General features: G+C 42.3%; 5 protein-coding genes and 2 pseudogenes across 5 annotated transcripts; 4 read left to right on the forward strand and 3 right to left on the reverse strand.

Annotated features, from left to right (window-relative positions):
- Positions 1–16793: 16793 nt before the first annotated feature.
- On the reverse strand, positions 16794–19469 carry LOC103714600 (putative receptor protein kinase ZmPK1). The gene has a single exon (XM_008801901.4). The coding sequence runs from the start codon at positions 19427–19429 to the stop codon at positions 17015–17017; it is 2415 nt and encodes an 804-aa protein (XP_008800123.2). The 5' UTR covers positions 19430–19469; the 3' UTR covers positions 16794–17014.
- A 3072-nt stretch (positions 19470–22541) lies between these two features.
- Positions 22542–23575, reverse strand: LOC120112776. Its single transcript, XM_039132661.1, has 4 exons — positions 23441–23575; positions 23239–23340; positions 22823–23152; positions 22542–22719 (listed from the first exon to the last, which is right to left on the reverse strand). The coding sequence occupies exons 2-4, from the start codon at positions 23338–23340 to the stop codon at positions 22669–22671; spliced, it is 483 nt and encodes a 160-aa protein (XP_038988589.1). The 5' UTR covers positions 23441–23575; the 3' UTR covers positions 22542–22668.
- A 6141-nt stretch (positions 23576–29716) lies between these two features.
- Positions 29717–32388, forward strand: LOC103696647 (putative receptor protein kinase ZmPK1). Its single transcript, XM_008778331.4, has one exon. It carries the CDS (start codon positions 29759–29761, stop codon positions 32171–32173), a length of 2415 nt encoding a protein of 804 aa, XP_008776553.1. The 5' UTR covers positions 29717–29758; the 3' UTR covers positions 32174–32388.
- Positions 32389–38669: 6281 nt separating this feature from the next.
- Positions 38670–41348, forward strand: LOC103696648 (annotated as a pseudogene).
- Positions 41349–45226: 3878 nt separating this feature from the next.
- On the forward strand, positions 45227–46317 carry LOC103696650 (mannose-specific lectin 3-like). Its single transcript, XM_008778333.4, has one exon. The coding sequence runs from the start codon at positions 45309–45311 to the stop codon at positions 46104–46106; it is 798 nt and encodes a 265-aa protein (XP_008776555.1). The 5' UTR covers positions 45227–45308; the 3' UTR covers positions 46107–46317.
- Positions 46318–55952: 9635 nt separating this feature from the next.
- On the reverse strand, positions 55953–56357 carry LOC113463103 (mannose-specific lectin CEA-like). Its single transcript, XM_026806970.1, has one exon. The coding sequence runs from the start codon at positions 56355–56357 to the stop codon at positions 55953–55955; it is 405 nt and encodes a 134-aa protein (XP_026662771.1).
- A 7849-nt stretch (positions 56358–64206) lies between these two features.
- LOC103713143 overlaps positions 64207–66709 on the forward strand; it is a 2709-nt pseudogene continuing 206 nt past the window's right edge.

Raw genomic sequence — 66709 nt, forward strand, 5'->3', positions numbered from 1 at the left:
GACAAAGGAAGAAATACTTTGAAATTTATGCAATCAGGTGGATGACAAAGAATGAAGTGCTTTGAGACCTGTACAGATGGATGATGATAGAGGATGGAGAGTTTTGAGATCTATACATATGGATGGATGATAGAAGATAGAGTATTTTAAGATCTGTGCATGCGCATAAATGACAGAGGATGGAGTGTTTGAGGTCTATATAGGTGAATGAATGATAGAGGTTGGAGAACTTTGAGATCCGTGTAGACAGACGGATGATAGAGGATAGAGCACTTTGAGATCCGTGCAGGTGGACAGATGATAGAGGATATAGCACTTTAAGATCTGTGCGTGTGGATGGATGATAGAGAATGAAGTACTTTGAGATCTGTGCGGGCAGATGAATGATAGAAAATAGGTTGCTTTCAAATCTATGCAGACAAATGGATGATAAAGGATGGAGCACATTGAGATCTCTGCAAATAGATGGATAATAGAGGATGGAATACTTTAAGATCTATATAGGCAAATGAATAATAGAGTATGGAGTGCTTTGAGATCTATGCAAACGGATGAATGATAGAAGATGGAGTGCTTTGAAATTTGTTTAAGTGGATAGATAATAAACGATGGAGCGCTTTGAGATTTGTTCACGTTGATGGATGATAGAGGATAGAGTGCTTTAAGATCTATGCAGATAGATGAATGATAAACAATATAGTGCTTTAAGATTTGTACAAGCGAATGGATGATAGAGGATGGAGTGCTTTAAGATCGGTATAAGTGGATGAATGATAGAGGATGTAGTATTTTAAGATCTATGCAAGCGGATAGATGATAGAGATGGAGTGTTTTGAGATCTGTGTAAGTAGATGGTTGATCGAAGATGGGGCGCTTTGAGATCTGTATTGGTGGATGAATGATAGAAGATAGAGCGCTTTAAGATTTATACAAGTAGATGAATGATTATGGTCGGAGCACTTTGAGATTGCATGAAAGCCACGATTCGGCCTTTTTGAGTCAAGATATTTTTATCTTTTTTCTTACCCTATTAACGGTGTCAAGATACAAATAGATGACTTGGCCACATTGCAACAAATTTAAAATTTTGGTGGCTAATTGATACTTTTTAAATTTTTCGGATCTAAATACAAATAGCCCAAACATGGAGGGGTATTTTTATAATTTTATCTTTATATATACTTAACACTTCACTGAATTTTTTGACTGATAACATTATCAAGCTCCTTTTTAAAGTGGAAATTGATTCTTGCACTTTTTCATCAATTTTCCTTAAAAATCTATAAAACCTACAACCTTCTATGAAACAAGTTGAAGGTTAGAATTTTTCAGAAATATAAATGTAGGAGGGTACATAATAGGGTTGTTTTTCACTTAAAATAGTTATTTGTTAGTAATGTCAGACAATAATCTAATAAAAAGACAACATTGCAAAAATATTATAAAATAAGAGATAATGGAAGGCTTCAATGCCATTACAATGCCTATTGCAATATAATGACAATCTTCTCTCCTAATATTGAATTTCGAACATATTTATATGCACTATTAAGGATTGTTCTGAGCAAATTTGGAATCTTTGTCTGAAAGATAGATCAGGACACTTGTTACCCAACCTCACGGAGAAGAAGATCACAATCAAGCAACTAGGAGAAAATAGAAAAGGACATGGAATAGCATCCAATTCTTAAATCTAAAATTTAGAACAATCTAATCTATTTATAGCTAAAATCTAAAATCCTATTAACCAAAGCCACTGGATGTCATAATCCTACTACAGTTAAAGAGAAAATAAACTATCATAATTAAGAATAAATAAAACAAGCTCCAATATGATCCATAGTCTTGTTATCTTGCAGGTGCTCGGATGTCTCTCCGTGGACTCTCATTCATGGTTGAAGTCCTTGTTCGAGCCGACTTCGGCGTGAAAATTCAGAGAAACTGGGGTTGTGCACTCTATCCCCGCATCCGTGCTTTCAACCCTTTTCTCCTCATATCCGTGAAGGAGTTTCATTTGGAGTAGGACACGGCCTTATCGTGACTAATCCACACATTTTAATGTCATACAAAACTAGTATAAAGTATTGTTCGCAAGCAGAGGTCACCATATATTCCCAGCTCCACCATTTGTTTGCTTATCTATCTATTTATCTATCTATTTATTTGAGAAAATGTGACAGCCGACCATTGATTCATCATATATTTTCAATATGTGTTAATGGTCACCATAAGATTGCATACTGGATATATATTCTCAATCCAAAAGGCAAATTATTTCAAAAATGTTTGGCTATATATTGATGGGAGTTCTTAGCGAGCCATGTGCATACTGAATGTTATTGACATACATTGCTCCGTCATAGTCCCGAAGGTGCTGCATGGGTTTAAAGGCCTGAATTGGTCCTCCATCAAATTATAGCTTGAGCTTTTGACCTGGCAAGTCCATGCAAGGTGGCATCAAAGCCAAGCCTAACATATCACAGCTTTGCCAGTCATGTGGGTCCTTCAATAATGATACCAGGGTCGAATAGAATCTAGCTAATAGGGTTGGATAGGACTTCTACCAAACATAGGCCACTCCTCTTCGAGGACTAATTGGAGCCCACCTTAAGGGGAAGATGTCATGGTCCCATGTTGACGGAATAGATGGTGCCACGTGAGTGTAAATCTTGAGCCTTTCATCGGCATAAATGCAATAAAGTCCATTTTTGTCGGGCCCTGGTCCATTTACCGGCCCAAAAGACTTACAGAAGCCCATTGTCCCTGTATGAATCTCAAGGCAAAGGAAAGAAGCAAAAAAAAAAAAATTACGCCTCACGTGCTCTACACGTGGGATGGAAGAAATCGACTCCTTCCAGGAGTCCGACTTCTTCCCGGGCTCTAACGAGCACAAGAAGTCTAGGGCTCGCTGGAGCTCCAGACTCATCCTATAAAAAGCTTCCTCTCTCCTCTTTAACCATCTCACCCAAACCCTCATCGATTGCCGGTGAAATCCATGGGATTTTCCTAATTTTCCATCAACCGTTCCGTTGAGCCACCATCCATTCTCGTCGGGAAAAAGAATCAGATTCCCCATCAAAGCTAACGTATGGCCTATAGATCTCTTCTCTTTCTTTTTCTTAGTCTTCTAGTTGCAGCCGCAGCCTAATTTGGAGCCAAGGAGTCGCCGAATTTGCAGCCGCAGCCTAGTTTGAGGTCAGGATGACCAATATTCTCTCCATTTTATATCACTAATTGTTTTATTTCTCTAAGAAAGAAGAGGACTTGTTTAATTCTTCATAAATCCATCTATGTCGCATAGTGACTTTGTGTCCTTGACTCCAAGGAGGCTTCCGATCTCGCGAAGTATTCTAAAAGTCATGCGGATTCTTATCACTGGCATTGAATTCAAAATTATTGGGCAAAATTGGTGTGCGTCTAGCTTGACAAGTATTTAAAATTGCCCTTGATGCTAGCTGGCCTACACCAAGACCCTTCTCCATTGTGGAGATTGGCTTAGTTGGTCATAGTCTAAATGTGGACTTTACAGAAAAAATTATTAGGTGGGTCAGGTCCACCATGAATTCGGAATGAAATAAATCACCTTAATGATGTTAATGAAACCACTTAAGATGGTTTTATTCTAAGTCTATGTGGACCTAGTTTGCCTAATAATTGGTCCAAAACTAAGCAATTCCCTGGCGGACCACGCCACGCGTCAAGGAAGACATCGCCTCCAAGCCAATAAAATGAGTTATAGTATGGTACAGAAGTTAGCGGCCTGGGCACGAGATGTCCTCCCTTCGCACCTCACTTCTATCGTGATCTGGGACCGAGAGCAGCAAGCACTAGTAATCTACCCAAACCAATGGCAATGGCCATCCCACACCAAATCCCCACTGTCTCCCTTCTTCTCATCCTCCCATCAATACTCATCCTTCTCAATGGGGCTGAACTCTCAAACTAATGTCTTAAGTTGGGGGTCACAATGTGCTGGGATAGTTTTGAAATTAATGGCCAAAAAAAAGTTGAATTGAATGCTCCGGATGGAGTCCTCTATGGAGATAGATAGCTTATGTAGAAATTAACGTTGTTCTTATTTTGACATATCCTTTTGAAACTGACCCCATGCATGGAACCATGACTCTGACCAAGAATGTTATTTGCTTCATGCGTTCTCCATTTTTGGCTCTTATAAATATCCAGCAAAACTTCCTAGGCCAAGTCTAAGATAAAAATTCAGTTAAGTTTCGTAGCAAGATGATAAGCATACCAAGTATGGAAGAATCAAGATTCACTGTCATGCTTGTTTTGGACGGTATAAGAGCTGTGCATTTTTGAAAAACTGCCAGGTTCTCCCTTTCGAAAATGCATAATTTTGGCTCATCTTCCTACCTACAAAGTTTGACACGGAATATAATGCTTTCTAATTTAAATGAATGATAGCTATCTGTTTCCGAGTGATGTGGCGGCTATCCAATGATGGAGAGCTCCATGCAGCGTCGGATAAGCACTGCAAAGGATCCGGAGACTTGAGCTTCACCTTTCGAAGACTTTTCTTCGAATTGACAAGTTCGACCACTTATATACCCTATCGGCTCACTTGGAAAAATCTGTCCCTGAATGTGGGGCCAACAAAAATTCAAGGTCCAGCAACTATAATATATATATATATATATATATATATATATATATATATAGGATATCAGATCCAAAAGCCAGGACCAAGGGCATGTGTTGGTTAATTTCCTTTCTTCTTTGTACCTTCGCTCGGTTCTCTACTATGAGAAATCCTAGTATTCCCACCATCCTCATCCGTCTCTCTCTCATCTTCACGCTCCTCCTTCCTTTCGCATCTCCAGCACCTAGGAGCTCACTGACAAGACGTTCTTTCCTTTCTGTGGAGGATGACTCAGACATCCTCGTCTCACAAGATAAGTCATTCGCATGCGGCTTCTACGAAGTTGGTTCGAATGCCTTCACCTTCTCGATCTGGTTCTCCAAATCAAAGCCCAAGACTGTCGTATGGACAGCGAACCGTGACAACCCTGTGAATGGCCATGGGTCGCGAGTTACAATGCGCAAGGACGGGAGCGTGGTTCTAACCGACTATGATGACACGGTCGTTTGGAGCACCAACACCGGCTCACCTCAAGCTCACACGCAGCTTCTCGATACCGGGAATTTGGTTGTGAAGGATCCAGATGGTACCGTTCTATGGCAAAGCTTTGATTATCCTACTGATACTCTTCTCCCTAACCAGGCATTAAATCAAAATTCTATGCTGGTATCTGCTGCAGCTGCCGGATCACTATCTTCAGGCCACTATAAATCTTATTTTGACAGCAATAATATTTTGATACTCATCTTTGATACGCCGGAATTTGCTAGCGTCTACTGGCCTGATCCCGCACTAGCACCGTGGGAGAATGGCAGATCAACCTACTGTCACGCCCCGAACCCGAACTTAGGCCCGGGACGCGCCAGACGCCGCACACCCGCACGGCGGACCGCACGGGCGTGCAAGGCTGAATAATCAGACACTCAAGTCACAACATCAGATCACAATATCAATACTAAAAATCTATCATTTATGATAATCAAATCAATAATTCAATTTCAAATGTCTCAAATAAAGTTGGTAACATTTATTTACAAGATCAATTACTTATGACAAAATGAATCTAAATCTATCTATGTCCAATGTCATAAGTCCTCTCCTCCCGAATCCCCCATCAATCATCTCCTGCAATTATGTCAAAAACAGGTATGAGCTACAACAGCTCAGTAGGTAACAACATGCATAAAGTCACGATAACATGTATTAAAGCATATGCAATATAACTACAGGTCATGTGCACAAATAAATATGATGATCCGCAAACCAATCCGATACTCAAGTAATATATATATATATATATACCATCTTAGTCTATCATATCACGCATAACATAATTCACATATCTACCGCATGACTACGGCCACATCACCCAGTGGCATGGTCACACCGAAGTGTCAACACTCTGCTCCAAATGGAGCCCTGCACCGCAGTGCTGCACCCCAGGGTGCCCCAATCTCTGCTCCTCAGAGCATGCTCCGCAGAGCCAAAACACCCCATAGTGCCGGAACTAGCTCCTCATACAAGTCGACAGGGCCAACGTTTCCACCCCATTGGCGGGAATCCTAGACAATAGTCACGCGGTCTCCAAAATCACATCCACAAATTTCAACAATCAAACTTAATGTAAACATAAGTTTTCAAAACCAATATATATGCATAATAGATTTTCAGATGATCGATTTACAGTCAAAAACATGCTTCTAAATGATAATACTGCCAAGAATATAAAACATATCAATATGCTGGAAATAATCACACATATGCATAGTACATGTAAATCATACTTTAAGCAAGGTTACCTACCTGGGTTCGCTTAAAAATCCCTGCCACTGATATCACGAACCCCTGATTAAAACACAAACATTAATTATTTAATTAACTAAGAAACATAATTTAAACTATTCCCAATCCCTTAAATTTCTAAGTTCATGGATCTAAGAATGGGCCCCTAAGATCAAACATAGACCCTAAAATCAGGATCCTTTAAACCCAAGTCAATTGTGGCCCAAACAGATTAGGCCCAATTGAACCAAACCGGATAACAGGTCTGGATCAGATTTCGGGCCCAACCCAAACCAGATCTGATCAAACCAGATTAGATCAAATCTTGGCGAACCAGATTATACTCACATCAGGCTAACCCAAATTTCTGACTCAGGTTCAGACCCTAACCAAAACCTATTCACTCAAACTCGGATCAAACCCTATCCACGGCATAGATGAAACCGGTTCACAGTTTGAACCCGGTCCAAGATCTGGTTCACAAATCAAGCACGGAAATCGATGCAAGGAAAAACACCCAGCCGGAAGAAGAAGAAGAAGAAGAAGAAGAAGAAGGAGAAGAGGAAGAAGAAGGAGAAGAAGAAGAAGAAAGGAAGAAGGGGGGTGGCTGGTCGGCCCTCGGCGGTCGACCGTGACCCTCGGTGGCGGCGCTCGGCCAGCCGCCGCCGGCCACTCTGCTGTCACAGGCGGCGGAAGGAGATGAAGAGAAGAAGGAGAGGAGAAGGAGAGGAAGAAAAGGAGGAAAGAGAGGGAGACCGGGGCTGGAAGCCCGGCCCCCGTTCACCCATCTCCGGCCGAACTCGTTTCGGCCGGATTGACCCCGGCCGGCCACCGTCGGCCGGCTGAATCCCACAAGGATTTCATCTCCGAAATAGGGAAATGTAAACGAAGACCTACTCCCATTCCTTTCCCCTTAAATTCATAAAAACAATAGTAAGAGGTTATCTTCCTCACCTCCGGTCGCCGACGAGTGGGTTCCCGGCGGCGATGGCGGCTCCGGCGGCGGCGGTGCTCCGGCAATCCTCTCACGAAGGGGGAAAAAGAGGGAATGAAGGGTTAGATTTTTAGAGGGATGGGAAGGGATAGAGTCCCTCTGAGGGTTTCCCAACCCTCTTTTTAACGAGAAGAGGGAGAGAGAGAATAGGGGGCGGGGCTTTCGCTGGCCGTTCGGCTGGCGTGGTCATCGTGGGGATGACCACGATGAACCCACTGAAGTCGGCAAGGAGTGCCGACTTCAGTTCGTTGGGCCCTAGGACGGGCCCAATTCGGGTCTTCACACTCTAACCAACTAAAAAGAAATTTCGTCCTCGAAATTAAAACATACCTCAATCCAAGAACAAGGCAGGAAACTTCTCTCTCATCTCCTCTTCCAGCTCCCAGGTAGCTTCTCTCTCACTGTGATTGCTCCACTGCACTTTTACATAAGGAATCGTGCGCCTCCTCAAAACTTGGTCCTTTCTATTTACCACACGTATTAAGTTCTTTTGATCTCCTTCAAAAGAATTCCAAACTCCCAACCTTGGATTAAAATGCCATAATTATATCCCAAACAAATTAATTTCTCTTGATTCTACATAGAGATCATAATTGGCTTAATAGAAATAGGAGAAATCTTTAGTATCAAATCCTCTTAATATTCTATAATCATTTTTTTTTTTCCTTTTCTTTCTCCCACATCATTCCAACAAATAAGAGATCCATGTTAAAACATTCCAAGTCTAAGACCAACCAAGGAATCATCAATCGTAAATGCTAAATTTAACATGCCCAAGATTCTCCCAAAAGTTGTCAACAATAGAAGATCCACTGGTGAAAATTACAGAGCTACCTTTAGATCATCCATAGAATCAACAACATTCTCCTGAAACTAACTCAAGTATTTCATCATAATGCCTTTTAGATCAAATATTAATGATCTTAACCAGTTTCAAAATAAGTCAAACCACCAGACTTCCGCTGCACACTCTGATTTAATTCATTTAATTCTTTAAGGCCACAAATGATTTCTGACTAAAGTATCACTTTGCATTAAGACTAAGAAACTCCAAATTTCAAATTTTCAAGTAGAACTAGAGCAAAACCTCTAGATCTTTTTGTCCTCAATTTATATAGAGTATACTTACCATAACTAACCCCCAATCCTTTAGTCAAGTTTAAGGTCACTACATGATCTCCACAACCTTCTTAGAATCCAAAAATATCTAGGTTTAATTTAAAGGGGTAATTCTTGTATTCCTTTAGCAATTTAATCAGAAAATCTACATTGATTTTCCTTCCAACAGAATTTACTTCAAATTCAATAGGTTAGATCTGTTGAGCCAATACCACTATGAGTAGAAATTAACTCTATCGATCTCCAGATCTTTCTTCACCAAGATTCTTAACATCTATCAACAATGCTATATATGATAATTCATGTAAGCATCTGCTACTACATTTGCCTTTCCAGGGTGATAGTGGATAGTCAGATCATAATCTTTTAACAACTCCAACCACCTCCTCTGTCTCATGTTCAGCTCTTTTTGAGTAAAGAGATATTTCAGGCTTTTATGATCAGTATATACCTGACATGTCTCTCCATACAAATAGTGCCTCCATAACTTCAGAGCAAATACAACTGCTGCAAGCTCGAGATCATGTGTGGGATAGTTTTCTTCATAAGGCTTGAGCTGTCTAGAGGCGTAGGCAATAACTTTTCCATTCTGCATCAGCACACAGCCCAAACCCTTCTTGGAGGCATCACTGTAAATAGTATAATCAACACCCGTGACTGGCAGAGTCAAAATAGGTGCTGACACTAGCCGGCGCTTCAATTCCTCGAAGCTCTTCTCACACTGATCCGACCACTCGAATTTCACTCCTTTGCGAGTGAGTCGAGTCAAGGGCCCAGCAATACTAGAGAAGCCTTCTACAAATCTTCTGTAATAGCCAGCTAATCCAAGGAAACTGCGGATCTCTGATACATTTGTCGGTCTGCTCCAGTCAACTACAGCTTCGATCTTCTTCGGGTCAACCATAATTCCTTCTTTAGATACCACATGTCCCAAGAACATCACCTGATCCAGCCAGAACTGACATTTCTTCAGTTTCCCATACAATTGATTCTGTCTCAAAATTTTCAAAATAATTTTCAAGTGTTGCTCATGCTCAGTATGACTCTTGGAATAGATTAAGATGTCATCAATAAACACAATTACAAATTTGTCCAAGAAAGGTTTAAATACCCTGTTCATCAGATCCATAAATGCAGCTGGAGCATTTGTCAACCCGAAAGGCATCACCAGATACTCATAATGGCCATATCTGGTGCGGAAGGCAGTCTTGGCTATATCAGACTCCTTTATCCTCAACTGATGATATCCAGATCGCAGATCAATCTTTGAAAACACCTGGGCACCCTGAAGCTGATCAAACAAGTCATCAATCCGGGGTAGGAGGTACCTGTTCTTGATAGTCACTTTGTTAATTTTCCGAAAATCAATGCATAGCCTCATACTGCCGTCCTTCTTCCTCACAAATAACACTGGTGCACCCCAAGGAGAGACACTGGGTCGAATGATACCCTAAATCTGTCACGCCCCGAACCCGGGGCCCGGGGCGCGAGCAGACGCCGCGCACCTACAGGGCGGACCCCGCAGGCACGCAAGGCAGATAAATCAGATCAACTATTAATAACTAATTAAAAATAAATTCCAGTTTTTAGATCAAATGTCCATATATACATAAGTCAAAAGAGAAAGTCTATATCCACTAGCTAACTACATCATGATCACTCCGTCCCGTAATCCCCATATTCATATATCATCACCTGCAAAAATGTAAATAGTAGGAGTGAGCTAACAGCTCAGTAGGCGACATCATGCAATAAAGTCATCATATAACATGTCATAATGCATATAAAAGCAGCTAAACACATAAATCCAAAAATCCACACAATAATCTGTAAACCCAATCCGAGACTCAAAATAACTCAACCGCATGACTACGGCCACATCACCCAGTGGCATGGTTACACCGAAGTGCCAATACAACTCTCCGAAGAGCCGCTCCACTGAGCCAACGCACCACTGTGCCGCACCCCCTGGTGCCAAACTCACGCTCCACCGAGCCGCTCCGAAGAGCAAAACGCACCCCTGTGCCGCCACTATTCTATCACCGGTGGTCGCGGTGTCGGAACTAGTTCCTCAGTACAAGTCGACAGGGCCAACGTATCATCCCATTGGCGGGGTCTAGACTATAGTCACGCGGATTTTGAAAATCAATAAATCAACTTTATATATCAAAATCATAATCATACTCCCCACAGTAAAGCGCATAACAATTTATGAAATTAAATATTTAATTTTAATTCTAACACATATTGCTAATAATAAATCAATAAATCAACATATGCAAGATACATGTTAGAATTCTACTTTAAAGCAACGGTCACCTACCTGGGTTCGCTTAAAAATTCCTGCCACAGATATCACGAACCCCTGATTAAAACATAAACATTATTTATTTAATTAACTAAGAAACATAATTTAAAAAATTTTCAAACCCTTAAACTCCTAAGTTCATAGATCCAAGAATGGGCCCCTAAGATTAAACATAGACCCTAAAATCAGAATCCTCTAAACCCAAGTCAATTGTGGCCCAAAACAGATTAGGCCCAACTGAACCAAACCAGTTTACAGGCCCAGATCAGATCTCGGGCCCAAACCAACCCAGCCCACAGATCCAATCAGGCCCAACTCAGCCCAAAAACAGTTTCCTAGCCCAACCCAAACCAGGTCTGATCAGACCATAACAAAATCCATTCATGAAATAGGTGGAACCGGTTCACAATATAACCCGGTTCAAGATCTGGTTCCCAAATAAAGCACGGATTTCAAAGCGAGGAAAAACACCCAGGCCGAATAAAAAGGAAGAAGAAGAAGAAGAAAAGAAGAAGAAGAAGAAGAAGAAGAGGGAAAGGAAGAAGGGGGGGTGGCTGGTGGCTCCGGTCGGCCCTCGGCGGCCGACCGTGGCCGACGGCGGCGGCGCGACCACGCCAGCCGAACGGCCAGCGAAAGCCCCGCCCCCTATTCTCTCTCTCCCTCTTCTCGTTAAAAAGAGGGTTGGGAAACCCTCAGAGGGACCCTATCCCTTCCCATCCCTCTAAAAATCTAACCCTTCATTCCCTCTTTTTCCCCCTTCGTGAGAGGATTGCCGGAGCACCGCCGCCGCCGGAGCCGCCATCGCCGCCGGGAACCCACTCGTCGGCGACCGGAGGTGAGGAAGATAACCTCTTACTATTGTTTTTATGAATTTAAGGGGAAAGGAATGGGAGTAGGTCTTCGTTTTCATTTCCCTATTTCGGAGATGAAATCCTTGTGGGATTCAGCCGGCCGACGGTGGCCGGCCGGGGTCAATCCGGCCGAAACGAGTTCGGCCGGAGATGGGTGAACGGGGGCCGGGCTTCCAGCCCCGGTCTCCCTCTCTTTCCTCCTTTTCTTCCTCTCCTTCTCCTCTCCTTCTTCTCTTCATCTCCTTCCGCCGCCTGTGACAGCAGAGTGGCCGGCGGCGGCTGGCCGAGCGCCGCCGCCGAGGGTCACGGTCGACCGCCGAGGGCCGACCAGCCACCCCCCTTCTTCCTTTCTTCTTCTTCTTCTCCTTCTTCTTCCTCTTCTCCTTCTTCTTCTTCTTCTTCTTCTTCTTCTTCTTCTTCTTCCGGCTGGGTGTTTTTCCTTGCATCGATTTCCGTGCTTGATTTGTGAACCAGATCTTGGACCGGGTTCAAACTGTGAACCGGTTTCATCTATGCCGTGAATAGGGTTTGATCCGAGTTTGAGTGAATAGGTTTTGGTTAGGGTCTGAACCTGAGTCAGGAATTTGGGTTAGCCTGATGTGAGTATAATCTGGTTCGCCAAGATTTGATCTAATCTGGTTTGATCAGATCTGGTTTGGGTTGGGCCCGAAATCTGATCCGGACCTGTTATCCGGTTTGGTTCAATTGGGCCTAATCTGTTTGGGCCACAATTGACTTGGGTTTAAAGGATCCTGATTTTAGGGTCTATGTTTGATCTTAGGGGCCCATTCTTAGATCCATGAACTTAGAAATTTAAGGGATTGGGAATAGTTTAAATTATGTTTCTTAGTTATATATATGCATAATAGATTTTCAGATGATCGATTTACAGTCAAAAACATGCTTCTAAATGATAATACTGCCAAGAATATAAAACATATCAATATGCTGGAAATAATCACACATATGCATAGTACATGTAAATCATACTTTAAGCAAGGTTACCTACCTGGGTTCGCTTAAAAATCCCTGCCACTGATATCACGAACCCCTGATTAAAACACAAACATTAATTATTTAATTAACTAAGAAACATAATTTAAACTATTCCCAATCCCTTAAATTTCTAAGTTCATGGATCTAAGAATGGGCCCCTAAGATCAAACATAGACCCTAAAATCAGGATCCTTTAAACCCAAGTCAATTGTGGCCCAAACAGATTAGGCCCAATTGAACCAAACCGGATAACAGGTCCGGATCAGATTTCGGGCCCAACCCAAACCAGATCTGATCAAACCAGATTAGATCAAATCTTGGCGAACCAGATTATACTCATATCAGGCTAACCCAAATTCCTGACTCAGGTTCAGATCACGATAGAAGTGAGGTGCGAAGGGAGGACATCTCGTGCCCAGGCCGCTAACTTCCTTGACGCGTGGCGTGATCCGCCAGGGAATTGCTTAGTTTTGGACCAATTATTAGGCAAACTAGGTCCACATAGACTTAGAATAAAACCATCTTAAGTGGTTTCATTAACATCATTAAGGTGATTTATTTCATTCCGAATTCATGGTGGACCTGACCCACCTAATAATTTTTCTGTAAAGTCCACATTTAGACTACGACCAACTAAGCCAATCTCCACAATGGAGAAGGGTCTTGGTGTAGGCCAGCTAGCATCAAGGGCAATATTGAATACTTGTCAAGCTAGACGCGCACCAATTTTGCCCAATAATTTTGAATTCAATGCCAGTGATAAGAATCCCCATGACTTTTAGAATGCTTCGCGAGATCAGAAGCCTCCTTGGAGTCAAGGACGCAAAGTCACTGTGCGACATAGATGGATTTATGAAGAATTGAACAAGTCCTCTTCTTTCTTAGAGAAATAAAACAATTAGTGATAGAAAATGGAGAGAATATTGGTCATCCTGACCTCAAACTATTTCGATCTCCTTGGCCTCTATGTTAACCAAGGTGAATGACCTGTATATTGGTCGATGTGTTATACTAGTCGATCTAGCCGCGGAGTAACTCCAAGGATCATTAAAGAAGTGCAGTTATGGTCTCGAAAACGGTCGATCTAGCTCAGCCATAAATACATAATCAGCACAATTAACATCGCAAATATATCACGAGGAGCTGTTACCATGCATTAAACGAATAAAGCTAGTTATTGCGATGCAATTATCGTGCCTCAACGAATAAGATAATAGATATTCACCCCATCCTATATATAGGGGTGATCGGAGGATCATCAGGTAAGCACTCTCGAGTACTCTTCTGCTCTCACTCTCTCTTTCTCCTATTGTTGCTCTAAATTTTTACTAACTTAAGCATCAGAGTGTTCCCCGTAAGAAACTTTCCGGCAAGAAAATTTTCTTGCAGGTCGTACTCGCCTTTCAAAGCGGCTACGTTGGTCCACAGCGTCCTAAAGCTACTCCTCAGCTCTTAGCTAATCCGCCTTCACCTTGGTACCAACCGACCTCCATGCAGCTCAGGCGGTGACCGACGTTAGTTCGGATTTTAACAGCAACAGCCAAGATTCTCGGTCCTCACTAAGAAAAAATCTAAGTTTATTTGGTTGGTCAGCTCATAGGCTGAAATACACTAGGCATTGTTTACACTATATATTAAGGTTTGAGGATGCAAAACGAAAGTCTACCGTTCCACTCAATACCAATTTGCTAATTCAATCAGTGATTTACTATTAGCTTCAATGAACCACGAAAGATACACACACTACATATGGCATCAAGAGAGTGGCTTATCACCTTTCATATGTTTCACATGGCGCATTTCACCAAACCGAGGAGTACAGAAATATATGAATGAAATCACTTCTTAGATTGCAATCCAAAAATTTTTTAATACTATCATACTCCGAACCCATCACATCGGTCAGCCATGCGATACGACCACATGACTTAGAGCGATGTTGTAGAGATCATGCAAGGCCAAAGATGAACAATTCCAAAATAATTCTAAAAATTTAAATCAAGAGTTAATAGCCAAATAATCTAACTAAATAAATTCACTATGATCAAATAATCAACTTTTCAATTACAAAATTTTCAAATATTTATTAGTATCAGAAAATATAAATTGACTAAGTAACTCATAATTATGATACTCAAACTCCACACCCAACCCATCCGAAACTACGCATCCTCGAACTCTAAAGTAAAAGGGAAGGGATGTGCGCTTTACAACACACTAAGAATCCCACACACAAACACCAATATAGTAAATTTAAATAAAAATTAACCATATCAAAATGCAGGAAAAATTATAAAATCCCATACCGATTATTCAACATAGCTCGAACAAATCTATATAAATATGCATTCATACATATACGTCATCAAACATATCACTCATTCTAGAAAACATGTAAGATATTATCATACAGTGGTTTCATATATTTTTAATCTTTCATTTTTATCCAGAATTCCGATCAACTATTATCTTTTTGATTTGGACTATTCATGGTTATGCTTCGGCCTGTGACTGGCAAACCATAATTCCATACTTCGACTAAAGCCATTTGCAATACTCCTCAGACTTTGTAACCCTCGGGATGGGCTTTGGACAGATACCCTGCTGGCTTAGTAGAAGGCCACTACCGCGGCGCACCTGCGCATGGACACAGTCATGGGCGCCCGCACACAGCCACAGCCATGGGCACCCACGCATGGCCAAGGCCACGGAGCGATCTGGCTCGGGCCAGATCTATTTGCAATGCTCGGGCCAGATCTGGCTCGGGCCAGATCTGGTTCGGGGTGAGCTTTGGTCGGATGCCTTGCTGGGGTAGTAGGGAAGGAATTGCCCATTGGGGTCGGACAAAAGCGCACGCGGCTGGATGGATGCGCTAAAGCTTGCGGGTTGCGCGATTGGGCAAGAGCGCGCACGGCTGGTCGGACGCACAGAAGTTTGTGAGTTGCACGCTCGGTCGTTGCCTCATTTGGTTGGCGCGCGCGGTTGGCCGGGCGCGCAAGTGCTGGTACGTAGCACGTGCAGCTGTTGCTACGTTTGGCTAGCACTCGGCTTGTCGGGCGCGCAAGAACTGGTGCGTAGCACGTGCGGTCGTTGCTACGTTTGGCTACGCGCTCGGCTGGTCGGGCGCGCAGACACTGGTGTGTAGCGCGCTCAGCCTCTGCCTTGCTCGGTTGGCGCTCGATGTACTGATGGTACGAATTCTGGCTTGCAGGCTGGTCCTACGCGTTGCTGCTGGTCCTACGCCCTTTTGGCGGCCGAAGGTTTGGTTTGCCTCTAGGCTCATTAGTTGTCTGATTTGGTCCTCGAGTGTTGCCTGAACTTTTTCTGGCTGAGTGCTATGGCTATGCGGTTTTCTGGGGTTTCCATTAGTAACCTAATTTGCTAAACCTATGAAACATTCTAGAGTAACAAGTGAGGTTTGGAAGTTAGATGCGACTTCGACCAATTTAGTGCCCTTTTACGTGGTCAACGAATATCGTTGGGTTTTAAGATTGTTTGGAAGACCCTGCACTAATAAAATCAGGATAACACGGAAGTTTTTTTTTTTCTTTAACAAGCATGGATGTTCTTTCCTCAAAAAATCTTAAATATACATGTATTGAATGGCAACCAACTAATAAGTTGCAATTGCTGTGTAGACTTCTGGTCTACATGGTTAGGCACATCATTATTTTAGACGATCTATAATTTCATTATATTGTTGCAATGATGGTGAACCCAGGGACTTTTTTCTTTTGAAAAAAAATGTGGGTGATGGCGCCATACTATGATTGATGTACTAAAGCTTAGCAGAAATAAGTACAGATGACTGTGCTATACTATGAATAGTACATTAAATAATGAATTCTACAATATGGTTTGTTTAGATGGTTGATTGAAATTTCCCTCGCTCTCTCCCTCTCTCTTTCTTTCTGCCAATATCCACCTTGGAATGAATTTCTAACTGATCACTGATATGGCGAAACCGGTTTCAGATATATGCGACCTAGTTGTCCTCCTAGTACTTGGGGATAATTTATCACACCAACTAGAGAAGCTAGTCTGTTCAATCTGGTAAACAATAAGATAATTATAATGGGCGAAAACACTTTCGGCTCTGGGAACAGAAAAACGTTAATCCAAAGCTATCATATTGGTAAATAATTAGAAGATAATTACTGCTACTAGCTTCATTTATTCCTTGTTAACTTAAAGAAAGTCTACAAACATAAATATTCAGACGACTTTATAAGTAGGAGAACAAACGCTGGATATACAAGCTCATAATTTGCCTTAGCAGCTTCCTACATGGAATGCTTTCGACTAAGACTAAGATACATTACTTGATATTATGAGCACATATTAACGGCTTCATGCCCAACTTACTAGAAAGATGCTGCATGGGAGTTTAGCTCGTCATCAGATAAAAGGAGCATTTGGACTACAGATTTCATGGATGGCCTTTTGCTTCTCTCCTCTTCGAGGCAGCAGACTGCTATCTCCACCATCATTAATGCTTGATTGCTGTTGAACTTTCCATCCAATCTGGAGTCAACAAAGTCCCCAATCCATGACTCTTGTCCACTCTTCAAGTTCTTTTTAAGCAACTCAAGTGACCTCCTCAGTACCATCTCTACCTCCTCCCCCCTACCAATTATCCAGTCTGAAACTCTAGCCCCCTTCACCAACTCTAGAAGCACTACTCCATAGCTATAGACATCAACCTTCCCGGTGATTGGAAGACTCGAAGCCCATTCTGGAGCAATGTAACCCCTCGTCCCTTGGATGCGTGATAAGTTTTCTAAGGATCCACCTCTATTTAACAGTTTGGCCAGTCCAAAGTCTGCAATCTTGGGCTCAAAATCATGACCCAACAATATATTTTCAGGCTTCACATCACAGTGGATGACCCACTCAAGGCACTCGTGATGAAGATAGGCCAGTCCTTTTGCCACCCCTACCGCAATTTTAAACCTCTCACTCCATCTCAGAAAGTTAGCTAAGCCATCACCATGAAATAAAATCTTGTCCAGCGAACCTTTCTCGACGAACTCAGAAACTAAGAGCCTGTGTGAGCGTTCTGAACAAAATCCCCACATTCTCACTAAATTCATGTGGTATATTCTCCCTATGAGGCTCAGTTCAGCGTGGAATTCCTCTTCTCCTTGGATCACATCTTCCAACTTCTTGACTGCCGCCACCCTGTCATCATCCAAGACTCCCTTGTACACGGCTCCCGAACCTCCCCTCCCGAGCTCTTCCTGGAAGTTTCGAGTAGCTATTTTCAGCTCTTTGAAAGTGAATCTTCGAAATTGAGTAGACATTGCCCTATATCCCTCCTCCATTGGGGCTGACTGCTTCTCCCTCCTGAAAATAAACCACCAACCAAATATAATAAAAAGGAGTTCTATTACAAAAAATGCCGATGCGAACCAATAGAAATAGGCCCAATTTTTTCCTCTGCTGCTCTTTCGCCTTATATCCTTGCCGATGTCCACTTCTTTGACACTGCAAACAGGCTTATGGCCTTGAAGACGAGAAGAGAGTTTTGAGGTGTTGACAGATCTCGGAAGTTTTAAGAATATGGTGCCATCGGGGCCTGGATAACTTTTTCCATTGTGGAGCTCAATTTTTGGATAACATTCTCCGGTTTCCTGATTATATCCGAAAGCTTCGCATGAGCAGTCCGTTTTGCAAATCTTCCTGCATGCCCTAATTGACAGGGAAGGAGTGAAATTGAAATCAGATCCCCAAAAATTTGTGTGGGGAAGCTCCAAAAATTCAGCCTGATGAGGTTTGTGGCAGTCGATGCTGTATTGGCGCTTGCAACCTTTGCTCCAATCGCTCGGGTCATTCACTTCAAAACCAGGAGGACAAGTACATTGGGGCGTCGGCGTGTAGACACAGATTCCATTCCTACCACACAGCGAATGTACCTGACAGACCGATGAAAGGGCAACCCCCGAAATCGACCACGTCTTGGTCGACTCGTCCCAGCTGTACAGCCTAAGATTACCATCATAATCCAGAGTCAGCCTCCTAATAATCGCTGTACCCCAGTCAGAAGCTTTGAACGCCAAGTTATCGCTCGACACGAACTGCCCCATGTCGTCAAGGACTGCCGATCTACTGCTATTGTAGGTTGATCTGCCAGTATCCCACTGTGCTAGTGCCGGATCAGGCCAGTAGACGCTAGCAAATTCCGGCGTATCATACATGAGTATCAACATATTATTGCTGTCAAAATAAGATTTATAGTGGCCTGAAGATAGTGATCCGGCAGCTGCAGCAGATACCAGCCTAGAATTTTGATTTAATGCCTGGTTGGGGAGAAGAGTATCAGTAGGATAATCAAAACTTTGCCATAGAACGGTACCATCTGGATCCTTCACAACCAAATTCCCAGTATCGAGAAGCTGCGCGTGAGCTTGAGGTGAGCCGGTGTTGGTGCTCCAAACGACCGTGTCATCATAGTCGGTTAGAACCACGCTCCCATCCTTGCGCATTGTAACTCGCGACCCATGGCCATTCACAGGGTTGTCACGGTTCGCTGTCCATACGACAGTCTCGGGCTTTGATTTGGAGAACCAGATTGAGAAGGTGAAGGCATTCGAACCAACTTCGTAGAAGCCGCATGCGAATGACTTATCTTGTGAGACGAGGATGTCTGAGTCATCCTCCACAGAAAGGAAAGAACGTCTTGTCAGAGAGCTCCTAGGTGCTGGAGATGCGGAGGGAAGGAGGAGCGTGAAGATGAGGGAGAGACGGATGAGGATGGTGGGAATACTATGATTTCTCATGGTAGAGAACCCAGCGAAGCTGCAAAGAAGAAAGGAAACAAACACATGCTCTTTGTCTTGGCTTTTGGATCTGATATCCTACATATATTATAGTTGCTGGACCTTTAATTATTGTTGGCCCCACATTCAGGGATAATTTTCCAAGTGAATTGATAGGGTATACAAGTGGTCCGACTTGTCAATTCGAAGAAAAGTCTTCTCAAGTCACCGGATACTTTCCGGTGCTTATCTTACGCGCTGGCAGGGAGCTCTCCATCATTGGTTTTTTCGAAAGATGCGCAGCGCTCGTGAGTCGCACCGTACAAAGTAAGTTTGGCTGTTAGCTTCACGGGTTGCTCATAATTTTTTTTATTAGTATAATTCTATATAAATTTAAATTATTTTTTTATTAATATAATTTTGTTAGGATAATTTTAGAAATTACATAACAATTTGTATCAATTAGTAATATTTTCTATTATTAGTATGATCCTATATCAGCCTATATTATTTTTCTTGTATAGAGTCTATACACAAGTATATATAACCCTTGAGTTGTACCGTATGTGACGGATTAGAGAAATAAAATCACTTCTCTCTCTTCTCTTTTTATTTCTCTCTTTTTTTGTAAATATTTTAACATTGTATCAGAGCCACCAATCATCTAATCTATTGCCACCATCTCTTTTTCCTTTGTTGTGGTCGTTGTTGCTATGTCTAAAAGCTTTAAAGACCCTCATTGCTAATCTATCGATCTCTGTTTCCGGATGAATCAACATCCAAAAATTCTCTATTTTTTTGCGCATCCGCGGATCCTCCGTTTCTTCGCAGATTCTTTATTTTCTAATGAATCAATATTGATCTCATTAGTAGATCTTCATATCTTCTATTCTAATATATTATTACTCGAGGATCCTTTATTTTCTATAGATCCGCAACTCCTCTCCACCGCTTTTCTCTTCAGCTCCAAATCTTTGGTCGTCTCTCCTCACTGTCGCTCGGCCCCATTCTCTATATCTCTGATTTTATTTGCTGCCTTTGGCTCCTTCACCCTCCAGTTTGAAGCCAATTACTCCTCTTCAATGGTGCCTTCGTCTACGCGAATTGTCAACCTTTGATTGCCTTCTCTCTAAGTTCTGTTCTCACTACAACTGTCATCTTCTATGTTTTTTCTCGCTACCACATATCAGACAAGTCAATCGACAGACATCTCAGTCTGTCACGTCTGCCAGACATATCAGTCTGCCATATTGGCTTCTGAGTTGTTATGTCAACTCCTAATCTGCTACATCAATTTCTGAGCTGCTATAATAGCTCGTGTTCTGCCACATTAGACTCTATGCTGCAACATTAGCTTTTGATCTACCACCATGTCAATCTCTATATCAGCTTATAGTCTATCACGTCAGCTTCTGATCAACTACTACTCCAATTCTTCATCTAGTACGTCAGTTTTTCGGTACATCTTGAGCTTGAGAGGGGATGTTAACATAATTTTAAGGATCACGCACTACAAGAATAATGGTCATTAGCGATGCATTTTTTGGCCTTTAACGATGCTTTTAAGCGTCGCTAAAAACCATCCCGACGCTTTCGTAAGCGTCGGCAAAGCGTCGCCTATGCTACAGTGGAGAAAATATTTTCCGACGCATCGAAAAGCGTCGCTAATTGATTTCTGGTCGCAATTTTAGCGACGCTTTAAAGCGTCGTTAAAATATTATTTTTTTTTAAAAAAATAATTTTTGAAATTTCTAAACCCTGTTTAAAAATACTACACATTACAGTTTTTTTAATCAAATGAAAAAAAGCCGGTCTTTCAAAGAGTACAAACTAAGCCAATCTACTGGTTCAGCGCGTAGCATCAGTGTTTCAATTGCAGTTCTATTCTGGTTAGCTAGGGAGAAACAGAAAGCAGCGAACATCCATATCCTGAGTGTCTTCATTTGTAGTAGGTTCTTGTCAGTGACTAGTAACTGATACAACAACAGAAGCAACAAATGCCTGCATTTCTCACCCTGGAACGAACCAAATACCTGAATTTATTGCTGCAGAATCTAGCAGACAGCCATGATAAAGCTTTGGAACACGATTTGTGATTCTTTCTTCTGATAATGATCTAATCAGGCTGATGATTTATGTCAATGCTCTTATAATCAGGTAATCTGATAAAGTTATTTGCAGTATTTGCAGATCTGAAAGCTTCTATATAGATGTACCTTAAAAAAAAAGCTTCTATAGAAGCAGGTTTATAAGTTTGAGCATATGACCATCAAGTTATTCATCAGCCAACTTCTTGAGATGTTGGAATTTTTATCACTATTTGGTTGAATAGTGAAAGTTCATCTTCCTTTATTCTCCTTCGTCGTAAGGAAAGTAGCCATTAGTTTCCAAGTTTCATAACGAGTAAAACGAAGTGGACATAAACCAAACCTCCAAAGAACGTGAGCTGGTTTGTTTCTGTTTAACATATATCAGAAAATCAAAGCGTCATATGGACAGCAGCCTGGGTTCCTGACACATGAAGAACTTTTAATATACCATGAGTTTAGTTTGAAGGTGGGAGCCAACAGTAATCCATTTCCCACTAAGTTTCATTTACAGATTATAGTGACAGAATGTTAAGAGGAAATTTTACCTGTCATAGAATAAAAAAAACAGTATCATCATTTACACTTGAAAAAACAAATTTTATCAGCAAAATAATTTCTTAAAGATTCAAGACAGCACAACCCTTTAGATCCAATCTACTATTTAACAGATTAAATAGTAAAGAAATCCACAAAACATGGGAGACTGTCTTTTGATTTCAGACAGCCATCACAAAGATCATTTCAAAGATGAAAAACATCATGCACGCACGTAAGATTTGGTTTCAAGCAGTCCTAAGCCTGTCTAAAGAAATTAACTGTTCCAGAATGTTCAAAGCATAAGAAGATTAAAAAAAAAGAAAAAGGCGTACCCTCAATTTTTGTTTCTCAAATTCTGATACAATAAAGCTTGAAATATCAGAAGACACAACATAGCCAGGACCATTTGCATATGGTGGATAATCTTCTTCAGGCCATTCCTAAAAAAGGAGGCACCAAATTTCTAAACCCTGTTTACAAAATCAAAGCCACACAACTAAGCGAGATATACACAAAATCAAACATATTTATCTAAACATTCATATTGTCAAATTACATTCATACTATCAATTTACGTTTACAATGTACTTCAAAAAGCATAAAAAAATACATATAAACTCCAAAATAAATGCTTCAGGGGTCACTAGCATCACCATCTCTACGTGCAGATGAACTATCAGGAACCTGTAATAAAAAAACTAAAGCAGTTAAGAATACGAAAATTATTAAACTCTTTAAGAAAAATATGATACTTATGCAAAATGTTTAAGTAAATGTAGTAATTTACCTGAGGAGGGACAAACTGATGCAACAAAGATGTAATCTGATTAATCTGAGCCCTCAAAGATTGCATCTCTGTCTGGTGGCTCTGCTTCAACTCTTTTATCTCTGCCTTCAGATCATTAACCTCTGCAGTACTACTACTCTGTCTAACATCTTGAGTATATCTACCCACTGCAGACAACTGAGTGGGGGTAACTCCAACGCCATAATCCCTCACTCGACCATAACGCTCCGAGCCCATCAACTCGGTAAACACCTGAGCTTCGACACCTCTGGTGTTGCCAATTGAAGATGACTCTCCGATACGCTCTGAAATAAGGGATGTAGCTCTGTCCTATATCTCTCAAAAACAATCAAATTAATTTTTGAAAAATTAAAATATATAAAAGATCATTGCAGAAATTATTAATAAATACATACAACTATATCTCTCGACTCCTCTCGGACAAAGCTGCCATCTCGGTGGGTGTGAGTCATCTTATAGAACTCCACCTCACCAGGTTTCCTCCCATGGTCTTCCATCTACAACAAAAAGTATATTGGAAGAGTTTCATCTTATAGAACTATATCATGATACATGCTATATGATACAAGAGTTTCAAAAAGTTTCAAAAAAACTTACGAATTCAGCTCTGAGCCTCGCATAACTCTTCGAGCCTGAAGTGTGAGGAATTGTCTGAGATGCTCGTGCGGCTCGACCAATGTCAGAATATGTCTACCACGAAAAAATTAAACATTGTAATATATTAAATATATTGTAATTTATTTGGCATCAATATTTAAAAATGCAAGAGTAAATAATTATTTCTAATTATCTTCCAGGTAATAAAAATGCAAGTAAAAATGCTTGGGGCCATGAGTGTCAAATGAAGGAAAGAGAACAAGATTTCCAGGTCTGCATCAATATTTCTGTGTATTATGGCATGCCTTCAAGAGTACGTTAACAACATAATCATCCCATATCTCTCACTGCAAACTAAAACTATCTGAGAAAGAAGAAGCCATTATTATTAATGGAGAAAGAAACGATACCTGTGGCGAAGATAATAGGATAATGTTCTTGAAATTCTCTAATGTCTTCAAAATTCATGACATCAAATTTGGCTACAGTGATTTCAAGAGGCAAAGCAAGAAGAGAAGACCACTGTGGATATTAAACGAATAGAAGTATCTGCCACACAACAGCTGTATTTCATCTCAATATGTAATTATATCATGATCACAACCATAACCATATAAATCATAACTACAGTCAAACACAGAGATCAGACGCCTGGGCCAAATAAAACAGAACCGGAAATACAAAACCTATAAATTAACAGAGAACAGCAACCGAACAAGACCAATGTTCATTGATGCTCAGGATTACAAAACAAAAATGACAATTGCATGCAATATTGGTATTACTACAGCCCCATGTTCTCTAATTCATCTACTTTTAAGACTTACAATGAGTAATAGACATCGATCATGCCTAACCAGTCCAAATTCAAAACTCCATGACTGTTAAAATGTTTTAAAAACATAACAATGCTGTGATAGTATATATGTGGATGCAAAGTGAAAATAAGCACATAAATCACAATCCATAAAAAAAGAATAAGCAGATTAGGCCAGAGCAGACAGAAAATTTTAAGCATCTAATTGCAAACAGTAGATGAAGCACAAACCTTTTCTCCAACTAGACATTGAGGTGTAGAAGAATGAAGTTTCAACAACTATTAATAAGTTACCCATGAGATTTGCAAGCTGCATTAAGCTCCCGACCTCCTCTCTTCTCTTGTTGCATGCAGAGTATGAAGTTCCTTATCATCTATAATCACTGAAGGCTAATTTATATTTCAAGAACAAATTTAAATATGAAGGTTAAATTCTATAATACTACTAATAGTTCATGTCCGGCTAATTTGAATGATTGGTGTTCACTGTTTGTGTCCACAGTCTGATAGGCAGAACTTGTACAATAAGAGCCGGTGCCTCCACCAAAATAATTCCAAGATCAAAGATCATTCATTACACATGACAACATAATATTCTTGTAATTATGAAAGGAGAGAATCCAAAATAATATACTGCAAAGCATAGGGAATGACAACATAATATTCATACGCTACTAGTAGAAAAGTCAGTATCGGTAACAGCTTACAAAGATACTCAAATGGAAAGAGCTGTAAACAATGGTGCAAAAAATGTACACCTATTGAGAGCATTGTAAATAAAATAGTTCATGTATCTATTTTCTGTAATAAAAGTTCCAGCACAATTGTCATTATAGGGGGTAGCCTCTTATTTGAAAGGAGCAATTTTCGTAAAATTACTTCTGATGGCCACAAATGTGTGGAAACAATGCAAAAGTAATGGTGATGATCTTATTCTAAAAAAAAAAAGAATAATCAGAGTTGCTGCATATATTAGGTTGCTATAATTTTTTTTTTTTCTTGGTTGTCGTATTACAAATAATGAGTTTCGCAGATTACTGCCTAAAGTGAATTATGGAGGGGGTAAGTTTCTTCTCAATCAGATCTTCTATTTAGGGCAACACCAACTTCAAATTCTTGCTATAGGACATGAGTACCTATCATGAACAATTGTAATTTAGAACATCTTTATGCTTAAAATAATTTATAGATAAAAAGATTAGTTAGTTTAGTTTTATGTTTTGTGTTTATTTACGTCAGAATAAAATTGCTTTTTAGGTCTGGCAGTCATTTATTTATGCCAAAATAAAAGTGTATTTTAGTCACTACTAAATGCTACTTAAAGTTCTATATATATATATAGAATTATTGTGAAGATGCAAATATAAGGAGTTGGCACGGAAGGGGAGGAATTGGGACACATCACCTTTCCTTAAAAACCCGGAAAAGTGAATAAAGAGACTAGGTTATGTGGTATGTCTAAAGCTATAAGCATATGTAGGAGAAATAATAAAAAGGAGGAAAAACTATATCCTCACTCCTATCTTTTATGTGTATAGAGCCAAAGCAGACACTGCTCACCTAACAAGGTCACTTATCCAAGGATAAGAAATGTCCTACAACCTACTAATCCCTATTTAAGGTAATCGTTGGAATATAATTAAGCCTTCAAAATTCATGGCTTCCTTATGGTATCCATACCATAAATCCTAAATTCTGTAACGATAACATGGTCAAGACATTTTTTAACTAAAACTATAGCAGCATTGTTTAATTCAACTAAAATGGAGCAGACAATTAGAACATTTTGGACTGGACATAAACCTATCAATTCAATGCCTATCCCAGATTGACAACATTGGGCACGTGTTCAAGCCAAAATATTGCACAAGCATGGGGATGCTTGCAGATGTGTTAGGCTGTGAGCTCCTAACACCTATGTTAGGACTCAAGATCTACAAGGGAAAAAGAAAAATGAACAAAGAAACCCTAGATCTACGATAGGCGATCATTACCTTCTTTCTGAGGCCCGAAGTCCTGGGCTTCTGCCCCTCAAAAGGAGACGTCTCCTTCCGAGTCACCGTAAACATCACCATTTTCTCCTTCTTTCTGTCGAGATTGCGATCAAGATCGACAGAGCGGGCGAGAGGTGGGGAAAGAAAGGAAAGATAGACACGGGAGCAACGACGGAGGACGTGTGGTGACGAGAAGCGAGCACGGATTTAAAGATCCAGAACATCTAGAATTTAAAGATCGAAGCAAGAGAAGAAGATCCCAAACCTGGCCTTGTCCCTGTCCTTGCCGGCTCCAAACTTCAAACGCCGCGGAGGAGAGATGCGAGAGGCGGGAGATATCCACAGAGAGGAGGCCAATGGAGAGGGGGAGGAGGGGAAGGAGATGCGGCGGAGGAACGCGATTTGGGGTCGCTCGAAGGAGGGGAATGACTGAGATCGGCGGAGGGAGGGGGGAGTCGGTCGGCGTGAACTAGCTAGGGATAAGGGATTTAAGGCGGCGGAGGGAGAGGGTCGATCGGGTTTTGTCGTGGGAGATATGAAGTCCGACGACGCTTATAAGCGTCGTCGCATTTCTCCCTTATGCCGACGCTTATAAGCGTCGGTGATTCCATAAAAAGCGTCGGCGGAAGATTTGTTACCGACGCTTTCTCAAAGCGTCGGCATTTACTGTTGCAAGAAAAAAAATTGCCGACGCTTTTATCTAGCGTCGGCAATTTAAAGTCGGCAAACGGCTTTTTTGTTGTAGTGACGTAACAACTCGCATCGCCCATAATATTTTTTTTATTAACTTAATTCTGTATCAACCTAAATTATTTTTCTTTATTAGCATGATCTTGTTAGAGTGATTTTAGGGGTCATATAACAACTTGTATCAATCAGTATTATTTTTTATTGTTATTGTGATCCTATATCAGCCTATATTATTTTTCTTGTATGGAGTCTATACACAAATATATATAACCCCTGAGATGTACCGAATATGACGGATCAGAGAAATAAAATTACTACTCTCTCTCTCTCTCTCTCTTTTTCTTGTTTTTCTCTTCTGCAAATATTATGAGAGAACAATCATTCATTTTCAAAAGGGAGAACATGGCGGTTTTTCAAAGATGCACATATCTCATACCGTGCAAAACAAGCATGACAGTGGATATTGATACTTCCATACTTGGTATGCTTATGCAACGGAATTTAACTGAATTTTTATCTTAGACTTGGCCTAGGAAGTTTTGCTGGATATTTATAAGAGCCACAAATGGAGAACGCATGAAGCAAATAGCATTCTTGGTCAGAGTCATGGTTCCATGCATGGGGTCAGTTTCAAAAGGATATGTCAAAATAAGAACAGCGTTAATTTCTAGATCCGCGAGAATGTGATTTACTTCATGCGTTCTCCATAATATCCAGCCAAACTTCCTCGGCCAAGTCTAAGGTAAAAGTTCAGTTAAATTTCGTTGCAAGATGATAAGCATACCAAGTATGGAAGAATCAAGATCCACTGTCATGCTTGTTTTGCACGCTATGAGAGCTGTGCACCTTTGAAAAACTGCCATGTTCTCCCTTTCGAAAATGAATGATTGTTCTCCCATAATATTTGCAAAAGAGAAAAAAAGAGAGAGCAGTAATTTTATTTCTCTGATCCGTCACATTCGGTACATCTCAGGGGTTATATATACTTGTGTATAGACTCCATACAAGAAAAATAGTATAGGCTGATATAGGTCACAATAACAATAAAAAATATTACCGATTGATACAAGTTGTTATGTGATCCATAAAATTACTCTAACAAGATCATGCTAATAAAAAAAATAATTTAGGTTGATACAGAATTAGACTAAAAAAAAAATATTATGGGTGATGCGAGTTGTTACGTAATCTCTAAAATTATGCTAACATCCCCTCTCAAACTCAAGATGTACCGAAAAACTGACATACTTGATGAAGAGTTGGAGTTGTAGCTCAGAAGCTGACGTAATAAACTATGAGCTGACATAAAGATTGACATGGTGGTAGATTAAAAGCTGATGTTGCAGCATAGAGTCTGATGTGGCAAAACACGAGCTATTATAGCAGCTCAAAAGTTGATGTAGCAGATTAAGAGTTGACATAACAACTCAGAAGCCAATATGGCAAATTGATGTGTCTGACAGACATGACAGACTGAGATGTCTGTCGATTGACTTGTTTGATATATGGCAGCAAGAAAATACATAGAAGATGACAGTTGTAGTGAGGACAGAGCTTAGAGAAAAAGCAACCAAAGGTCGATGATTGTCGTAAATGGAGGCACCATTGAAGAGGAGTAATTAGCTTCGAACTGGAGGGTGAAGGAGCCAAAGGAAGTAAATAAAACCAGAGATAGAGAGAATGGAGCCGAGCGACAGTGAGGAGAGACGACCGAAGATTTGGAGCTGAAGAGAAAAGCGATGGAGAGGAGCTGCGGATCCATAAAAAATAAAGGATCTTCGAGTAATAATCTACCAGTATAGTAAATATGCAGATCTACTAATGAGATCAATATTGATTCCTTAGAAAATAAAGAATCTGCGGAAAAATAGAGGATCCGTGGATCCAAAAAATATATAGAAGTTTTGGGTGTTGATTCATCCGGAAACAGAGATCGATAGATTGGCAATGAAGGTCTTCAAAGCTTTTAGACATAGCAATGATGACCACAGTAAAGGGAGAAGAGAGGGTGCAAAAGATTTGGTGATTGTTGGCTCCGATACAATGTTAAAATATTTACAGAAAAAAAGAAAAACAAAAAAAAGAAGAGAGAGAAGTGATTTTATTTCTCTGATCCGTCACATTCGGCACATCTCAGGGATTATATATATTTCTGTATAAACTCTATACAAGAAAAATAATATAAGGTAATATAGGATCATACTAACAATGAAAAATATTACTAATTGATACAAGTTGTTATGTGATTTCTAAAATTATTCTAACAAAATTATACTAATAAAAAATAATCTAAATTTATATAAAATTATGCTAATAAAAAAAATTATGTACAATCCAAATTGGCACGTTATGCTAACAGCCAAACTTATTTTGCACGGTACGACTTACGAGAGCTGTGCATCTTTGAAAAACTACGATGTTAGCCCTTGCTTATCTGACTGCCTGCAAAGTTTGACCCGCAAGCCACGTATTTGACGCGGCATTCAATGTTTTCTACTTTAAATGGATGATAGCTATCTGTTTCCGAGTGATGTGGCGGCCATCCAATGATGGAGAGCTCCCTGCCAGCGCGTAAGATAAGCACCGGAAAGGATCCACAGGCTTGAGCTTCACCTCTCGAAGACTTTTCTTCGAATTGACAAGTTGGAGCACTTACACACCCTATCAATTCACTTGGAAAATTCCATCCTGAATGTGGGGCCAGCAAGAATTAAAGGTCCAGCAACTATCGTATACATAGGATATCAGATCCAAAACCAAGACCAAGAGCATGTGTTTGTTTCCTTTCTTCTTTGTAGCTTCGCTGGGTTCTCTACTATGAGAAATCCTAGTATTCCCACCATCCTCATCCGTCTCTCTCTCATCTTCACGCTCCTCCTTCCTTTTGCGTCTCCAGCACCTAGGAGCTCTCTGACGAGACGTTCTTTCCTTTCTGTGGAGGATGACTCAGACATCCTCGTCTCACAAGATACGTCATTCGCATGCGGCTTCTACGAAGTTGGTTCGAATGCCTTCACCTTCTCGATCTGGTTCTCCAAATCAAAGCCCAAGACTGTCGTATGGACAGCGAAACGTGACCACCCTGTGAATGGTCATGGGTCGCGAGTTACAATGCGCAAGGATGGGAGCGTGGTTCTTACCGACTATGATGACACGGTCGCTTGGAGCACCAACACCGGCTCACCTCAAGCTCACATGCAACTTCTCGATACTGGGAATCTTGTTGTGAAGGATCCAGATGGTACAGTTCTATGGCAAAGCTTTGATTATCCTACTGATACTCTTCTCCCTAACCAGGCATTAAATCAAAATTCTAGGCTGGTATCTGCTGCTGCTGCCGGATCACTATCTTCGGGCCACTATAAATCTTATTTTGACAGCAATAATATTTTGATACTCATGTATGATACGCCGGAATTTGCTAGAGTCTACTGGCCTGATCCCGGACAATTATTGTGGTATACTGGCAGATCAACCTACAATAGCAGTAGATCCGCAGTCCTTGACGACATGGGGCAGTTCGTGTCGAGCGATAACTTGGCGTTCAAAGCTTCCGACTGGGGTCCAGCGATTATTAGGAGGCTGACTCTGGATTATGATGGTAATCTTAGGCTGTACAGCTTGGACGAGTCGACCAAGACGTGGTCGATTTCGGGGGTTGCTCTTTCATCGGTCTGTCTTGTACATTCACTGTGTGGTAGGAATGGAATCTGTGTTTACACGCCGACACCCCAATGTACTTGTCCTCCTGGTTTTGAAGTGAATGACCCGAGCGATTGGAGCAAAGGTTGCAAGCGCAAATACAGCATCGACTGCCACAAACCTTATCATGCTGAATTTTTGGAGCTTCCCCACACAGATTTTTGGGGGTCTGATTTCAATTTCACTCCTTCCCTGTCAGTTAGGGCATGCAGGAAGATTTGCAAAACGGACTGTTCATGCGAAGCTTTCGGATATAAGGAAACCGGAGAATGTTATCCAAAAATTGAGCTCCACAATGGAAAAAGTTATCCAGGCACCTATGGCACCATATTCTTAAAACTTCCGAGATATGTAAACACCTCAAAACTCTCTTCTCGTCTTCAAGGGCATAAGCCTGTTTGCAGTGTCAAAGAAGTGGACATCGGCAAGGATATAAGGCGAAAGAGCAGCGGAGGAAAAGATTGGGCCCATTTCTATTGGTTCGTATCGGCAGTTTTCGTAATAGAACTCCTTTTTATTACATTTGGTTGGTGGTTTATTTTCAGGAGGGGGGAGCAGTCAGCCCCAATGGAGGAGGGATATAGGGCGATATCTACTCAATTTCGAAGATTCACTTACATAGAGCTGAAAAGAGCTACTCGAAACTTCCAGGAAGAGCTCGGGAGGGGAGGTTCGGGAGCCGTGTACAAGGGAGTCTTGGATGATGACAGGGTGGCGGCAGTCAAGAAGTTGGAAGATGTGATCCAAGGAGAAGAGGAATTCCACGCTGAACTGAGCCTCATAGGGAGAATATACCACATGAATTTAGTGAGAATGTGGGGATTTTGTTCAGAACGCTCACACAAGCTCTTAGTTTCTGAGTTCGTGGAGAATGGTTCGCTGGACAAGGTTTTATTTCATGGTGATGGCTCAGCTAACTTTCTAAGATGGAGGCAGAGGTTTAAAATTGCGGTAGGGGTGGCAAAAGGACTGGCCTATCTTCATCACGAGTGCCTTGAGTGGGTCATTCACTGTGATGTAAAGCCTGAGAATATATTGTTGGGTCATGATTTTGAGCCCAAGATTGCAGACTTTGGACTGGCCAAACTGTTAAATAGAGGTGAATCTGGAGAAAACTTATCACGTATCCAAGGGACGAGGGGTTACATTGCTCCAGAATGGGCTTCGAGTCTTCCAATCACCGGGAAGGTTGATGTCTATAGCTATGGAGTAGTGCTTCTAGAGTTGGTGAAGGGGGCTCGGGTTTCAGACTGGATAATGGGTAGGGGGGAGGAGGTAGAGATGGTACTGAGGAGGTCACTTGAGTTGCTCAAAGAGAAATTAAAGAGTGGACAAGAGTCATGGATTGGGGACTTTGTTGACTCCAGATTGAATGGAAAGTTCAACAGCAAGCAAGCATTAATGATGGTGGAGATAGCAGTCTGCTGCCTCGAAGAGGAGAGAAGCAAAAGGCCATCCATGAAATCTGTAGTCCAAATGCTCCTTTTATCTGATGACGAGCTAAACTCCCATGCAGCATCTTTCCAGTAAGTTGGGCATGAAGTCGTTAATATGTGGTCATAATATCAAGTAATGTATCTTAGTCTTAGTCGAAAGCATTCCATGTAGGAAGCTGCTAAGGCAAATTATATATGAGCTTGTATATCCAGCGTTTGTTCTCCTACTTGTAAAGTCGATCGTCTGAATATTTATGTGTGTAGACTTTCTTTAAGTTAACAAGGAATAAATGAAGCTAGTAGCAGTAATTATTTTCTAATTATTTACCAATATGATAGCTTTGGATTAACGTTTTTCCGTTCCCAGAGCCGAAAGTGTTTTCACCCATTATAATTATCTTATTGTTTACCAGATTGAACAGACTAGCTTCCCCAAGTTGGTGTGATAAATTATCCTTAAATACTAGGAGGACAACTAGGTCGCATATATCTGAAACCGGTTTCGCCATATCAGTGATCAGTTAGAAATTCATTCTAAGGTGGAGATTGGCAGAAAGAAAGAGAGTAGGAGAGAGCGAGGGGAATTTCAATCAACCATCTAAACGGACCATATTGTAGAATTCATTATTTAATGTACTATTCATAGTATGGCACGGTCATCTGTACTTATTTCTGCTCAGCTTTAGTACATCAATCATAGTATGGCGCCATCACCCACATTTTTTTTCAAAAGAAAAAAGTCCCTGGGTTCACTATCATTGCAACAATATGATGAAATTATAGATCGTCTAAAACAATGATGTGCCTAACCATGTAGACCAGAAGTCTACACAACAACTGCAACTTATTAGTTGGTTGCCATTCAATACATGTATATTTAAGATTTTTTGAGGAAAGAACATCCATGCTTGTTAAAGAAAAAAAAAACCTTCCGTGTTATCCTGATTTTATTAGTGCACGGTCTTCCAAACAATCTTAAAACCCAACGTTATTGGTTGACCACGTAAAAGGGCACTAAATTGGTCGAAGTCGCATCTAACTTCCAAACCTCACTTGGCACTCTAGAATGTTTCATAAGTTTAGCAAATTAGGTTACTAATGGAAACCCCAGAAAACCGCATAGCCATGGCACTCAGCCAGGCGAGGTTCAAGTAACACTCGATGACCAAATCGGACAACTAATGAGCCTAGAGGCAGATCAAACCTTCCGCAGCCAAAAGGGCGCAGGACCAGCAGCAACGCGTAGGACCAGCCTGCAAGCCAGAATTCATACTATCAGTACACCGGGCGTCAACCGAGCAAGGCAGAGGCTGAGCGCGCTACACACCAGTGTCTGCACGCCCGACCAGCCGAGTGCGTAGCCAAACGTAGCAACAGCCACACGTGCTACGCACCAGTGCTTGTGCGCCCGACCAGCCGAGCGCGTAGCCAAACATAGCAATGGTCGCACGTGCTACGCACCAGTGCTTGCGCGCCCGGCCAACCGTGCGCACCAACCAAATGAGGCAAAGATCGAGCGCGCAACTCACAAACTTCTGTGCGTCCGACCAGCCATGCGCGCTCTTGCCCAAGCATGCAACCCACAAGCTTTGGCGCGTACATCCAGCCGCGTGCGTTTTTGTCCGACCCCAACGGGCAATTCCTTCCCTACTACGCCAGCAAGGCATCCGGCCAAAGCTCACCCCGAAGTTTTCAAAGTACTAAGGGGCATTGCAAATAGATCTAGCCCGAGCCAGATTGCTCCGTGGCCTTGGCCATGCGCGGGCGCCTATGGCTATGGCCGTGCGTGGGCGCCCATGACTATGTCCATGCGTAGGTGCGCCACAGCAACGGCCTCCTACTAACCCAGCAGGGTATCTGTCCAAAGCCCACCCCGAGGGTTACAAAGTCTGAGGAGTATTGCAAATGGCTTTAGTCGAAGCATGGAATTATGGTTTGCCAGTTACAGGCCGAAGCGTAACCATGAATAGTCCAAATCAAAAAGATAATAGTTGATCGGAATTCTGGATAAAAATGAAAGATTAAAAATATATGAAACCATTGTATGATAATATCTTACATGTTTTCTAGAATGAGTGATATGTTTGATGACGTATATGTATGAATGCATATTTATATAGATTTGTTCGAGCTATGTTGAATAATCGGTATGGGATTTTATAATTTTTCCTACATTTTGATATGGTTAATTTTTATTTAAATTTACTATATTGGTGTTTGTGTGTGGGATTCTTAGTGTGTTGTAAAGCGCACACCCCTTCCTTTTTACTTTCAGAGTTCGAGGATGCGTAGTTTCGAATGAGTTGGGTGTGGAGTTTGAGTATCAGAATTATGAGTTACTTAGTTTCTGATACTAATAAATATTTGAAAATTTTGAAATTGAAAAGTTGATTATTTGATCATAGTGAATTTATTTAGTTAGATTATTCGGCTATTAACTCTTGATTGAAATTTTTAGAATTATTTTGGAATTGTTCATCTTTGGCCTTGCATGATCTCTACAACATCGCTATAAGTCATATGGTCGTATCACATGGCCGATCGATATGATGGGTTGGGGGCACGATAGTATTAAATTTTTTTTGAATTGCAATCTAAGAAGTGATTTCATTCATATATTTCTGTACTCCTCAGTTTGGTGAAATGCGCCATGTGAAACATATGAAAGGTGATAAGCCACTCTCTTGATGCCATATGTAGTGTGTAGTAAATCACTGATTGAATTAGCAAATTGGTATTGAGTGGAACGGTAGACTTTCGTTTTGCAACCTCAAATCTTAATATATAGTGTAAACAATGCCCAGTGTTTTTCAGCCTATGAGCTGACCAACCAAATAAACTTAGATTTTTTCTTAGTGAGGACTGAGAATCTTGGCTGTTGCTGTTAAAATCCGAACTAACGTCGGTCACCGCCCGAGCTGCATGGAGGTCAGTTGGTACCAAGGTAAAGACGAATTAGCTAAGAGCTGAGGAGTAGCTTTAGGATGTTGTGGACCAACGTCGCCGCTCTGAAAGACGAGTACGACCTGCAAGAAAGTCTTCTTGCCGGAAAGTTTCTTGCGGAGGACACTCCGATGCTTAAGTTAGTAAAAATTTAGAGCAACAATAGGAGAAAGAGAGAGTGAGAGCAGAAGAGTACTCGAGAGTGCTTATCTGAGGATCCTCCGATCCCCCCTATATATAGGATGGGGTGAATATCCATTTTCTTATTCATTGAGGCACGACAATTGCATCGCGATAGCTAGATTTATTCGCTTAATGCATGGTAATAGCTCCTCGTGATATATTCGCGAGGTTAATTGTGCTGATTGTGTATTTATGGTTGAGCTAGATTGATCGTTTTCGAGACCATAATTGTCACTTCTTTAATGATCCTTGGTGTTACTCTGCGGCTAGACTGACTAGTATAACACATTGACCAATATCGAGGTCATTCACCTCGGTTAACGCCGAGGCCAAGGAGATCGAAATAGTTTGAGGTAAGGATAACCAATATTCTCTTCATTTTCTATCACTAATTGTTTTATTTCTCTAAGAAAGAAGAGGACTTGTTCAATTCTTCATAAATCCATCTATGTCGCATAGTGACTTTGTGTCCTTGACTCCAAGGAGGCTTCCGATCTCGCGAAGTATTCTAAAAGTCATGCGGATTCTTATCACTGGCATTGAATTCAAAATTATTGGGCAAAATTGGTGTGCGTCTAGCTTGACAAGTATTTAAAATTGCCCTTGATGCTAGCTGGCCTACACCAAGACCCTTCTCCATTGTGGAGATTGGCATTGTGGAGATTGGCTTAGTTGGACGCAGTCTAAATGTGGACTTTACGGAAAAATTATTAGGTGGGTCAGGTCCACCATGAATTCGGAATGAAATAAATCACCTTAATGATGTTATTCTGAAATAAATGAAACCACTTAAGATGGTTTCATTCTAGGTCTATGTGGACCTAGTTTGCCTAATAATTGGTCCAAAACTAAGTAAGCAATTCCCTAGCGGATCACGCCACGTGTCAAGGAAGACATCGCCTCCAAGCCAATAAATGAGTTATAGCATGGTACAGAAGGTGGCGGCCTGGGCACGAGATGTCCTCCCCTCGCGCCTCACTTCTATTGTGATATGGGAGCGAGAGCAGCAAGCACCAGCAATCTACCCAAACCAATGGCAATGGGCATCCCACACCAAATCCCCAATGTCTCCCTTCTCGTCATCCTCCCATCAATACTCATCCTTCTCGATGGGGTTGAACTCTCGAACTAATAATGTCTTAAGTGGGGCCACAATGTGCTGGGATAGTTTTGAAATTAATGGGGAAAAAAAAGAGTTGAATTGAATGCTCCGGATGGAGTCCTCTATAGAGATAAATAGCTTATGTAGAAATTAACGCTGTTCTTATTTTGACATATCCTTTTGAAACTGACCCCATGGAACCATGACTCTGACCAAGAATGTTATTTGCTTCATGCGTTCTCCATTTGTGGCTCTTATAAATATCCAGCAAAACTTCCTAGGCCAAGTCTAAGATAAAAATTCAGTTAAATTTCGTTGCATAAGCATACCAAGTATGGAAGAATCAATATCCACTGTCATGCTTGTTTTGCACGGTATGAGATCTGTGCATCTTTGAAAAACTGACATGTTCTCCCTTTTGAAAATGAATGATTGTTCTCTCATAATATTTGTAGAAGAGAAAAACAAGAAAAAGAGAGAGAGAGAGAGAGAGAGAGAGAGAGAGAGAGAGAGAGAGAGAGAGAGAGAGAGAGGGAGAGAGAGCAGTAATTTTATTTTTCTGATTCGTCATATTCGGTACATCTCAGGGGTTATATATACTTGTATATAGACTCCATACAAGAAAAATAATATAGGCTGATATAGGATCACAATAACAATAAAAAATAATACTGATTGATATAAGTTGTTATGTGATCCCTAAAATCACTCTAACAAGATCATGCTAATAAAGAAAAATAATTTAGGTTGATACAGAATTAGGCTAATAAAAAAAATATTATGGGCGATGCGAGTTGTTACGTGATCCTTAAAATTATGTTAACATCCCCTCTCAAACTCAAGATGTACCAAAAAACTGGCGTACTAGATGAAGAATTGGAGTAGTAGCTCAGAAGCTGACGTGATAGACTATGAGCTGATATAGAGATTGACATGGTGGTAAATCAAAAGCTGATGTTGCAGTATAGAGTCTGATGTGGCAGAACACGAGCTATTATAGCAGCTCAGAAATTGATGTTGCAGATTAAGAGTTGACATAACAACTCAGAAGCCAATATGGCAGGCTGATATGTCTGGCAGACGTGACAGACTGAGATGTCTATTGATTGACTTGTCTGATATGTGGCAGCGAGAAAAAACATAAAAGATGACAGTTGTAGTGAGGACAGAGCTTAGAGAAAAAGCAACCAAAGGTCGATGATTGTCGTAGATAGAGGCACCATTGAAGAGAAGTAATTAGCTTCAAACTGGAGGGTGAAGGAGCCAAAGGCAACAAATAAAACCAGAGATAGAGAGAATGAAGCCGAGCGACAGTGAGGAGAGACGACCGAAGATTTAAAGCTAAAGAGAAAAGCAGTAGAGAGGAGCTGTGTATCCATAGAAAATAAAGGATCTTCGAGTAATAATCTACCAGAATAGTGAATATGCAGATCTACTAATGAAATCAATATTGATTCATTAGAAAATAAAGAATCTGCGGAGAAATAGAGGATCCGTGGATCCAAAAAATAGAAAATTTTTGGATGTTGATTCACCCGGAAACAGAGATCGATAGATTAGCAATGAGGGTCTTTAAAGCTTTTAGACATAGCAACAATGACCGCAACAAAGGGAAAAGAGATGGTGGCAATAGATTAGATGATTGGTGGCTCTGATACAATATTAAAATATTTGCAAAAAAGAGAAAAACAAAAAGAGAAGAGAGAGAAGTGATTTTATTTCTTTGATCCGTCACATACGGTACAACTCAAGGATTATATATATACTTGTGTATAGACTTTATATAAGAAAAATAATATAGGCTGATATAGGATCATATTAATAATAGAAAATATTACTAATTGATATAAATTGTTATGTGATTTCTAAAATTATTCTAATAAAATTATATTGATAAAAAAATAATTTAAATTTATATAGAATTATATTAATAAAAAAAATTATGAGCAATACGGATCGGTACGTGAAGCTAACAGCCAAACTTACTTTGCACGGTGCGACTTGCGGGAGCTGCGCATCTTTCGAAAAAACCGCCATGTCAACCCTTTCGAAAATGAATGATCGTGGCTCATCTTACTGCCTACAAAGTTTGACACGCAAGCCACGTATTTGACGCGGAATATAATGTTTTCTACTTTAAAAGGATGATAGCCATCTGTTTGCGAGTGAGTGGCGGCTATCCGGAGACTTGAGCTTCACCTCTAGAAGACTTTTCTTCAGAATTGACAAGTCGGACTTGTACACCCTATCAATTCACTTGGAAAACTATCCCTGAACGTGGGGCCAACAAGAATTAAAGGTCCAGCAACTATAATATATGTAGGATATCAGATCCAAAAGCCAAGACAAAGAGCATGTGTTTGTTTCCTTTCTTCTTTGCAGCTTCGCTGGGTTCTCTACCATGAGAAATCCTAGTATTCCCACCATCCTCATCCGTCTCTCCCTCATCTTCACGCTCCTCCTTCCTTTCGCGTCTCCAGCACCTAGGAGCTCTCTGACGAGACGTTCTTTCCTTTCTGTGGAGGATGACTCGGACATCCTCGTCTCACAAGATAAGACATTCGCATGCGGCTTCTACGAAGTTGGTTCGAATGCCTTCATCTTCTCGATCTGGTTCACCAAATCAAAGCCCAAGACTGTCGTATGGACAGCGAACCGTGACCACCCTGTGAATGGTCATGGGTCGAGAGTTACAATGCGCAAGGATGGGAGCGTCGTTCTAACGGACTATGATGACGCGGTCGTTTGGAGCACCAACACCGGCTCACCTCAAGCTCACACGCAGCTTCTCGATACTGGAAATCTTGTTGTGAAGGATCCAGATGGTACAGTTCTATGGCAAAGCTTTGATTATCCTACTGATACTCTTCTCCCTAACCAGGCATTCAATCAAAATTCTAGGCTGGTATCTGCTTCTCCTAACGGATCACTATCTTCAGGCCACTATAATTTTTATTTTCAGAGTGATAATGTTTTGAAACTCATATATGATGCACCTGAATATGTTAGCATCTACTGGCCTGATCCCGGACAAGTCGCGTGGCCGTGGAATAATGACAGATCAACCTACAATAGCAGTAGATTGGCAGTCCTTGATGATATGGGGCAGTTCGTGTCGAGCGATAACTTGGCGTTCAAAGCTTCTGACTGGGGTCCAGCGATTAGGAGGAGGCTGACTCTGGATTATGATGGTAATCTCAGGCTGTACAGCTTGAACGAGTCGACAGGGATGTGGTCCATTTCGTGGATTGCTCTTCCATCGATCTGTCGGGTGCATTCACTGTGTGGTAGGAACGGAATCTGCGTATACACACCAACGCCCCAATGTACTTGTCCACCTGGTTTTGAAGTGAATGACCCAAGTGATTGGAGCAAAGGTTGCAAGCGCAAATACAGCATCGACTGCCACAAATCTCATCAGGCTAAATTTTTCAGGCTTCCCCACACAGATTTTTGGGGGTCCGATTTCAATTTCACTTCTTCCCTGTCATTAAGGGCATGCAGGAAGAAATGCAAAACGGACTGTTCATGCGAAGCTTTCTCATATAAAGAGACCGGAGAATGTTATACAAAAATTGAGCTCCACAATGGAAGAAGTGATCCGGGCACCGATGGCACCATATTCTTAAAATTTCCAAGATCTGTAAACACCTCAAAACTCTCTTCTCGTCTTCAAGGGCATAAGCCTGTTTGCAGTGTCAAAGAAGTGGACATCGGCAAGGATATGATGCGGAAGAGCAGCGGACGAAAAGATTGGGCCTATTTCTATTCGTTCGTATCGGCATTTTTTGTAATAGAACTCCTTTTTATTACATTTGGTTGGTGGTTCATTTTCAGGAGGGAGAAGCAGTCAGCCCCAATGGAGGAGGGATATAGGGCGATATCTACTCAATTTCGAAGATTCAGTTACAAAGAGCTGAAAATTGCTACTCGAAACTTCCAGGAAGAGCTCGGGAGGGGAGGCTCCGGAGCCATGTACAAGGGAGTCTTGGATGATGAGAGGGTGGCGGCAGTCAAGAAGTTGGAAGATGTGATCCAAGGAGAAGAGGAATTCCACGCCGAACTGAGCCTCATAGGGAGAATATACCATATGAATTTAGTGAGAATGTGGGGATTTTGTTCAGAATGCTCACACAGGCTCTTAGTTTCTGAGTTCGTGGAGAATGGTTTCGCTGGACAAGGTTTTATTTCATGGTGATGGCTCAGCTAACTTTCTGAGATGGAGTGAGAGGTTTAAAATTGCGGTAGGGGTGGCAAAAGGACTGGCCTATCTTCATCACGAGTGCCTTGAGTGGGTCATCCACTGTGATGTAAAGCCTGAGAATATATTGTTGGGTCATGATTTTGAGCCCAAGATTGCAGACTTTGGACTGGCCAAACTGTTAAATAGAGGTGGATCTGGAGAAAACTTATCACGTATCCAAGGGACGAGGGGTTACATTGCTCCAGAATGGGCTTCGAGTCTTCCAATCACCGGGAAGGTTGATGTCTATAGCTATGGAGTAGTGCTTCTAGAGTTGGTGAAGGGGGCTAGAGTTTCAGACTGGATAATTGGTAGGGGGGAGGAGGTAGAGATGGTACTGAGGAGGTCACTTGAGTTGCTCAAAGAGAACTTGAAGAGTGGAAAAGAGTCATGGATTGGGGACTTTGTTGACTCCAGATTGGATGGAAAGTTCAACAGCAAGCAAGCATTAATGATGGTGGAGATAGCAGTCTGCTGCCTCGAAGAGGAGAGAAGCAAAAGGCCATCCATGAAATCTGTAGTCCAAATGCTCCTTTTATCTGATGACGAGCTAAACTCCCATGCAGCATCTTTCTAGTAAGTTGGGCAGGAAGTCATTAATATGTGGTCATAATATCAAGTAATGTATCTTAGTCTTAGTCGAAAGCATTCCATGTAGGAAGCTGCTAAGGCAAATTATGAGCTTGTATATCCAGCGTTTGTTCTCCTACTTGTAAAGTCGTCTGAATATTTATGTGTGTAGACTTTCTTTAAGTTAACAAGGAATAAATGAAGCTAGTAGCAGTAATTATCTTCTAATTATTTGCCAATATGATAGCTTTGGATTAACGTTTTTCTGTTCCGAGAGCCGAAAGTGTTTTCGCCCCTTATAATTATCTTATTGTTTACCAGATTGAACAGACTAGCTTCCCCAGTTGGTGTGATAAATTATCCCTAAATACTAGGAGGACAACTAGGTCGCATATATCTGAAACCGGTTTCGCCATATCAGTGATCAGTTAGAAATTCATTCTAAGGTGGCGATTGGCAGAAAGAAAGAGAGAGGGAGAGAGCGAGGGGAATTTCAATCAACTTTCTAAACGGACCATATTGTAGAATTCATTATTTAATGTAGTATTCATAGTATGGCACGGTCATCTGTAATATTTTTTTCTCAGCATAGTATGGCACCCTCACCCACAAATGTTTTTCAAAAGAAAGAAGTCCCTGGGTTCACCATCATAGCAACAATATAATGAAATTATAGATCATCTAAAATAATGATGTGCACTCGAACTCTCGGGTGGTAGTTGCTGGAGGCTTCTAGATCTTCCACACCTTAGTTTTTAGGATGGAGCTGAGGGCGGCACGGGCCGGCCTAGGTCATGCTCGGCACTTGTTGCAGGCTAGTTCAGTCATGCTTGAGGATGAATCGGCTACGGCAATTGGCTGGATTCAGGGTGGCACCGGCAGCATGGGACGGTGCCACCCCTTGCTTTAAAAAATTCGGACTATAATCCATAGCGGTGTGGCCTTCCAGACCAAGCACATGTTCAAAGAAGTTAATGAGGCTGTGAATTGGGTGGCCTCGTATGTGAATGGCCATGACTCATCTTGGACCAGAGAATGGGTCCATAGATGACGGTTTGTCCATTGATTCCAATGGTAAGGATGTAATCTCCATCTTCTTTGTTTTTGGTAAATATATAATCTCCATCCTTTGAGGTGGGATACGTGGTCCACAAGGCCCCATACGGATCGTCTACTATAGCAAACTGCCCTCGGTGGTCAAGCCTGAAGAAGCAGTGCTGGCCTTCACCCAGCGTCCCAAATCCAAAAAAAAAAAAAAAAACGCTGTTCTTTCGCTTTGCTCTGTTGCTCTGTTCTCATGGCCGAGACTGAGCTTCTCTCTCCTTTTTTTGATAGCTCTGGCCATTATCGCAACAAAACAGCATCGTTGTGACCAACGAATTGGAAAAGAACCAAAAGAAATCTTAGGATGCCATGCGTACGTAGTTTCTCATGCTGATGCCATCTTTATTAGGATGGCTAGAACAATCACTAATTTCAGCCGGCTTCTCTTGCGAGTTTGCTCGTAAAGAATTGTATTTCTTAAAGAATCCAAGAAAACCAAGCTAAACCCATGCATGCATGGGGCCCTTTTGCTTCATAACTCGTGGCCCATTTAGTGAAAGGTTTCGTATATGAACAATTATGCCAGGCTTTACTCTTCGAAGAGCTCCAAAACGAGGCCTGCAGGTTGGTTATCCTTCGAGATTTTAATCCGATATTTTTTTCAAGGAATTTTCCGGGTGCAAATTAGAAAGAAAAAAAAAAACAAGGTCACCAAGGAATTTTAATTGGATGTTATTCTTTGTTTTTTTTTTCTTTGGTTATTCTAAATTTTGGATTTAAAATAGTTATTATCTTTGTTTTTTTAAAGGATTAATGTACAATGTCATTATATTTTCAAGGAAACACACATAACCAAGATAATGAGAGGGCCTAAATACCATCACAATGCCTATTGCAGCATAATGATAGCCTTGACTCCTAATATTAAACTTCGAACATATTTATATGTACTAATAAGAATTTTTGTGAATGAATCTGGAATCTTTGTGGTGCAAACCAAAGGATAGATTTGCACACCGGACACCCAACCTCATGAAGAGGAAGAAGATCACAAGCATGCAACTAGGAGAAAGAAAAAAAAAACAAAGAATAACATCCAATTTTAAATCTAAAATTTAGAATAATCTAATATATTTACTCATAAGTGTTACATGCATTTATAGTTGAAATCTAAAATCTATTAATCCTAATCCGTTGGATGTCATAATCTTACTATAACTGAAGAGAAAAAAAGCTATCCTAGTTAGAGAATAAAATAAGCTCCAATATGATCCGTTAGTAGTCTTGATATCTTGTCGGTGCTCACATGGCTCTCCATAGACTCTCATTCATAGTTGAAGACTTTGTTTGAGCTAAATAGGGGGTGGTATATGGCATGCGACTAGAATCCTATGTGGTACATGATTTGCACTATAGAGTGAGGTATAACTGGATGGCCACCATGTCGTCCAATCATGAAGATGGAGAGCTGTTAAATAGGGGGTGGTATATGGCATGCGACTTTTCATGCATGGCACGCAATGCCTGCCCTATTTGATAGCCATCCGTCTCCATGATTGGATGATGTGATGGCCATTCATGTTGTACTATACTCTACTGTGCAAATCGCGCACTGCAGAGGATCTAAACTCTTTGAGAAAATCAGAGGAAGTGGAGCGATGCATTTCTACTCCCATGTCTGCACTCTCATCCCTTTTCTCCTCATATACATTGAGGAGTTTCATTTGGAGTAGGGCACGGCTTCATCACGACAAATATATACATTTTGATATTTGACTAGAAACAAAGTAAAATAGCAAAACTAGTCTACAGTATTGTATATAAGTAGTGTTCACCATGTATTACTAGCTCTACCATTTTATTTATTTATTTATTTACTTGTGTATTTATATGAAAAAAAGATGATAGCTCACCATCAATTCATCATATGTTTTTAATATATGTTAATGGTGGTCGTGGGATTGCAATACTCAATCAAAAAGGTCATTTCACAGATGTTTTGCTATATATGGATGGGAATGCTTAGTGGGCCTTGTGCATACTAGATGACATACATTGCTCTGACATAGTCCCACATGGGAGCGGTCCTCCATGCGATAGCTTGAGCTTTTGAGCTAGGAAATCCATGATAGGTGATATCAGAACCAAGCCTAGTGTGTCACAACTCTATCAATCATCCAGGTCCTTCACTGAAAATGCCAGGATTTAGTAGGGTTGAGTCGAACCTAAGTCAAGCATTGACCCCTTCTCTCCAAGGAGTAAACGGAGCCAATTTTAGATTGAATGTGGGGAAGATGTAATATTGTTCCTATTGACTTAGGTGGTGCATGAGTTTAAAGCTTGGACTACAAGTGTAAATGCCATAAAGTCTGTTTTAAATTTTTTGGCTTGCAACTTAAGGCATGATTTCCTCCGCAAATTTCTGCATTCCCCGGTTTGGTGAAACGTGCTGTCTGCAGCACAGGGAAGAAAAGTGATAAATCACACTCTTGATGATATATGTAGTGTATGTGGATGTCTCTCTGTTCGTTCAAGCTAAGACTAAATGAGAGCACACAAGGCATTGGCAAATTGGTAACTATAGTGCAATGTCAAACTTTATTCTTGCATTCCCAAATCTCAATAGCTTGGTTCAGAATAAACGGCCACTGTTTTTCAACCCACACAGCGACCCACCAAAAAACCTTACATTTTCCCTTAGGTTGGGCCAAGAATTTTGCACATCACATGCTTCAAGCGGCTCCTGGCCGTTCTATGACTCCAGAAGATAAGTGGGATTCTGTTGTTTTGTTCTTTGTCTTAGAAATCCATCCATATCCGGTGGTGACCTTGCGCCCTTGATGCCAAGGATGCTCGTGATGTCTTGTAGTATTCTAAAACTCATTCAGATTCTTAGCACCAGCATTGGATTCAAAGTTATTGGGCGCAATTAGTGTCGTCTAGACTGACAAGTGGCGCCCTGGTCCTCAATGCTAGCTGGCCGAAACCGAGACCCTTATCCATTAACGGGGACATGGTTGACTTCAAGTCATCAAAATGCTCTATCATAGAAGTTAGAGCGACCTTGGCAATGGCCATTTATATTGATATTTGTGACCAGGGAGTGAAAGCTGCGAGCGGTAGCAATTAATCTACCCAAGCCAAATGGCAACGGCCATCCTACCCTCAATCCCCAATGCCTCCCTTCTTGTCATCCTCTCATCAATCCTCATCCTTCTCACAGCCCCATCCACAGCGAACGACAGCAATGTCCTGGTGACCGGGGATGTTCTCGCCACCGACGGCCAGCTCTCCTACCTCGGCTACAGCTTCGTCATGCAAGGTGACTGCAACCTCGTCTTGTACAACAAGGGCAATGGCTTCCAATCGAACACCCACGGAGAGGGTGTTAACTGTACCCTCGCGCTCAGTGACCGCGGCCAATTCATCATCAAGAGCGCCGACGGCTCCACTGTGTGGACCACGCCGCCTGGTCCCAAGAAAGGCAACTACGCTGCCATCCTCCGTCCTGATAGCAACGTAGTCATCTACGGTCCCACAGTCTGGTCTACCCCGGACTTTCGATTCGCCGCCACCGGAGCTTATTCTTCTGAGGCGATGAACATTCCGATGGTGAAGAACGTCTTGTTCTCGTCGCAGATTCTCTACAACAACTCCACGCTCGCAACCAGGGACTATACGTTCATCATGAAGTATGACTGCAATCTGGCCCTCATAAAAGCCGCACAAGGCGTCATCTGGGATTCTGGCACGCAGGGCAAAGGCCAGCATTGCTTCCTAAGGCTCGACCACCGGGGGCAGCTGGCCGTCGTGGACGACCGCTACAAAATCGTGTGGGCGAGCAAGCCTATATCCAGTGAAGGAGCTTACGCCCTTATTGTCCAGATCAACGGACAGGCGGTCGTCTATGGACCCGTAGTCTGGTCGACGTCCTCCAGCTGATCTGCGATGGCCAGTGCGTTCCTATTTTGAGGACATCAATTAATAGTAATTAGTAAGTAAGTTTGGCTCGTCGCTGAACCACAGCGTGTACTGCTAGCCCAAATATCCAATAAATTAAGTTTGGAAGACAGACCGATTTTTGTGGTGGATCCTTAATTGTTACTCCTTGATGCTTTCATCGATCCCTTCTCGTCATGGACGCGGACGACAACCCATCGGCGTAATAATTCCATGTTTCCACTGAGACAACTGGTGATTTCTTCTGGTCAATCATCCAGAAATGAATCTCAATTGATAAAATAAACTATTATTAAAAGCCGTACATCAGGTCCTCCAGGCTCCAACGGTTGATATTTGTGAAGAAAAACTTAGACGGCCCCATCATCTTATGCGCATGCTACATATAATTGTTTGGGCCACACCGCAGCAGAGTATGCCTGTTCGCATGGTTTCTTCGTACTCTTCGGCTGCCGCAATGGCTGAGAGGCGACCCTCATGACCGCTCTAGAGCATTAGATTTTTGAAGGGAAGGAAGCATCGGATGACAGCGAATCATGGTGTCCGTCGTGAGTCCAGCGCAATGGGCCGAAAACGTTGAGTCTCCCATCAAAACTGAGCACTGCAATATACGGCCCATTGCTACCCTTGCTGTTGCTGCCCCAGAGACGTTGGCCTTTGTGTTCGACCGTCAGCTCCCCATCAGTCTCCAGCCGAGCATAACAACCACGCGCATCCGTGTTAGTCTGCCTCTGCCACAAAGTCGTCCAGATTGCCCATCTTTTTCTTTTTCTTTTTCTTTTTCTTTTTCTTTTTCTTTTTTCTTTTTTTTTTGATTAAAGCGGCAATTTATATAGTTTTAATATGAGTACATCCTACCAAATCATGAGAAAGTAAAGAGTACAAAGAAGAGAAAATGTCTCCTATAGATGTCCAGAGAAAATTCCTGAAATGCCGGACAACGAAGGAGGCGATTCAGTCTGCTGCCCTATTCGCCTCCCGAAACACGTGCTACCTGCAAGCCACCTATCTCCTGAGCCAGCCTACGGGTCTCTCTGATGAGAGGATGGTCATCATCATATGTGTCCACACCTCGGATCCAGTCAATCACCACAAAAGAATCCCTCTTGAGATACTTCCTCACGACTCCAAAGAACCGCCTCGCATATGACAGCCCTTCCAATGCAGCCAGAAGCTCTGCCCCTACAACAGTGAGCCCAGGCTGGCACCGACCTCCGGCTGCTACCAGCTTGCCAAAGGAGCCTCTAATCATAAATCCAACACCTCCAGATACACCATCCACCAACATACTACCATCGAAGTTTACTTTGAGATGACTAAGGGGTGGGGGCACCCAAGAAACAAGGGCGAACCTGGACGCTGCAACAACGGAAAGAGTACCCTAGATATCTCTGGCTATCTCAGTAGTGAACAACGCAGTAGCTGCTGTAACCTCCCTCGCATGCAGTATAGCTCTATCCACCACCAGCCTCAAAAGCGACCTCCTACCCTCAAATATGTCGACATTCCTGTCCAGCCAAATATGATAAGCCAAGTATGCTCTAAAGATCCCCCCTCCAAGGATCTGGAGCTCCGCATCGAAACTCTCAGCAAATGGATCAAATCTTGTGTCGTCTCCACTAACTCGGGTAAGGGTGCAGGTGATCTACTCCATATCTCCTCGCCCTAGAGCACTACAAAAGAACATGATCCATAGTCTTCTCAATCTCCGTACACATCTCACAGAACTGGGTGATCCGCACTCCTCGCCGAGCTAGCAAACTTCTGGTCGGTAGGCAGCCCCATGCCACCTTCCAGATGAAGAGCGCTACACGTGGGTGAACTCGCATTCTCCAAATCCAACCTCCCTCAATCTGCCGAGCTGACTCCCTACTGAACAAAGCATGAAGATCCCTAGCTCGTACCCGCGTCTGGCCTGATGGCATCTATACTAACCTGTCAGACTCCTCCCGGGCTGGTACCGATAGAGCCAGAATCAACTCTGCCAACTGCTCCCCAAGCACCTCCCGAATCAGCCCAGCCCTCCATTGACCCCCAACAGGGTCCAGCAAGTCACAAACTCTATATCCACTCAGCATCGTCAAGTCCACTATGGCCGGCAGACGACTAATCGACTGCTCAGTCACCTAGCTGTCCTCCAAAATATCAACAAATCGCCCATCCCTAATGGCCCATCTAATCTTTGAAAGCACCAACATGGCTCTAGCACACATCTCCCTCCAGACCGATGAGTGGTGACGTCCAGCCCGTGTCCCAGGCAACAAAGCACCATATTTGGCCCTCATCAACGAGGACCACATACTATCGGGCTCTAGCATAAATTCAGGTACGTGACATGCCGCTAGAATCTTCCGCCTCACCACCAATGACAGCACTTCCTAACCTCCAAACCTGGTCGGCTGACATATCACCTGCCATGCCAACAAGTGGATACCACCTCTACCACTACTCCTCCCCTAGATAAAGTTCTTAAAGATCTACTCAAGAGTCCTCAAAAATGCCGCTGGAATAAAGGAGTTGGAGAAAAAGTAAGTAGTGATACTAACTGAACGAAGATAATCCTTCCATCATCGATAATGTGTGCATCTGCCGTCCCTCCAGTCTATGTCTGATACTGAGCTCTAGAGATGAGCAATCCCTGCTATGCAACTGCTGACCTGAGAGTGGGATCTCCAGGTATCTCAATGTGCCCTCCTGCTCACCCACCCCCAAAATCTCCAAAATAGAATTCTTCACTGCCAATCTAATCTTCGGGCTGAAACATATAGCTGATTTAGATAAGTTGATACATTGATCCGACACTGCACAGTAGTTTCGGAGGATCTTGCTAATGACTCCCGCGGCCTGCCGAGACAACCGGACTAGTAATAAACAATTATCGGTGAAGAGCATGTGAGAAATCGGAGTAGCCCCTCCATCTTTGATGACCAAATTGCACCTCATAAATTCCCGCTCATAATTCTTATACTTTGAGCTTCCTCGGAGGCATCAGCCTGTCGCCCGAGAACAAGACGTACTCCGTCGTTGTTAGATTTTTATTAAATAATGATTAAAAGTTTTCATACTTAAAATATATATATTATACATATATGTTAATAAGGGAGTTTGGCTTGGTGGTTGGTGCGTTGTTTGGGTGGGGATGAGATAACAGGTTCGATTCCCCATTCCCTCCTTTTTATTTCTATTACGTAAAGCTTGGTTCTCTTGTGCTCGTTGGGCCTGTGCTTGTCCGAGCCGAGCTCGGTTCTCTTGTGCTCGTTGGGCCTGTGCTTGTCCGAGCCGAGCTCGGTTCTCTTATGCTCGTTGGGCCTGTGCTTGTCCGAGCCGAGGTTCTCTGCAGCCGAGCTGGGCCTGTGCTTGTCCGAGCCGAGGTTCTCTGCAGCCGAGCTGTGCCTGTGCTTGTCCGAGCGAAGGTTCTTTGCGCATGTGCTTGTGCTCGCTGGGCCCTGCCCCTGCTCGTCCGAGGTTCTGTGCGCCTGTGCTCGTCCGACCCACCTCAACTGAAGCGCGAAGAGCCGAGGCCGAGGTCGGACCACAGGTGTGATGAGCCCAGAGGAGCCGAGGTCGGACAACGGGTATGATGAGCCAAGAGGTGCGTGGGCCGTGCCTCGCACCCTTAACACGAGGAGCCACGTCGCTTCCTCGTTAGCACCTCTTCGCAACCGACCTCGCATCCGCTGGCCATACTCCTAGTGTTTTTTCAAACTTTCTTACCGGTTTTGACCGTTGGATCGGTTTTGGGTCGCGTCTGTCCCGAAGAAGTCTATAAATAGACCTCTTCGGATTAGACAGGATATAGAAAATTGAAAACAGAGAACTTCTATTCTTCCTTTTTGCTGTTTTTCTTTCAATCAACGGGCTTGCTGCATACTGATTCTGGGTTCGAAAGCTTCTTTGATCCGTGCAAATCATTGAGGCAGAAGGAACAGTGCGAGAGGCTGTTGTATCTCAGGAGTAGAACGCCATCCAAGCCTAGTGCACTGTAAGGCGGCGAAATCTACTTCAAGGAAAGTGACCAACATACCACGCCTCAGCATCTCGGGTTCCATTTTTCCACTTTCTCTATTTATTTTCTGTAAGCCTATTTCTGCCTATTATTTGTTGAAGTAGAGTATTATAGATTTAAAAATTTCTGGGACAGTATATTCCCAACATTCTTGAAGTAGATTTCTCCTACATATAATAGGCTAGTACTTAGAGTTACCTCAATGGCCAATGCAAGTGACCCGGTTCCTCCTGAAAAATTTAATGGAAATAACTTTAAGCGTTGGAGACAGAAGATGGAAATCTTCTTAACCACACTTGGGTTATTTTCCATAATCTTTGACTCTCCTCCAAATGAGGAAGAGAATGAACCAGCTAGAACTTGTAATTTGGAGGAATTTAAGAAGAAAGACTACCTGTGTAGGGGAAGGATTCTGTCCTATCTTACTGATCCCCTTTTTGATGTCTACTGCACTTTTAAAACCTCCAAGGAGATTTGGGATGACCTTAATAAGAAATATGGTATCCAAGATGCCGGAATGGACAAGTATGCTGCTAGTCAATTCCTGTCTTATAAGATGGTTGACACCAAGCCCGTAGTTGATCAAGCCCATGAGTTAACAGTGATTTATCATGAATTAGGCTTAAGAGGAATGGGTATAACTGAGAGCCTTCAAGTTGCTTGTACCATTGACAAGCTCCCACCTTCTTGGAAAGACTTTGGGTTATCCCTGAAACATAAAACCGAGGATATAACAATGAAAACTCTATTGTCTGCCATTAGGATCCAAGAACAACACCTTGAGAAAGATAATGAGCAACTCATGAATCCTGAGCTTCTAACCAAGGTGAACTTTGTAGAAGGCCAGAATAAGACCCATAAGTTCAAATTTGAAAAGGGTGGACCTAGAAACAAAAGAAAACTTATGAAGCCAAAACACCATATCAATAAGAATGATCGGAAGCCGATTTGCTACAATTGTGGGAAACTCGGTCATATGGCTCGAGTATGCCGGATGAAGAGGAAGAAGTATCAGAACTATGAACATGCGCTTTCTCAACCTGCAAATCCACAAACCAACATGGTGCTATCCAGTATTGGTCCTACTAGTACTGATGATCGGTATGTAACTTTAAGTCCAGAATTAAATTTGGCAATTTGCTCTACCGATTGGTTAGTGGATACAGGTGCGAATGTTCATATGTGTACTGATCATACCCTTTTTACTACTTATCAGGTCCGGAGTGGCCTAACAGTAACTATGGGGAACTCCACCTCGGCACGAGTGCTTGGAACTGGAAAAGTACTTCTAAGGCTTACGTCTGGGAATGTGCTTACACTATTTAATGTGTACCATGTGCCCGATGGAAGGAGGAATCTGATCAGTGGATCTCTTCTAAATAGAAGTGGTTATTCTTTGTTATTTCAATCTAAGAAAGTGATTATAACAAAGAATGGAATATTTGTAGGCAAAGGCTATGAGTGTGATGGCTTGTATGTAATAAATAATGTATCTTTAGATTTTTCTTCTGATAACAATAATAAAATTGTGCTTTCAATATGTTCTTCATCTCTTTGGCATGCTAGATTAGGACATGTGAATAATAATACTATTAAAAGAATGATTAGCTCTGGTTTATTGCCTAATGTTTCATTAAATGAAAAGGAAAGGTGCCAAATTTGTGTTCAATCTAAACAACCTAGAAAACCATTTAAAATAGTAAATAGAAATTCAACTTTATTAGAATTAATACATTCAGATGTATGTGATCTAAATGGAACTTTGACTAAAGAGGGTAGAAGGTATTTCATTACCTTCATAGATGATTATTCTAAGTATTGTCAAGTTTATTTAATGAAATCTAAAGATGAAGCATTTGAGATGTTCAAGACTTACAAATCTTTAGTAGAAAATCAACTTGACAAGAGAATAAAGATTCTCAGGTCAGACAGAGGAGGAGAATACACCTCTAATGACTTGAATGAATTCTGTAGAGTTAATGAAATTCTACATGAAGTTACACCTCCCTATTCACCTCAGTCTAATGGAGTGGCTGAAAGGAAAAATAGGACTCTGCAAGATATGGTAAGATCTTTGCTTGCCAACTCAGGTTTACCTGAGGTTTGGTGGGGGGAAGCAATGCTTACTGCATGTTTCCTGCTTAATAGGGTTCTATTTAAAGGTTCTAATAAATCTCCTTATGAACTTTGGAAAGGAAGAAAACCTAACCTAAATTTTGTAAAAGTTTGGGGTTGTTTGGCTAAGGTTAATATTCCTTTAATCAAGAAAAGAAAATTAGGACCTAATACTTTTGATGCTGTGTTTCTTGGTTATTCTCTTAATAGCGTTACTTATAGGTTCTTAGTCATTAGTTCTGATATTAATGGCATAGATAAGAATACTATAATTGAATCTAAAGATGCTTCTTTCTTTGAAGACATTTTTCCATTTAAGGATAAAATAGAAAAGCATTTAATAGATAGATCTAATGATGCATCTTGTAGTTCGCCATCTAATTCTCTAATTATTCCTAATAATGAAAATGAAAATGAACTTAATGATATTAATGAACTTGGTAAAGGGAAAAGAATTAGGAAAAAGAAAGATTTTGGATCTGATTTCTATACTTTTATGGTTGAAGATGATCCTAAAACTTATAAAGATGCTATGAACTCATTAGATTCTATATTTTGGAAGGAAACTATTAATAGTGAAATGAATTCACTTATGACTAATAAAACATGGTTTTTAACTGACTTACCGCCTGGTAGTAAGGCTATAGGTTGTAAATGGATATTTAAGAAGAAATTAAGACCTGATGGTTCTATTGAAAAATATAAAGCAAGATTAGTTGCTAAGGGCTTTTCTCAGAAAGAGGGTATTGACTACTTTGATACATATTCTCCTGTGACTAGGATAACCACAATTCGTACTTTAATTGCACTGGCTTCAATCCATAATTTGATAATTCATCAAATGGATGTCAAGACTGCCTTCCTTCATGGTGATTTAGAGGAAGAGATCTATATGGATCAGCCAGAGGGATATGTGGCTCAAGGACAGGAAAGAAAAGTTTGTAGGTTAGTCAAATCCCTCTATGGTTTAAAACAAGCTCCTAAGCAATGGCATAGAAAATTTGATAAAATAATTGTTTCTTATGGCTTTAAAGCAAATGAATCAGATAAGTGCTTATATTCAAAGTTAGAAAATGATTCATGTATTATCTTGTGTTTATATGTTGATGATATTTTAATTTTTGGTACTAATATGAATATGGTGACTGATATCAAAACTTTCTTGTCTAATAATTTTGATATGAAAGATTTAGGTCAGGCAGAGATAATTCTTGGTAACAAGATTACCAGAATACCTGATGGTATAATTTTTGATCAATCACAATATATTGAGAAAATATTGAAGAAATTTGATAAGTACAACTGTAAACCAGTGAGTACACCTTATGAGCATGGTTTGAACTTAAAGTGCAATAAAGGTGATCCAGTGGCCCTAGAGAAATATGCTCAAATTATTGGGACACTAATGTATGTTGCAAATACAAGTAGACCTGACATTTCTTATGCTATAGGAAAGCTTAGTAGGTTTAATAGTTGCCCTAGTCTTAGTCACTGGGAAGCACTGGATAGAGTACTTAGATACTTGAGAGGTACAATATATTATGGTTTACATTACTCAAGATTTCCCGCTGTACTTGAAGGATACAGTGATGCTAGTTGGATCACTGATTCAGTGAATCGAAAAGGAACTAGTGGATACATATTCATGTTGGGTGGTGCAGCTGTTGCTTGGAGATCATCCAAACAAACTGTGATCACAAGATCCACTATGGAGGCTGAGATTGTAGCCTTAGATTCTGCAAGTCAAGAAGCAGAATGGTTTAAGAATCTTATGTCTGAAATACCTATTATGGAAAAGCCTATACCTGCTATCTCTTTGTTATGTGATAATGAAGCTGCAATTAATACTTGTAGAAATACTGAGTATAGCAAGAGAAACAGAAGACACATTAGTGTGAGACATAAGACTATTAGATACCTAATTAAAAATGGTATCATAACTTTGGAATTTGTTGGATCTAAAGATAACCTAGCAGATTCTTTAACTAAAGGACTGGCTAGAAGCAAAGTCATAGAAACATCAAAGGGGATGGGATTGAAACCCATAAGGAATCATTGACAATGGCAACCCAACCTATTCTGACTGGAGATCCCAAGACGAAAGGTTCAACGGGAAAAAACAAGTTGTTTAATGATTAGTTAGCACTATAATAAAATGACTTTATGTCATTTAGTCTCTCCCTGTGATGTGAGTGCTAAATACAGCAGAGGTATACGGAAGAGTTTAAAACTCTGAATGAGTCCGAGTTTATGGCAAGGTGCTGTGCTGCGAGCACCCTTGGAGAACTCACCTATGTGAGTGTGACTGTGTGGCCGCAGTCTATGGGGATAAGGGTTTAACCCCTAGAGCACTCATGAAACTGAGATATTGGAGCATAAGGCCAGAAAAAACACCACCTATAATGAACCCAGTATTTGCATTTGTCATGGGTGAAGTATATAGAAATCTGAACCAAAGGATTTGGTTCAAAGCTTTTTAGCTACCACTATACCTTTCAGATGAAAATATACTTTCACTAGGTAAAGGTTCAAAGCCGCAAGCTACCTTTATTGAAGTCGTGACATAAACAAGCCCGATTTGACTATTTTTTATTTTATAAAGTTTTGAAAACATTTTAATCAGGTGGGAGAATGTTAGATTTTTATTAAATAATGATTAAAAGTTTTCATACTTAAAATATATATATTATACATATATGTTAATAAGGGAGTTTGGCTTGGTGGTTGGTGCGTTGTTTGGGTGGGGATGAGATAACAGGTTCGATTCCCCATTCCCTCCTTTTTATTTCTATTACGTAAAGCTTGGTTCTCTTGTGCTCGTTGGGCCTGTGCTTGTCCGAGCCGAGCTCGGTTCTCTTATGCTCGTTGGGCCTGTGCTTGTCCGAGCCGAGGTTCTCTGCAGCCGAGCTGGGCCTGTGCTTGTCCGAGCCGAGGTTCTCTGCAGTCGAGCTTGTCCGAGCCGAGGTTCTCTGCAGCCGAGCTGTGCCTGTGCTTGTCCGAGCGAAGGTTCTTTGCGCATGTGCTTGTGCTCGCTGGGCCCTGCCCCTGCTCGTCCGAGGTTCTGTGCGCCTGTGCTCGTCCGACCCACCTCAACTGAAGCGCGAAGAGCCGAGGCCGAGGTCGGACCACAGGTGTGATGAGCCCAGAGGAGCCGAGGTCGGACAACGGGTACGATGAGCCAAGAGGTGCGTGGGTCGTGCCTCGCACCCTTAACACGAGGAGCCACGTCGCTTCCTCGTTAGCACCTCTTCGCAACCGACCTCGCATCCGCTGGCCATACTCCCAGTGTTTTTTCAAACTTTCTTACCGGTTTTGACCGTTGGATCGGTTTTGGGTCGCGTCTGTCCCGAAGAAGTCTATAAATAAACCTCTTCGGATTAGACAGGATATAGAAAATTGAAAACAGAGAACTTCTATTCTTCCTGTTTGCTGTTTTTCTTTCAATCAACGGGCTTGCTGCATACTGATTCTGGGTTCGAAGGCTTCTTTGATCCGTGCAAATCATTGAGGCAGAAGGAACAGTGCGAGAGGCTGTTGTACCTCAGGAGTAGAATGCCATCCAAGCCTAGTGCACTGTAAGGCGGCGAAATCTACTTCAAGGAAAGTGACCAACATACCACGCCTCAGCATCTTGGGTTCCATTTTTCCACTTTCTCTATTTATTTTCTGTAAGCCTATTTCTGCCTATTATTTGTTGAAGTAGAGTATTATAGATTTAAAAATTTCTGGGACAGTATATTCCCAACAGTCGTGGCCGTCGATCTGTAAAGTAGGCCCAGTTCCTTCCGGTTGCCGCTTGTCCACCGTCTCTGGCCGTAGATGCCGAGCTTGCCATTGCCATCGAGCACGAGAGCATACTTCCTTTTCTTGGACTTGCTAGAGCTTGACCATAAGGTATAGTGGACGCTGCGACGAACGACTAGCTCGCCATTATGCTTCAGCGCGAGGTAGCAATCGTCGCCTTGGCCCACAGTGTTGGCACCCCATATCGGGTTCTCACCTTCGTAAAAAATTAAATCGCAGTTGAATTGCATGGCCAAGCGGTACTGCCCGTTTGTAAGGTTTTGGCCGGCCATGAGGACCTCGCCGGTGAAAAGAACATAGTCGGCCATGGCATAAGGGGGAATTAAGAAGCCCGAAGATGGACGGAAAGGCGAGGAGGGCCACTGGAATCGGGAATGCCATGAGAACCATCCAATTCCGCTTGGCTGCCTATGGTTCTGCATTGGCAGATAGCTTTATGCATATGCATACATCGGTCTTACGGAAGTTGTGCTAGAAGATGCTACCAGCGTTTAAAACATTGCTGGAGCCGTGCGATGATATGAATCAATGACATGGGCCTCATCACAGCCTAGGACTGTTTCAGATCCTGTGGCACGGTGGAAATTTGAAACAGCGAATGCAGTCAAGGAGAGATTGACACGTCAGTATTCTGCGTAGGTCCCATGGCCTGATTTATCTCCACAGGGTACATATTGGGGTGCTGATGGTTCAGGTTGTCCCAGTTAGGTCCCTCGGATGCCATTCTTATGATAAAGGATGGTGTGCTCGTCCTTCACAATCCGTGAACAAATGGCTTGGTTTGCAAAACAATTCGAGAGTGCGAGCCACCAACATTGCGGTCCACAGGACACTTGCAATTACGGAAGACCCCGTCCACCTGAGACGTCCTATAGGGGCCTCTACACCTTGTCGAAAACTGCGCCAGGTGGAAGTCCATCTGCCCAGCCCAAACTGGGCCTGCTCTTTTGATCGGACCGGCCATTTTGCAATGGAGCCCACATGTCGTGTTTCGGCCTTTCGGGAGAAGCATGATCTCGGCTGAAAACATGATCAACGACCCGATGCAAGTTGCACTTGATCAATTCAAGTGGAACTTGTCTAGTGAGGTCCAGCCAAGTCAGTCGGCCAGGATCCATCATATCTAGTTGCATGGAGTTCAAGTATAGTTTTCGACTCAAATGCGACACTTATTCACGTAGGTTGAGCCAACATCCAGAAGCGAAAAGTTCTAGCTGGATTTACGCACTAAATTTTTTTTTATCTTTTTCGGTACTTTTTAGATTCTCTCCCGATGCATATAAGCATCATTTATCTTGACGCTAACACTTTCAAAAGCGTCGCAAAAACGTTAGCTAGGTGGGAATGGAAATTTTTTTTGCCAACGCTTTTGAAAAGCATCGGCAAATAACGGGAGCTTTGCCGACCCTCTGAAACATCGGCAATACTTATTCTAACGATGCTTTACAGCATCGTGAGAATTATTACTTTTTTAAAAAAATTAATTAAAAGGCCAAATTAATCTTTCCAAAGGTTAAAAAAAAAAAAAATGGATCTAGCTGGAGAGAGAGATAAACAGAGCCAATTTTCGATTTCCTTCTCCATTCCAACAACAGGATAACCCCTTTGATTCTTCTTTTGATTAGCTGGAGAGAGAGAGAGATTAGCTGGAGAGAGAGAGTTCCTTTTAATTCTTCTTCTTCCAATACCATAAAATAGATAACCCTAGGAAGTTATAAAAAAAAAGAGAACAAAATTAGACAAAGAATAACGCAAGAAGAACAATTTATATGATGTTTGTTTTACAAATTTCAGTAGAAAGCATATTACAACATATTTACAAATTACAATAGAAATAACACGGGATAAACAGATAAATTACAACAAATTACAACATATCCCCTAACCCTAACCCCAACCCCAACCTCATCATCTCCAACCTCTGCCTTTCCTCTTCTCGCTCTCGCATCGGTGGTGGCCACTTCTCGCTCTCGCTCTCACGTATGCAGCTACCGAAGAACCGCCCGAAGCTCCCTCGACGGCTGAGCGTGGGGCCAGTTATCGTGGTGATGTCGCTGGAGAAGAGGGTGGCGGATTTGGTTCGGGCGGCGGAGACATATGCCAAGCAGGGTCCGGCGACGGAGCATGAGGCTGCCGATGATACACACTCCCTTTTTCTCTCTCCCTCTCTCTCTAACCCGCGCTAGGGTTTCCATCGCATTGGGGGCGTTTTATAGCGGCACTTGGCCTCCGACGACACTCCCCCTTGGCCTTCGACGACGCGCCCTCATGGCCTCCAATGACGCAGGCACACAACTGAGCTTCGTCTTGGACTAATGAATTCCGACGACGCTTCTCAGCATCGTCTGGCCTAAGCTTAATCACACCACCATCGCAATATAAAGCCTTAACCAATTGTTTAGAAAGTGCGGTAGAGAGTTGTTTGATTTTTTTGATTTTAAAGAAAAAAATGAGATGCAGTCGTACATTACAACTTATAAGAAAATCAGAGAAAACATTAAAAATGGAAAAGTAGAGGGTTGAAATCAAATAGTGAACCTTTGGCTTCCGAAGACACTTATAAGCGTCGTCTTGAACCTTTGACTTCCGACAACGCTTATAAGCATCGTCTTATATAGCATTTAGGCCATAGGATTCGGACGACGTGTTTAAGCGTCGTTAGCTATTTTTTTCAAATTTCTATGATCCCTTTGATTTTTGCCGTGCCCATTGGAACACGTGACTGGCCGAAATTTAAGGACGCCCGTTGAGGTCGAGGCCCAGATGCTTACCTTACCTAACACTGTGAACTGTCTGGATTCAGTGCATTCAAAAAATTCTAATATTTTTTTTTTAATTTATATCTATAACAAGGTTTGCCAAATTTCTTCTATTAGCAATTTTGCAAGTTGAATAGAAGGCGTGACTTATTTAGAATGGCAACTTTATGTTTTGATAAAAAGTTAGGGATCATTTTGAAAAAAAAATAGTTAATGCTGTGTTTCTCTCTCGCCATCTCAATTTATGACCGGTGTCAACAACTTTTTCTTTTATTTAATAAAACAGAAGTATCATATTAAATGTGTATAAATACAGTCAAGAAAATCAAAAAACAATACATCATAGAGTACTAGGCAACTCCGCCTCGCCCATCTATAGGTGTCCACCCGAATGGTTGGAAGCAAAGGAAGCCACCCAATCGGCAGCCCCATTGGCCTCACAGAATACATGCTTCGCCTAGATTGCCAACCCATCACAAACCATGGCATAGATATTTCTCAGCAACAGATGGTAGTTGTCGACCCCCCCCCCCCCGAAATCCGCAGAATCTATCCAATGATCGTCGCAAAGTCGCCCTCCAAAAGGACCATCCTCATCTGCAGAGCATGCCGCACATTACAAAGATCAGCCCATGCAGCTCTTAATTAACTCAGCCTCGGGTACCGAGGTATCAAACAACTAGCAACCCCCAGCAGCAATCATCCTAAAGTCCAAGCCTCTAACCACAAAGCCCGCATCTTCCCTCATGCCGCTCTGCAGGACGCAACCGTCGAAGTTGACCTTGAGCAAACTTGGAGGATGGAGGCTCTACGAGCAGAGATAGAGCCCCAGATATCCCGAGCTGTCAAAGATCTAACTCAATGGTCCACCTGAGAGACCTCCACTGCTAGCAGCCTCGCCCACTCCACCACCACCCTCGGAGGGGGGCTCGTCTTCCCGAACGTCCATGCGTTCCTCGCAAGCCATATCTAGTAGGCAATATAGGTCGCCCTCACTGCCTCCGGTCTAAACTGTGAGGCCCCCGCCAAACGTCCCAACACCTGCAAAAATGATGCCGCATGACACCAGAACTCCATGGGGACCCCTGCTCGCCTCCAGATCCTCCTAGCCTGGTGACACTAAAAAATAGCATGATCTAGCAACTCATCTGACAGACACTCGGGGCACTGGGGGTGGATACTCATACCCCTCTCAAACAGTAGAAGTTTCGTCGGTAGTCGACCTTAAGCAACCTTCAAAAAAAATAAGGCCACCCTAGGGTGCAACCCAAACTGCCAGATCCTGCCACAGTCCACCGCACGTTGCTCACCACCTTAGACGACATCGCAGATGTCAGCCACCCTAAATGTAGATCTGCAGGACATGCTCAAACTCTAACATCCGGGCAAGGGTGCTCCGAAACTGGGGTCGACCGAATCTGCTCTGCAAGCGGCTCACCGAACAGCTATCTGATCTAGTGGGTATCCCACCCCCCTCCATCGAGAAGAAGCAGGTCACACACTCGGAGTCCATCCCCAACCTCAACACTGACTAGGGTCGGCCAGCGCCTCAACAGAAGCTCGTTCACCCAGGCATCCTCTACCACGTCCACTCTCTAGCTATCACCTATCAGCCACCTGCATTTAGATATGACCATGGGCACATACATGCATATCTCACGCCAACTCGGTGATGCCCTATGCCCCCCAACTGGAGTCACACTACTCCCAATAAGGCCATACCGGGCGACCATAGTTAGACTCCAAAAAGACTGCGGCTCTAAGATGACCCCGACTGCATGCCGAGCAATCAGCGCCTCCCTTCAAGTCAGTAGAGATTGGATACCCAGTCCCCCTGCCCTAGTCGGTTCTCATACTGATTCCCAATCCATCAGGTGCACCCTGCGGCCGCCACCCTGCGTCCCTCAAATAAAACTCTGAGCAAGCCTCTCAATACTCCTCAACACCGTCTTCAGTACCACGATATTGGACATCAGATAGACTGGCATGGAACACAGCACAGACCTGACCAGGGTCACCCTATCCATCATGAAAAAGTGATGCCGTCCTCCAATCGTCCAGCCACTGCAGACAGTCCGAGACCCGCAACCCTCCTCCCAGTGATAGGGACTCCCAGGTAACTCCACGGCCCATCCTGCTCCCTCATGCCAAGCAACCCCCTGATCTCCTATTGCACCCGCAACTCAGTCTTCGGGCTAAGCATGATGGTCGACTTATGGAAGTTCATCCTCTGGCCCGATGCTGAGCAATACTCCACCAAGACACTTCGAAGAACCGTGGCATCCCTAGGCCGAGCTCTAGCCAATAAGAAGCAGTCATCTGCAAAAAGAAAGGTGAGAGATCGGTTGGACGTCGGAGGTTGGAACATAGGTCTCCAGCGCCCACACCCTACATGCATGTCGCAGAGCACGGGATAGAACATTAGCACAAATAACAAATAAATATGGGGATAGGGGACAACCCTGGCGCAAGCCGATTGTCGATCAGAAGAATGGCGATGGCGTACCATTGATCAAGATGGAGAAGGACGGCCCCTGCACACACCCCATGATCTAAAAAATCTAAGTCACATGGAAGCCGAGGCTCACCAAACCCTTAATAAGAAGCACCATCAGACTCTATCATAGGCTCTCTCCATATCAAGCTTCACTGCCATGTAACTTTGCTGTCTCAAAGCATGCTGCAAGTCCCACATCATCTCCTGGGCTATCATGACATTGTCGATGATACTCCGACCATCGACAAACACCCCCTGCTCCAGACAAATAAGACGAGGAAGGAGGGGTTGCATCCTGCCAACCAATATCTTTACTGCCACCTTGTACAGGGTGGTGCAAAGACTGATAGGTCTGTAATGGCTGGGTTCCACCGTGTCACGCCATTTCGGGATTAGGGCGAGGTCGCCTTCCAGTCATCTGCCATAACCGCTGACTAGAAGAATAACTGAACCACCTCCACCACTGCTCTCCCAACAATACCCCAGTATCTCGTAAAGAAAAAAGAGGAGAACTCATCAGGCCCCAGTGCTCTGTCCTCCCCCAAACCCAGACCGCCTCCTTGATCTCTGCCTCCATCACCTCCTCGATCAGGGCAACGTTCTCCGACATCCCCACTACAGTATCCGGACGTAGGAAGACATCCCCGCCATCCGACCCCCCTTTCTCAGTCCATCTCGACCGAAAAAAGTCAACCAATACGTGCCTGATCGGGCTCTCATCCTCCACTCATGACCCTGCCCCATCCCACATGGACCGGATCATACTCCTCTGCCTCCTAATCATAGTAGATCTATGAAAAAATCGGATATTTCTGTCCCCTTCTTATAGCCAGTGTCAAAGAAATGTTATTATTTTAGTCCAAACTCTTATCCTTTTGTCAGGTGAAGGATGGAGAAGAGGAAGCTAACGATAAAATCTAATCTAATTTACCAATTTCTTAGCTTGTTAGTTAGTCCAATTGCATTCTGTGCAGTAAAACCAATACCTAATCCGATCGGAGCTCAATATAATTTGCTCCTGGGATCCACGCTGAGCTATTATATTCCTTGAAGCGTGCTCAAGCTGGGTCCAATGTGCAAGCCCATTGTAAATCCACTCGGACAATAAAGTCTTTTGACTCGTGGTTTGGGAACCAAGCCAGTCCTTTATTAAAAGCCTGGAACACCGAGTATCAAATCAACTGCCCGATTCTCTCGTCTTCACTGCTCCCTGCAATATTTGCTTGCAAAAATATAAAAAGTACTACACTGCAACGAACTTGGAGACGTTATGAAGTGACAGTACGTTTTCATTTTAAATATAGCTAATAAATATCTCGAGCATATTAATGTTTCCGACAGAGTCTTTATTGCAATCAATGACTTGGTGGACGCAAACTTTTAACAACTTGCCGGATTTATGAAACATAAACGTGCCGGCACGCATGCCTCCTACAATTTGTATCCATTTGGAAGTCACATGCAACCCTCCTGGAATCTCTGGGTGGCATGTTACCATTGCAAGGCAACATTTATTTTCGTGCCGCTCAAAATAAGAGCTTTGAAGTCTGTGTCCATGTCATTGATGCCCGTGGCATGTTACCATCGCAAGGCAAGAAGTTGCCTATATGTAAGTATATTTTCTCTATCAATTTGACTTGAATTTATACATGCACGCACATATGTAAGTATGCCTATATATACATATGCATATATGTGAATTCTTATCACTGGCATTGAATTCAAAATTATTGGGCAAATTTGGTGCGCGTCTGACAACTATTCAATATTGCCCTTGATGCTAGCTGGCCTACACCAAGATACTTCTCCATTGTGGAGATTAGCTTAGTTGGACGTAGTCTAAATGTGGACTTTACAGAAAAATTATTAGGTGGGTCAGGTCCACCATCAATTCGGAATGAAATAAATCACCTTAATGATGTTACTCTGAAATAAATGAAACCACTCTAGATGCTTTCATTCTAGGTCTATGTGGACCTAGTTTGCCTAATAATTGATCCAAAACTAAGCAATTCCCTGGCGGATCGCCACGTGTCAAGGAAGACATCGCCTCCAAGCCAATAAAATGAGTTATAGTATGGTACAGAAGGTAGCGGCCTGGGCACGAGATGTCCTCCCCTCGCACCTCACTTCTATCGTGATCTGGGCGTGAGAGCAGCAAGCACTAGCAATCTACCCAAACCAATGGCAATGGCCATCCCACACCAAATCCCCACTGTCTCCCTTCTTCTCATCCTCCCATCAATACTCATCCTTCTCAATGGGGTTGAACTCTCGAACTACTGTCTTAAGTGGGGTCACAATGTGCTGGGATAGTTTTGAAATTAATGGTGGAAAAAAGAGTTGAAATGAATGCTCCGGATGGAGTCCTCTATAGAGATAAATAGCTTATGTAGAAATTAACGTTGTTCTTATTTTGACATATCCTTTTGAAACTGACCCCATGCATGGAACCATGACTCTGACCAAGAATGAATTTGCTTCATGCGTTCTCCATTTTTGGCTCTTATAAATATCCAGCAAAACTTCCTAGGCCAAGTCTAAGATAAAAATTCAGTTAAGTTCCGTAGCAAGATGATAAGCATACCAAGTATGGAAGAATCAAGATCCGCTGTCATGCTTGTTTTGCACGGTATGAGAGCTGTGCATTTTTGAAAAACTGCCAGGTTCTCCCTTTCGAAAATGAATGATTTTGGCTCATCTTCCTACCTACAAAGTTTGACACGGAATATAATGCTTTCGAATTTAACTGAATGATAGCTATCTGCAAAGGATAGCTACCAGCGTTGGATAAGCACTGCAAAGGATCCGGAGACTTGAGCTTCACCTTTCGAAGACTTTCCTTCGAATTGACTAGTTCGACCACTGCAAAGGTCCAGCAACTATAATATATATATAGGATATCAGATCCAAATGCCATGACCAAGAGCATGTGTTGGTCAATTTCCTTTCTTCTTTGTACCTTCGCTCGGTTCTCTACTATGAGAAATCCTAGTATTCCCACCATCCTCATCCGTCTCTCTCTCATCTTCACGCTCCTCCTTCCTTTCGCATCTCCAGCACCTAGGAGCTCCCTGAAAAGACGTTCTTTCCTTTCTGTGGAGGATGACTCAGACATCCTCGTCTCACAAGATAAGTCATTCGCATGCGGCTTCTACGAAGTTGGTTCGAATGCCTTCACCTTCTCGATCTGGTTCTCCAAATCAAAGCCCAAGACTGTCGTATGGACAGCGAACCGTGACAACCCTGTGAATGGCCATGGGTCGCGAGTTACAATGCGCAAGGATGGGAGCGTGGTTCTAACCGACTATGATGACACGGTCGTTTGGAGCACCAACACCAGCTCACCTCAAGCTCACACGCAGCTTCTCGATACTGGGAATCTTGTTGTCAAGGATCCTGATGGTACAGTTCTATGGCAAAGCTTTGATTATCCTACTGATACTCTTCTCCCTAACCAGGCATTAAATCAAAATTCTAGGCTGGTATCTGCTGCTGCTGCCGGATCACTATCTTCAGGCCACTATAAATCTTATTTTGACATCAATAATATTTTGATACTCATGTATGATACGCCGGAATTTGCTAGAGTCTACTGGCCTAATCCCGGACAAGCACAGTGGGATACTGGCAGATCAACCTACAATAGCAGTAGATCCGCAGTCCTTGACGACATGGGGCAGTTCGTGTCGAGCGATAACTTGGCGTTCAAAGCTTCTGACTTGGGTCCAGGGATTAGAAGGAGAATGACTCTGGATTATGATGGTAATCTTAGGCTGTACAGCTGGGACGAGTCGACCAAGACGTGGTCGATTTCGGGGGTCGCCCTTTCATCGGTCTGTGAGGTATATTCGCTGTGTGGTAGGAATGGAATCTGTGTCTACACGCCGACGCCCCAATGCACTTGTCCTCCTGGTTTTGAAGTGAATGACCCGAGCGATTGGAGCAAAGGTTGCAAGCGCAAATACAGCATCGACTGCCACAAACCTCATCAGGCTGAATTTTTGGAGCTTCCCCATACAGATTTTTGGGGATCTGATTTCAATTTCACTTTTTCCCTGTCAATTAGGGCATGCGGGAAGATTTGCAAAACGGACTGTTCATGCGAAGCTTTCGGATATAAGAAGGAAATCGGAGTATGTTAATTGAGCTCCACAATGGAAAAAGTTATCCAGGCACTTATGGCACCATATTCTTAAAACTTCCGAGATCTGTAAACACCTCAAAACTCTCTTCTCGTCTTCAAGGGCATAAGCCTATTTGCAGTGTCAAAGAAGGGGACATCGGCAAAGATATAAGGCGAAAGAGCAGCAGAGGAAAAGATTGGGCCCATTTCTATTGGTTCGCATTGGCATTTTTTGTGATAGAACTCCTTTTTATTACATTTGGTTGGTGGTTTATTTTCAGGAGGGAGAAGCAGTCAGCCCCAATGGAGGAGGGATATAGGGCGATGTCTACTCAATTTCGAAGATTCACTTTCAAAGAGCTGAAAAGAGCTACTCGAAACTTCCAGGAAGAGCTCGGGAGGGGAGGCTCCGGAGCCGTGTACAAGGGAGTCTTGGATGATGAGAGGGTGGCGGCAGTCAAGAAGTTGGAAGATGTGATCCAAGGAGAAGAGGAATTCCACGCTGAACTAAGCCTCACAGGGAGAATATACCACATGAATTTAGTGAGAATGTGGGGATTTTGTTCAGAACGCTCACACAGGCTCTTAGTTTCTGAGTTCGTAGAGAATGGTTCGCTGGACAAGGTTTTATTTCATGGTGATGGCTCAGCTAACTTTCTGAGATGGAGTGAGAGGTTTAAAATTGCGGTAGGGGTGGCAAAAGGACTGGCCTATCTTCATCACGAGTGCCTTGAGTGGGTCATCCACTGTGATGTAAAGCCCGAGAATATATTGTTGGGTCATGATTTTGAGCCCAAGATTGCAGACTTTGGACTGGCCAAACTGTTAAATAGAGGTGGATCTGGAGAAAACTTATCACGTATCCAAGGGACGAGGGGTTACATTGCTCCAGAATGGGCTTCGAGTCTTCCAATCACCGGGAAGGTTGATGTCTATAGCTATGGAGTGGTGCTTCTAGAGTTGGTGAAGGGGGCTAGAGTTTCAGACTGGATAATTGGTAGGGGGGAGGAGGAAGAGATGGTATTGAGGAGGTCACTTGAGTTGCTTAAAGAGAACTTGAAGAGTGGACAAGAGTCATGGATTGGGGACTTTGTTGACTCCAGATTGGATGGAAAGTTCAACAGCAAGCAAGCATTAGTGATGGTGGAGATAGCAGTCTGCTGCCTCGAAGAGGAGAGAAGCAAAAGGCCATCCATGAAATCTGTAGTCCAAATGTTCCTTTTTTCTGATGACGAGCTAAACTCCCATGCAGCATCTTTCTAGTAAGTTGGGCATGAA

Source organism: Phoenix dactylifera, chromosome 12 (assembly GCF_009389715.1).
Source record: "Phoenix dactylifera cultivar Barhee BC4 chromosome 12, palm_55x_up_171113_PBpolish2nd_filt_p, whole genome shotgun sequence".
Taxonomy (NCBI): Eukaryota; Viridiplantae; Streptophyta; class Magnoliopsida; order Arecales; family Arecaceae; genus Phoenix; species Phoenix dactylifera.

Excerpts from the sequence above, each read along its gene's own strand:
- LOC103714600 (XM_008801901.4), bottom strand. The coding sequence starts at position 19,429 with ATGAGAAATCATAGTATTCCCACCATCCTCATCCGTCTCTCCCTCATC.
- LOC120112776 (XM_039132661.1), bottom strand. The coding sequence starts at position 23,340 with ATGGAAGACCATGGGAGGAAACCTGGTGAGGTGGAGTTCTATAAGATG. Across the intron at positions 23,153-23,238 it reads AGGAGTCGAGAGATATAGTT|GACAGAGCTACATCCCTTAT; the intron begins GTATGTATTTAT and ends TGAGAGATATAG. Across the intron at positions 22,720-22,822 it reads ATCAGTTTGTCCCTCCTCAG|GTTCCTGATAGTTCATCTGC; the intron begins GTAAATTACTAC and ends TTTTTATTACAG.
- LOC103696647 (XM_008778331.4), top strand. The coding sequence starts at position 29,759 with ATGAGAAATCCTAGTATTCCCACCATCCTCATCCGTCTCTCTCTCATC.
- LOC103696650 (XM_008778333.4), top strand. The coding sequence starts at position 45,309 with ATGGCAACGGCCATCCTACCCTCAATCCCCAATGCCTCCCTTCTTGTC.
- LOC113463103 (XM_026806970.1), bottom strand. The coding sequence starts at position 56,357 with ATGGCCGACTATGTTCTTTTCACCGGCGAGGTCCTCATGGCCGGCCAA.